Source organism: Pelodiscus sinensis, chromosome 2, assembly GCF_049634645.1.
Source record: "Pelodiscus sinensis isolate JC-2024 chromosome 2, ASM4963464v1, whole genome shotgun sequence".
NCBI lineage: Eukaryota > Metazoa > Chordata > Testudines > Trionychidae > Pelodiscus > Pelodiscus sinensis.
Window position 1 is genome coordinate 247224540 of NC_134712.1, and position 71760 is coordinate 247296299.

The following is a 71760-nucleotide window of genomic DNA, read 5'->3' on the forward strand; positions in this document are numbered from 1 at the left end:
GCACTGAGAGAGGTAAGGTGTGTGTGTGCAGTTCTGTTCTAGTGCCACTGACCTGTGGACATGGAAAACAATTGATGGCCATCCTCTTTGAATCGGGTCCCCCCCCACCACATGTTCTTTTCTCCAGATTTAAAAAAAATCTTTCCTTGTAGATCAAATTTTCTAAATCATTTTTGTTTCTCTCTACTGGATTCTCTTCAATCTGTCCATATTTTTTCTTAAAATGTGGCTACCAAAACCAAATAGAATACTCCAGCCCAGGCCTCACCGTGGGCAAGCTGAATGGGCTGATTACCGGCCACTCAGTTACAATATATGAAACTTCTAGTAGTACAGAGTGATATTAGGTTTTTTAGCAACTGCGTGACATAGGTGGATTATTTCAGTTCCCCCGAATTGTTCTCTGCGGTATTGCTGTGCCACCAGTTACTATATTTGTGCATGTAATTTCTCCTTCCTAAATGCTCTTGTCTTTACTGAATTTCATTGATCCTGATTGATGCCAGCTGATGATCTGGTCTTATAGAGAATCCTTATAGTGCCGCAATGTCTCAACAATGTTACCGTCTTTGGTGATTGTACAGTGAGTATTGCAATATTTGGGGTTTTTTCAGAAAGCACAGCTACTGGAATCTAGAGAATCAGTGAGAAGCTCAGTTTTCACTTAAAAAAATGTTTCTAGCTTTTGTGACCATTGCAAAAATGTGACTAGAGTGTAATTCTAAAGGCTCAAAAACCAGAAGGTAAATAAAACTCCAAACCTAAAGTTTTATTTGTTTCTATCCAATCTCATGCTTTTTTTGGACCTGACTCAGGACTTCTAAATGCTTGGAGCTATCAATACTGCTTACAGATTCCAACATAATCCAAAGAGAGAAAAAAATGAAGACAAAACTTAACAGGACTGATCGGAGAGAAAGGAAGCAATGTAGATGGGAACCGGTGATCTACCCCCGCTACCCCCATAACAGCAAGCAGAGAGAAGGGACCGGCTGACTTTCAGTTCCAGCTCATTACAGACTTGATGTTATCTCTCTTGTAAGTTACTAAAGTCATTGTGTTCATTTTGCAGCATGTCAGTTTTATGGCTGAGGTTGAAGCGTTTATTCGTCCTTGGGGTTCACAGTGGTTGAGATACAGGATGTAGAAGCCTGCTTGCAAAATGTGGCTGAACTCTGCTATCCATTCAGGGGAGAGTCAATAGTTCAGAAGTTAATTCATGAGAGGAAGGGAGTAAAAACACACCAAGGTCAGGATCTCATGACCTGAAGTCTGTCTAGAGCTGTATCAGAAAGACCTTGTAACAGATAGGTATGTGGTTTGGACAAACACAAGATATTGCTGTTAGGCAAGGCATTTAATAAGCTTTGTTACAGTAACATAAACTAGTGGCAAACGTTGTGTGTTTTTATATTCAGATTAGAGTATTACAAAATTACATGGTGGGATGGAAAATATTAGAATGATGAGGGTATTAAACATCTCAGAACACAAACTGATATGCCAAGAAATATTTACAAACTAGTAAATGCCTCATAAACACCAACCAAAGATTTGTTCTCTTGAAACAAAAAGGAGCTATGCTGATTTACACCAGCTGAGGATCCAGCCCCTTGCTGATTGCCTAGCAACGGCCAGGAAATTCCAAGCTCAGCTGTTTCTTACCAGTCACACTCTGTGTTCCTGCCGAGATAAGTGTAGTGCCAACCTTAACTTTGAATTTCCTGCCTTTTGTTGCATCCTCTCACCCAGAGGGGAGTCTGAAAATGGGATCCAGGTTCCCACACCCCAAAGCTCGGGGCCCTTCCCTACATAGGTGCTAAACATGCTTGTTGCATTTACAAACAGCAGCTGGAGAACTGCTGCTTCCCTTTAAAGGGGTTTGGTTTTGTTTATTTTCTTTCTTTGGAAAGAGGGTGAAGAAACCTGGATCATAAAACCTAACGTCCGTAAGGGTGTGATTAGGCCCTAACCTTGGGGGTTCAGGGAAACCTAGATCCCACTTTCTCTCTTCAAAATGCCAGGAACGCATGGTAACCCATGCGTTCAATAGGGTGCTGTGGAAGAGGATGTCTATGAGTACCCTGGGTGCCTCCTTGTTTGTAATTCCACCAGCCATTGTGAAAGGGGAAGCAGCATATAAAGAGGGGCCTGCAATGGCAGCCACAGGTGATTTGCATGGGCTGGGATCCAGGGACTGAATTCAGGTTTCCAGGCATTCATGTAATTTTCTTGTGTGACTTTAAATGGGTCACTTAATCTGTCGTTCCTCATCTGCAAAATGGGCCTCTTAATAATTCCTTCCATCTACCCTTTACCTGTCTGTTTAGATTGGAAGGAGTTTGGGGTATGAACCACACTTAGCTCAGTAGGATCCTGATCTTGGCTGGGATGTCTAGGTGTTACTGTGATCTAAGAACATAAGAACGGCCATAGTGGGTCAGACCTAAGGTCCATCTAGACCAGTATCCTGTCTTCCCATAATGGCCAATGCCAGATGCCCCAGAGGGAGAGAACAGACCAGGGAATCATCACATGATCCCTCCCCAATCATCCATTTCCAGCCTCTGATAAACAGAGGCTAGGGAGACCATTCCTACCCATCCTGGCTAATAGCCATTGATGGACCTATTCTCCATGAATTTATCTAGCTCTTTTTGAAACCTGTGTTACAGTCCTGGTCTTCACAACATCCTCTGGCAAGGAGTTCCACAGGTTGACTCTGTGTTGTATTAAGAAAAACTTCCTTTTGTTTCTTTTCAACTTGCTATCTGAAGAAGCCTCTCCACTCTCCCTCTTCATAAAGCATCTGTGCAGGGATGAGTATTGGCCCCACAGGGGGAAATAAAACCTTTCTGTTCACTTAACTTGTGTTATTTTAGTGTCTCGGAAGATATGGGGCAGGATGAGTCATGGAGGGGACAACACATGTTAATTGGACGAAAGCTATGTAACTAGTTTTCACAAACGTTTCCCCCTCCTGGCAGAAGAGCAGCAGTAGTGTGTCCAACACCGTGGTTGGGTAATGGTCACCAGCTGTGGTTTATATTTACCAGACCATCCACAACTGTTCCCCGACCCCTGGTCCCCGCCCCCGCTCCCACTCCTGCTCAATCAGCTGCTTTGCCAGTGAAGTAACTCCTGAGGCTTTGTTCCAGCCTCCCCCTCCACGCTCTTAGCCAGGATACTCTCTGTTCAGAAGGGTAGACCCTCTGCTCAGTCCTCAGAATTGACCTCCTATTACAGGCTGTGAGCTACCTCACAGCCTCCTAAAACCAAGCTAATTAACTCATGCTTAAATGGGCAACATCAGCACCGTGCACTTAGCAAAACGAACAACCTGTCACTTCCTGACATGAAAAGTGTACCTTTCTGTGAGTGTGCCATTGTAATCCGCTAGCTCTGAGCAGATCCAGAGTTTAACATCTGGGACTCATAACACCCTGCTGACAGAAATCCCAGCCAAGATGTGGTGAGTTATACAGATGTGAGAAACCTCGTTTAAAGAACTGCACAACAGAAGAAATAGCCTTCTTTTTTTAAATGACCAGCAGAAGGCTAAGTAGAGGGATGGTGGAAGTGGCTTGTTCAGTGGATCTGATTTCTGAGTGTGTGGAAGACGTTCAGTGTCACTTAAATGCACGCTCTGAAATGAACATCAATGTGACCACATTACAAATATGGGAAAGACAACCTGTGTGTTACATTTTCCCTTCCTAATATAGTGCCACCATAGCACCGATATGCCCCTGCCAGGATTGGGGCTCCGTTGCGCTAAATGCTGTACAGACCCAAAAGAGACAGTTTGCAGCTTGAGCTTACCATCCACATAGAGAAGATGAAGTATTACTGGCCTCAGTTTACAGCTGAGGAACTATGTTTAAATGACTTGCCAAGTTGCCTGGAGACTGAGCCAAAACTTGAACCCAGATCCCTTCCCACCGAGTCTGGTGTCCCAACCACAAGCTGACGTTTGGAGGGGGGGGGATACCTTTGAGGAGCTGGGTCACAGAGCTTCATTCCCAAAACAGTTTGTGTGATGCTGGCAGATTGGGTGCTGGTGTAACTCTTGAATCACTTAACGTTAACGAAGCATTTGCCACAGTCTGCAGACACTGTGGGACCCCCCAACCCAGACCTTTCAGAAATGGAAAGAAATATCTCCTGGTTGTGGTGGATTCTATCACCAGGTACCCTGAACCCATCAGGTACCCGGAAGCTACCGCTCTGTCTAAACTAGGAGCTGAAACTTTGCCTACTGCCTTAATTATTCTGCCCTTAGCACAATAGGTTTCCCCAGGGAAATCTTGTCAGACTATGATGCAAATTTCACATCTGTAGTTTTCAAAAAGTTACTGGATTTGTGTGGAATGAGGGCTACCCCAAGTCTTCAGAAACCAGTGGTCTAGTAGAGAGTCTGCAGGACATTGAAGTACACACCGAGGGTGTTTATTACCAGACAAGAGAATGACTGGGATGTCTTACTCCCTTATTTGTTATTTGCTTACAGGAGCGTACCCCAAGAGCCTGTGGGGTTCATCCCCTTTGATTTCCTTGTGGGGCAGGTGAGGGGACCACAGGAGAGGGGAGTACAGAAGAGAGGGACAGTCTCTAGGGGATTATGTCAGTCATTTTAAACAGAATGTAAGGACTGTGGTGGACTGTTTCAGAACCTTGCAGTGAGTCAGGTGTCTCAGAAAGCTCGATCTTGGCCGGCATGCAGCAGCAAGGTCTCTTCATAGAGGTGACTTGGGGTTAGTGTTGAGTCCAGCGAGGAAGAACAAGATGCAAGCTTGTTGGGAGAGACCTTTTGAAGTGATAGAGTGGATTAGGTCATTTCTGAATGAAACGCCATGGGGGGGAGGGGAGCTGGGCAAACAGGACCTAGCAATAGAGTGAAAGCTTACCACAAAAAAGAGGGGATGTTGAATTTGGTTGTGCTGATGAGGGAACAGTTACCTCCCCTTTCATTGCTTTGGTCAGGGAGAGTAAGGGATGGACTCTTCTAGAGAGCTCTTGGGTTTGGGAGAGTTTGGTCCCAATCCTCAAGCAGAAGATGTCGGCCCTTTGGAAATACCCTTGGCTGGTATTTTCTAAGCAGACAGGTTTTGCTTACAAAAGAGTGCATTGCATTGGAGACCCAGGTCACGGCCTGCTCCGCACAGAGCAGAGCCTGAGAATGGAGACATGCGGTTCACCGCCCTTCTGGGGCCCAGGCCCTGTTTCCCAACCGTCTGCCCTGAGATTTGGGATTCATGCTCTCCAGCCACCGCAGGCAGCATTATAAACTTGATCCGAGATAGCTAAGGCTGGGACCTCTGTGATTTCTGACGCAGCCAGTGAGGCTGACTCAGAGCCACCCAAGCCGTTTGTCCCAGAGCCAGCGGCTTAAGTGGCCCCGGGGACAGCCACACTGACTGCTGCGGGTGGGGTGCTGCAGCCAGCTGCTTGGCCACTGCCCGACCTCCCCATTGGCAGCAGCCTTGAAGCTGCCAGATTAGCGGCAAGGGGGCAGCCCATGGCAGCAGTCCCAGGGTGGCCGGAGCAGCGGTGAGGGGGCGGCCCCTTGGCAACAGTCAGAGGGCAGCCGGAGCAGCCTTGAGGGTCAACATTATTGGCCACCAGAGCAGCTGCTGCTTGGTGGCCCCCAGCAGTTGGCCCCTAGGGCTCCCCCTCAGCAGTAGGCCCCCTCTGGACTAGAAGCGGCTCCCCCACCCCCTCCTAAGATTTAGCCACAGGTATTTATGGTATAAGTCATGGACAGGTCATGGGCTGTGAATTTTTTGTTTATTGCCCAAGACCTGGCCGTGACTTTTACAAAAAAATGCTCTTCACTAATTGTAGCCTTATAAGTAGCACATACAGCAGTTGTGGTTAAAATCTTCACGTTAGCCAGTGGCTGGCTTCCTTTTTCTGTTCTAAGTACAGGAGAAAATTGGGGTAACTGTCAGCACCACCTTTAATACCACCAGTATATTACTTACAATGTAAGGCTACGTCTACACTGCCTTTTTTTTGTGCCAGAAGATATGCAAATCGTGCCCTCATTTGCATATCTTCTTCCGATCCTTTTTGTGGAAGAAGTTTTGCCACTAACAAGCCCTGTGTCAACAGGGCCATTTGTCGGGAAAAAAACCTTTTTGTGCAAGATCCCTCATTCCTCAAAAAATGAGGGATCTTGCGCAAAAAGGGGGGTTTCCGACAAATGACGCCCCTGGTCACACGGAGCTTTTTAGCAGCAAAACCTCTTTCGCGAAAAGGATCGGTAGGAGATATGCAAATGAGAGTGTGATTTGCATATCTTCTGCCGCCAAAAAAAGCAGTGTAGATATAGCCTAAGTGTGTAACTTGTATCTATAATAGTAGCTGCAGCCAGCTGGGCTGTATTTTCTATTGGTTAAAACCAAACACTAAACTGTTCATTACAATGACATTTCATCTGCGGCTTATGCAAAGTTGGATCTCGAAAGTCCATCTTTCATGTGTTTGTCATGGTGGGTTTTTCCCTAAATACTTCACAACGATTTTCTTCTGAACAAGTGCTCTTGTCCTGACAGTCCATCTCCCTGGCTCAGCAAACAAAGTCATAATCCTCCTACTTGTGAGATCGGAATCTGTGAGCTGCAGGAATGCTTACGGTTTCACAACAAGAGGATTATGACCTATTAATCTATAAAGATGAAGTGGGCTAGTACGGTTATAACCAAAACAAAGGCTGTTTCTTTCACGCAGCTATCAAGGAATATGCAGGGCTACGTCCAGACTACAAAGAAAAGTCGGGAAAAGATACGCAAATTGCGGTTCACAATTTGCGTATCTTTTTCCGCTTTTTTTTCTTTTCAAAAGTTGGCGTGTCTACACCATGCCAAACTGCAGAAAAACCTGCTCTTTCAAGTCATCCCTTCTTCCTTGTAAAATAAAGTTTAAAAAGGATAGCAAAAGAACATGTCTGGTTTTTCAGAAAATTTTCCAAAAAAGCGGATATGTTCCTTAGACACGGCATTGCTTTTCCAGGATACCTCTGGTATCCCAAAAAAGTGCTGCAGTCTAGATGTAGCCTGAGTGTGACAAGTTTAGAAATGTAAAATATTTAACTCTGAATGGAGGCATCCTGAGGTTTTTTTGTGATTATACAGAGAACACGATTAAATCATTTTAACTGCCACAAAGACTCACTAATGACTTTTTTCTGATGTTTGTTCTGCTATTTTTAGTGCTGGAGAGACCGGGCTTTATGTAGCTATTTTGTAGGCTGAGGTTAATCATTGGTCAGATCTAATTAAGGAGTGGTGATAGTTGCTCCTTCCTCAAAGTTGCAGCTGTTTCCATTATGACCCCAGAGTTGCCCCAGAGCTCGTGTATCTCCACAGGCAAACCCCTTACGACCAGATTATGAAATCATAACACTTACATGAAAGTGCAAAGCTTACTGGGATGACAAAGCATCATCACACCCAGGGTCTAATTACACACAAGCCACGCTATTTTGCTTTAAATCATTTGTAACATAATTTAAACACGTGCAAATGCCTAAAGCAAGTGTACAAATCATATTTGTACCATTTTAAGGGTTTCGCACACAAGATGCACACGTTTAATTAAATCAAGTTAAACCACACCTTTAGTGACACAGACATAATGTACCCGGCTTTAGTATCAGACACTTTATGTATGAAAAACTCTAAAGCCCAGAGGGGTGTAGGCCACACTTTCAGATCTTTATCTGTTTTCAAAATCTCACCCACAAAGAAAGAACAATACCAGCACCTATCTCTTCTACCTCTTTTTTACAGAGCGCTTTGTTGTTACTCTGATTTTACAGATGGCAAGACTAAGAGCAAGTCTACACTCAGGGCTTGTCTCTAGTACTGGGAGATGGATACTGCAGCGATGGATCCAACGGGGGTAAATTCAGTGGGGCTAGTGAAGACCTGCTAAATCAACCGCAGATTGCTCCACTGGAATGAGACGTGCAAGGTTAAGTTGACAGGAGAGTTTCTGCTGTCAATCCAGACACTGCAGTAAATTGACCTAAGCTACATTATTCACATAGCTGGAATTGTGTAACAGGTCAACTGAACCCTGTAGTGTAGATCTGTCCTTAAAACAGAGATGGGCAATAATTTTTGCAGGGGGGGCTACTTCCCAAATTTTAGAAGTGGTTCTGGGCTGCCCCCGAAGGGGCGGGGTCTGGGCAAAAGGGGGATGTTCCCTCTAGGAGTGGCCTGCCCCTGGAGGGGGGAGGAGACTTTGTATGATCCCCGCTCCCAGGCCCTGATTGGCCTAAGTCGAGGGGAGCACACAAAGTCTCTCACCCTCTGCCCCTGCCCTGCCAGGCGCACATGGCACCTAGAAGGAACTGCCTGTTCTGAACCGCTGGCGGTTCCTTCTAGGTGCCCCACGCCCTTGGTGACAGGAGGAGACTCCCACTGTTCCTGGTCCCCAGGTCTCAATTAGCCTTGGGCTGGGGGATTGGCAGAGTGGCTGCGAGCTGGATCAAATGGTTTAGCAGGCTGCATCTGGCCTGCGGCCCCTACCTTGCTCACCCCTGCCTTAAAACGCTGCATTGACACAAAGCTCCCGCTGTTGGAGAACTTACTCCACCTCCTCCAAAAGGCAAGTAGCTATGTCCGCAGGAAACGTTCTACAACCAATACAGCGCTGTCTACACAAGTTGTTAAGGGAGTATAACAGCATTGCTGGGCAGCAGGTGGGGGAGGGTGTTTTTTTCACACCTTTGAGTGATGTAATTATACCAAATATAAGTCGATGCTAGATCATACCTAAGGCACAAAAGAAGGGAACTGACTTGTCACACGCCAGCTACCTATTCCACAGAAAATAGAAACCTATATCCTGAGTGCCAGTCCAGTATTTTGGCTAGTAGTCAACTCTGCCTCACCTTAGACAGGAGACAGGCAGCTCTTGGGGGCAGAGAAATGGTTCTTTAAAATATCCAGACTATGAATTTCCCTGCTTTAAAATATATGTTTCTTATCAATTAAATTTTAAACTCCTGCTCTTAGATATGTATTTATTTTATTACTGTTTACAAAGTTCTTATGAGGATTTTCAACCATATGGTACTGATATATAATCCATCTACAGATCATCTGAGAATTTAATAAAATAGCCCCAAACTAATTTGAATAAGAAATAATTACTGCAGCTATTTTGAACTCTGGGTATAAACTCCGTTTCCTCCCTCCCCCTCCCCCCATCCCCTCCCACACACACACACTGCCCTTTTAAAATCAGGAATAGAACTGGGTAAAAAAAATTCAGATGAAACTTTTTTCGCCCCAAAAAATTCAGGATGGCCGAACCATTTCACACATGTGTGTTGAATTTACCAAATTATTTTGGTTGGGGTAAAAATTGAAAAAAGGCAGTATGTTGTGTACTCAACCCCTCTTCATAAATAGTGAAGCAAGAGAACTCCTGAATGCTTATTCCAACTAGTTCACTAGCTCATCAGCATGAAAGGTCCTGAATGTGCAGTGAAATCACATTTTAATGCTTAAGATATTATAGAAAAAAGCCTGAGAATTTGTTTGGTGCCTAGAATTACAGGTTCATTGGTGCTACGAAGCAAATACACACTCAGGTTTACAGTAAAAGGATGGTATAGAAAGTTAATGCAAATGACTCATCTGCTGAGCTTTTTCCCAGTATTAGACAGCAGCAAAACACAACTGTGTAAAATGAACTTTGACAGAACTTTTAGTTGTAATGATTTTAATACCTCTGTTAGTAAATTATAACACACAACTGTAAGAACTGTCTTTCCCCTGCAGCATTTTTATGTTTCGTTATTATAGCTATGATGCAACAACACTGTGTGAAAATATGACATAGGCTGCAAAAAGGAAAAATAAATTGTGCTACTATTCACAGTGCTGAACAAATAAAATTGATTGGTATAGTCCTGTCTCCCTGCTCCGTCAAGCTTCCCATTAAAGAAGGTTAACAAATGTTCTAATGAGTAAGGGTTACAGCTGGAAACTTCATAACTGCCAAGAGAGGGAATACTAGGTAGGGAAAGTGTTTATAAATACAGTCAGCTAGTGAACTAATGTGCATATTACATTGTAATTTAGCTTTAGATCTCTAGAACAAACTGGGATTCCATTTCTGTGGGTTTCTGATTTAGTCATGGGAAGATGAGCTAATCAATCATGCAGAGTTACATAAAAATATTAATAGCCTTCTTATGGAATCAAAGGATGAATGAAGGAATGAAATCTACATAAACTGTGGGTATGATAAAGCCATAGTTTGGTTCCTGTTTCCATACATTCACTGATGATGCAGGCAGACGTGACTGTGTTGCAAGTGTCACAGAAGTAGGGGGTTTTCTTTTTTCTTTAATACCCCAGCTCCTGGAGTGAAATAAAATCCATGTTTTTGTTTAAAATCCAAACGTACGTGTCCAGCTCTGAATGATGATGAGAACAGCTTGAAAAAGTGAACCCTTAAAAGACACCAAATCCTGAACACAGTTTAAAAGAAGCTAGACGGACAAATGTCTTCGTTTTTCAACCAATGGCATGATTTTGAGGGTGGGCCTGGCTCATGACTTTTGAATGTTTGGGGTTGGCGACACTGCACCTATGTGCACAGAAATGCTTAACTTAGGCCTGGTCCTGCTGCGCTCATTCATCTGGGATGTCAATGAGTGTTTTATCCTGAGTAAGGGCGGCAGGATTGTGCTGCTTGTTAAGAAACACCCATTCTCCTACTCTCCCTATCTGCCACTAGTTAAGTGGGTAGCCTTCAATGTTTATCTTGCGGCCAGTCATTTCCTTACACAGGTCTTTCACACCCACAGATGTCAGCCACCGTGCAACTGCTGTTTTGCGTCCTTAATACTGACAACTATCCCAGCCTGGCTAACAATCTGTCAGACAAAAGTCCCACTTTCTCCTTCTTCCTTCTGGGTGCCCTCCGACTTCGCTCTCTCAAAGGTTCTGAGCATCGCGGTCAGTGCTGTTTGCACCAGGAGGAAGTTTCGCAGCCTCGGCGCTACACGAGCAGCAGGAGTCTTGCTGCTTGCTGCTCTCATGGGAGCGCTGGGAGTGGATTTGGCTGTGGTTAGGGTTTCCGTCTCTGCACTTCCGATACCTTTGCCTATATATGGGCTATGCCGTTTTGTAGCTAGCATTGCCTCAGTGAGTGTGACCAATCTAGAGTTGGCTTCTTAGTCACTTCTGTCCCACAAAACATAAATCATAGTAACTGTGACTAGCAGCATGTGAGGGAACTGACGCTGCAGGATCTGGACAGTTTATGCAGCATATGCAATAACAGCATCTAGCACTTCTCGGCGGCGCTTTTCATCTTCAGCGGCTTTGCAAACAGCCTCATCCTCACAAATCCCTGGTGGCTACTATTACCACTCTGAACAAGTCACGAATTCTCTGCACCTCAATTTTCTGGCGGGATGCTCTGACGCTTGCTTAATACACTGGGGAAGTGCTGTGGTCCAGTGAACTGCAATTCAGGAGCCTGGGATCACAGCTCTGAGTGAGTGCTGCTTCCTGGCCACCCACAAGCTGAGAATCTAAACCTCTGTTACTCTGAATCCGGGGGGTGTTGCAAATTCCTGGAAGCTGGCTGGAGTCCAGCCATTGCCCCATGCTTGGGGGCTCCATCTTGGTGCACAATCAGGCCTTAGCCCTTCTAGCCAGCAACCCCCTGTGAGTGTTGGAACTTGCTGCCCAGCAGCACTGATCCCTCAGATGCCCCAGTAATTAAACTCATTCTCTGTCTGCCACCCCAGAACTCCACCCAAAGGGTATACAGCCCCTGGTTACAATTTTAGCTCTGGCACAATGCAGCAGCTGTGAAGCAGACAACAACACACACACTTTGCACAGACTCTCTACCAGCTGTATTCTTTCCTTAACAGATAAAGCACAGGAGAAAACAGATCATACAAAACAACTGAATATTTTAAATGCAATGGCCCTCACTAGCTCACCCTTCCCCTGGGGGAGTCTCTGTGCCCCATGAGGCAGGGTCCTCCCCCCCATTTCCACTGAGCCCCGGAGGGAGCCATCCTCATCTTAATCTGGTGGAAAATGGGTCTTCTCCCCATTTCTGCCCTGGGAATCCTGCTAAGGTGACTTACTTCTCTTCCTGGTAACTTTGCATTCCTGGCAGCCTCCCACCCACAGACAGGAGGAGGAAATGGCTTCTCCCAGTTAGAGTAAACCTGCTGTTTCTCAGGGGGTTGTCTCTGGTCTGGCAGAGGCATGACACAACCCCTGTTATCTTATGGAGGGGACAGTAATTTCCTATGATACAATTCCATAAATTCATCCACAAATCAGAAGTAATACAGCCAGAGCCCCACAAATCACCACATTCAGCAACCCCAAATCATCACACCTGGTTTCTGTTCCTGCCTCTGCTACTGACGTGCTACGTGACCTGCAGGCAAGTCATTTCACCTTGCTGTGTCACTGATTTCCTCTTCCAGCTTTTGGGCTGCCGGGCTGGCATAATTAGACTGAAAGGGTTAGGCTGGTGACTGGCTGGGTCGTCTAGCTGCTCTTGTAGTGCAAACAAGAGATAACATGCTTTGAGATCCCCACATGGCAGTGATTGCAGAATGGCAAGTATTCAATTTTTAAATAGCCCAGCAATCCAGTTCCCTGGCGAGATTATACTTGCACAACATTGTTTTACAGTAGGGCTGTGCTACATTTCATGGCAGGGCTCCAGCCTTGTAAAAAGGCACGTCACTGCGAGCAGTTTGGCTGTGGACTGCCGCTGGAAAGCATGTCACACGCCACCGAAGGATGCAGTGCCGGCTCACGTTCCCTTCGTGCAATTTCTATTTTGTGTTCTGACATCAGTCAAAAATGCCAATCGGATGACCCAGCACAGCCGTCACGAACACAACAGCCATGTTTACACACCCTGATATCACGCACGGCTTTCCGCATCCAAATTCCTACCAGGAAAGTCAGGGTTGCAGTTTCATTGGCCCCAGGGCAGTATCATTTTCAGTCCGACGGCAGCGACACCCGAAAACCCAGCAGAGATCCAGATCACATGCCGGACGAGCAGAAAGGAAGGCTCCATCCCTGCCCTAGGGAGATAATGACCCAAATAGACAAGACAAAAACAGGTGAAAAGAAGTAACTTCATCCCCATGTTACAGGCAGGGAGTTGAGGGTCCCAGCTTACCCCAGACCACACAAGATCGCTATGGCAGAGCTGTGAATAGAACCCCTCTGAACCCTCCTAGGCCAGCATTGTCACACCCACTGACTCCTGTAGTCCAGGCTGAGCATAGTTTGGGGAGATCTGTCACAAACTCATTGAGTGATCATGGGCCAGTCACTGATCTTCCCAGTGCCTGTTCTCTCTGTAAAGCACTTTGATCTATGGGGGGTGGGGAACCTTTTCGGGGTCGGGGGCTGCTGACCCACAGAAAAATCAGTCAGGGGCCGCACAACAGTGACAAGCCAAAACACAAAAAACGGTCACTGGCGTGGCCCCCGACTCAAAAGGGGAAAGTCATGCCCCACATTCCCTCCCACACCAGAGCCGAGGGGGCCCAGGCTAGTAGATTTTGTGTGCTCCAGCCCCCTGGTGGGGCAGCAGGGTGGCTGGAGTGCCAGTGCAGGCTCCCCAGTGCAGCAGGGGAGCCCTGAGCCTCGAGGGCTGGATCCAGGCGAGCTGGGGGCCACAACCGGCCCTAGGGTATGAGGTTCAGGTGCAAAGTAGTACAGGCTGGACCTCTCTGGTCTGGGACTCTCTGGTCCGGCAACATGCCTGGTCTGGACCGTGGATGTTGTCAGACCAGAGAGCCCAAGTAGCTGTCAGCTGGGAGTCCGGCAAGGGACCAGCAGTGGAGTCCAGCCAGCAACGGCTGCAGGCTGGAAACGGAGCCCGACGAGACATGCAGCCCTGGGGCTGGGAGCACAGCCCGACTGGCAGCTGCTGGGGGCCAGGAGTGAGCAACAGCCAGGAGGGGAGCCATCCAGGAGGCCAGCGCTCCTAGGTCCTGACCTCCCCAGTTCCGGCAAACTCCCTTGTCTGGGACTGTCAGGTGCTGAGGGTGCCAGACCAGAGAAGTCCAAGCTGCATGGGCACAAGCATCTGCAGGTGGCTCATTGAGCTCGGAGCAGGCTAAGCTCAGTCCTAGGGAATCACTGCTTAGTCTCGCAAGACTGGCTCATGCAACTGGCTCCCGGTTTCAGAGGGCAGGAAGGGAATGGGTGCCTTGTGCTCTCCTTTGGGCTCAGCCTCCCACTTTTTGCCGAGCTGCCTCCCTAGACAGGGAGGCTCTCGCACGTTGGGGCGGATTCAGGCCACGTTTTGAGATCCCCTGGAGACAGCAACGTCAGCACAGATTCCCGGAGGGCTGGTGTCTCTGAACATCCCACTTTCGACAGAGCCTCTCCAAGGCTGGTTTCATGACAGAGTTGGGCCCTTTGTTCTCCCGGGAGTCAGGGAAAAGTCTTGAGCTGGGAATGTCCTAGAGAGATGAAGAGGCAGGTCCTTCCTGTCTCTTCCCTTTGAATGGAAGTAGCTCACTGAGAGCCCTCCTCACTGAGTCCCCCTCCCTTCCCGGCCAAAGCAATCCCCTTCGGTCACAGGTCAGCACCCCTGGTGCACATGCAGGTTCTTCCTTCTTTCCAAGCTAAGCACAAGGTTAGGATGGTTAAAATTCAGACCTAGTGGAGGGAGGCACAGCTCTGTCAGAGACACCAGGGAGGCAGTATTGCCCACTGGATAGGGCACTAACCTAGCACTCCGTTCAGCTTCCTGCTCCACCTCTCTAGGCCAGACTCACACAAGGACGTAGGTGGTTAAATGCCTCTTTAGACATCGATATGCCAGAAACAGGCCACAGTGGGATTCACAAAACCCCCTGCTCAGCTGCCCCCAGTCCCTGTAGGGGCCCAAACTTCCTCAGTGCCTCAGTTTTACAGTAAAAGATCCCTAGGCAACCATGGTCCGGCCTCCGAGCATGTGCACGGCAGCCCCAGGCCCAAGCATCCAGATGCCTACGCCCCAAAGCAATTCACAAACCAGGCAAAGGGAGGCGCTCCTCTGCCTATCTCACAGGCGGGACCCCATTGGGTAAGCCTGCTCAGAGCTCACCTGCTGGATCAGGTCCCTACAGAGGAGCTTATGCAAAAGAACTGCGGGGAGGGGTGTGTGGGAAACCTTGGTTTAAGTCCCCTCCTGCCCCTCGCACTCCACCTGAGTTTGAGAAGGGAGTTGGACTGGGATCTGCCACCTCTCGGCTGTGTCTCCTCCCCACCGGGCACTCTCGCCTCTTGAAGCTCTCCCAATGTGGAGTAACTATTTTTAAAAAGCATTAGAGTAGGGGTGGCTGGTACCCCGGGCTCTCACTTTTCCCCGCTTGAATCATTCTGGGGCTCAGGCATCCAGACCCATGATGTGAGGCTACAGCAGGTGTGATGGATAGGAAGAGCACTGGCTAGCACTCGGTGACTAAAGGGTTAAACCCATGTAGCTCACAATGATAGCAGAGGGGCTATACTATGCAATAATTAGGACTATCATGTCTCCAAGGAATTTGAGGCATGGAAGGGTGTGTCTATACTACAGGGTTTTGTCGACAAAAGTGACCTTTTGTCGACAAACCTATACCTGCGTCTACACTACCGCCGTGTTCTGTCGACAGTAAGTCAACAGAACGCGGCAGTTTTGTTGACAGCGGTAAACCTCCTTTTACAAGGAAGAACACCTCTGTGTGGACCCAGGGGAAGTGAACTGGACCATGAAGGGATAGGGAGAAAATAAGAGGAAAATGTATATTTAGTTGTGATCGGGATATTTTTCTTTGTTTTGGTTGTTTGGTTAAACTTCTCTGTGTGAATTCCATGAACACCATAATTTAAGATACAGCCCAAAGAGACTGTTTTTTGTGTTTTGATCTGTTCTTTTCTCAGTTGCTCTGTAACACCTAGCAACCGAGTATGCTTTATCAAGTGTATCTTTTTGTTTCGGTAATAAAATCCCCTTTTTTAAGGCAATGATTTTACTCTTGTGTTCTAGAAGGTAACAGGAGGTCTCTATGGCTGTGTCCAGACTCCATGCCTCCGTCGACGGAGGCATGTAGATTAGCCAGATCGGAAGAGGGAAATGAAGCCGCGATTAAAATAATCGCGGCTTCATTTAAATTTAAATGGCTGCCCCGATCTGCCGATCAGCTGTTTGTCGGCAGATCGGGAGAGTCTGGACGCGATGCCCCGACAAAGAAGCCTTTCTTCATTGACACAGGTAAACCTGGTTTCACGAGGCTTACCTGTGTCGATGAAGAAAGGCTTCTTTGTCGGGGCATCGCGTCCAGACTCTCCCGATCTGCCGACAAACAGCTGATCGGCAGATCGGGGCAGCCATTTAAATTTAAATGAAGCCGCGATTATTTTAATCGCGGCTTCATTTCCCTCTTCCGATCTGGCTAATCTACATGCCTCCGTCGACGGAGGCATGGAGTCTGGACACAGCCTATGTGTCTCTCTAGCCTAGGAGGTCAGCTATCAAAGACACAGTTTGTTTTCTGTGTTTTCTTTTGTTTCTTTTTTCAAGCTCTCTTGTGGCAGAAGAGCTTGGGATGCCCCTGGGGAAGGAATTCAAGTGTTCCTTCCTGATTTTTTCAGGGTTCTTTAAAAAATCACTTGATGGTGGCAGCCTATCTTCCAGAATCAGTGCATCTGTGACTCTGGGGAGGTTTTGTTGTAAGCAGAGCCTATAGAGGCAAGGTATTTAAAGTATTTTGCGAGCCCCCATCTTCTGCACTCAGAGTGCCAGAAAGGGGAACAGCCCTGATGGCCCAGGGGCCAGATGCGGCCCACCTAACACTTTGATCCAGCTCGCAGACTGCATCTGGTCACTTTCTATTTATATTCAATTGCCCATGCCACCGAATATTCTACTTAAATAGTCCCTGGCTCCTAGTTGGGGTGCTATCCTGGCAGGGGCCAGAGCTGCGAGCCTTTTAAATAGCCACAGCAACCCTGGGCGGCTCCCAGGCAACATGGTAGCAACAGAGGTGCGAGACTGGTGCTGTGTTTTTAATTCAAAGCCTCCGGCTTCAGACAACTCTGTGGGGGAGGCTAGTCCTCAGCCCTGCCCCTTCCTCCCCAGGCCCCGCCCCCCCTGGGGGGGGCGGCTGAAGCCACCCCTGACCACGTACCATGCAAAAATTAAGTGGTCCCCTCTGCAAAAATTATTGCTCACTGCTGGGCTGTAGTGAGCCCATGTTGCGGCAGAAATATAGGTGCCTAGGGACAGTCTACTGCAAAAATGTAGGCACCAAGCAAATTTAAGTATCTACAAGGTTCAGCCAGGGCTGGCCTTACCATGAGGTGAACTGCGGCAGCCACCTCAAGTGCCAGGCTGTGGGAAAGGGGCGCCACTAGGACCCAGAGTGTAGAAAATTGTGTCTCTGCTGGTGCATATGTATTCTCTCTGCTCTAGATGCACAGAGATGGTGGAGAGCTGTGCTGGAGGAAGGAGGGCACAAGAGACCTAACAGGCAGGCAGGAGAAAAGGTGGGGTGCCCAGGTGTCCGGTTTTGAACTGGACAGTCCGGTATTTGAGGGTTCTGTCCGGGAAACAAATTGAGAAATTTTCTAATTAAGTAAGTTTTATTATTATTAGGAGTATCAGTACGTAACTGAGAACTGCCTGGCTGGGAGACACGCTCATGTTGCGTCAGTGTGTCTACCAGCCAGGCAGTACGCAACTACATGTGGGGGCGGGGGGGGGGGGGGGCGGAGGAATCTCCAGGGCTGGACTTGCTCTTGCTTCTCCAGGACTGTGCACAGGACGGGCAGCGTCCCGGGTTCTGTGCGCACCCGGGTCAGTCCCACTCTCCCGCCGCTCTTCCCCCCGGCCAGCCCTGCTCCTCCCCACCCCTTCCCGGCCAGCCCTGCTTCCCGCTGGCCAGTCTCCATCCCTCCTAATCTCCCCCGGCCAGGCCCACTCCCCCCGACCAGCCCTGCTTCCTGCCGTCTGGTTCTCCCCACCTCCTCCTCCTGATCTCCCCCCGGCTAGTTCCACTCCCCCCAACCCCCTCCCAGCGAACCCTGCTCCCCGCCAGCCGGTTCCCCCCCCCCATCTCCCCTGACCAGGCCTGCTCCCCCAACCCCTCCCCCCCACCAGCCCTGCTTCCCGCCAGCCAGTTCCCCCCGCACACACACCTCCTCCTGGCCAGCCCCGCTCCCCTCCCAGCCGGTCCTTCCCACTGCCATCTATGATCAAGTGTGTCCGGTATTTTTTTTGAAGCCACCTGGTAACCCTAAGAAAAGGGGCCATGGGGGCGTCATTTGAGCTCCCCACCTCAGGTGCCAAAATGTTGTGGGCCGGCCCTGGGTTCAGCGGTAGCTGAGCAAGGGCTGTGTGAGTCCCCAGTTTGGGGACTTAGATGCCTAAAGGGTTAGCTAGGCTCCCCATGTCCTATTGTGAATGTAGCCCATACATATAAACAATAATTAACTTCCAGTACCTCATTCCATGCTCTGGCCTTTTGCTTCTCCTTGCTAAGCGCTCAGATTGATACAAATCCTCCACATGGTCAGCATATGATGCTGAAAGTAAATGACACTGTGCAGGCACCATGTGAGCAGCAGAAGAATAGAGGGAAGATAATCGTCCTGCAGTTAAAACCAATCTACAAATGGAGATTTGCTGCAGTTTTAGTTGCTTTCCTTGGTTAAGTAGGTTTTATCAGCTGGCGCTTAGCTACACGAACATTGAGTAGCTCTGAGCTAAGCTCTGTTGTGTGTCACCGTGCAGTGATCTATGCCACAAGATGCCTGATCTGTGAGTGACACAGGACAGGGTTTTTACTGCAAATTTTGCCACAGATTAATGCAGTCGGGTTATAATAATTATAACAAAAACACTGCTGTCTTGCTACAGGCCAAGCGGCATGACAACTGTGCAGCCTTGGAGACATCCAGTCCTCAGCACGCAGCCTGAGTAAGGCCTGTTCTAAAGGAAGCTCTTGTGCTGATTTCACTAAGAGCAGTTTAGCAACAACTTTTAGTACAGTTTTTTAGGGAGCAAGTTTAAATTGAAATCACTCCTGTACTGCACTGAGGGGGGCCAGAAGTTAGCTAAAGCAGTACTAGCTAGTGCGTGGGACAAAGCTCAAAGGCCCTGCAATAGAGAGGTAGAGGACAGAAAGTATTATACCCATTTCACAGGTCCCTGCACTAATGCCCAGAAACAGGAAGTGACTTGTCTCCGATTACACAGGGAACTGTGGCAAAAATAGGAAATGGACTCCATCCTTTTGTGTTCCCAGACATTACCTTCACCATAAGACCACCTCTCTCCCTAATCATGCCCTCCCTTGGGTATCAGGTCTCTACTGCATAGGGAAAGAGGTAGCAGGGATTGATTTTTTTTCTTTTGCACTAGCTACTAGCATGCAATAGAATGGAACACCCTCCTTCCTCCCCCCTCCCTCTCCTCCCCCCCCCCCCCCCCCCCGCAGTTTATGATAAAAGGCCCTTATGTTGCATTTCAATTTGTGAAAATTCTCTTCTGCTATTCTCATGTATCACAGTTCTGGAGTCTCGCATAATTATTTTTACAAGAAATGCTTTCAGACAAATAAGTCTGGGGAGGCTTGTAATTTCTATTACCTCATGGCGACTCTATTGATAGACACCAGCACACCTTGTGAGAATTAGAGAGTATAAAGTAATGGAGGTTTTGTCCTTCCGAGACAGAGCTGCTTGCAATGCCTGGCTCGCTGCCAACAACACCAATTACAAACCTAGAGTAGGAGACAGGTTTTAATGCTGAAAAACTACCATATTTCACCTAACTTGTTAATGACGAAGCCACATTGTAGCTTCCACTTTCTTCAAGGCCTGCTAAGAATCCAGGAGCATGACATATTGTAAGTGCTCTAGGTGTCTGCTTATAGATAGTTTATTGCCGTTACCTTTGGAGAAGGCCGGATTTCAGTCTACCGTTAGTTGGCTCTGCTGGCACTAACAATGTCCTACCAGCTCTTTGGAAAACCTTTATGTAGACTGATGGAACAGGTCAGTGTAAAGAGCAAAATCCAAGCATTGCCATTGGTAGTTCTTTGAAAAGGACAGATTTGATTATTGTGAGAGCAATTGCCTTGAAAGACAAATGGTAACCGGTTTATCAATAGAAACATTTAAATATCAAAATTATCAAAACAGGAGAAATACAGTGTACAAACAGATCTTTTCCATCTCTGATTTCTGGCATCATGCTTTCTATGGACTCCGAAGTTACTCTTGATCAGACTAATTAAACACCCAGATGACTGAATTGAATTCAGTTGGTTGTGTAACATTTTGATGCACCTTACAATTTTTGTCCTGCCACTAGTCAACTACCGTTGAGTGATTTAGTTAACTACATGACACTTTCACAGTTCATCTTTCATGGCTTAATTTTAAAGCAAAACTTTATAAACTTTTCCCATGTTGACCATTTTGTGTGTTTATGAAGTGCAGAAAAATTATGCCTGCACACGCTGGCAAACAAACTACTCTCTCCTGATTTACCAGTGTAGCTCTATGCAGAACATTGCACTAACTTGCTACAGTATATACCCCTAAAGGCTAACAGAATAGCACATATGAAAGAAGGTGAGAGGTTAGTTCATGGCTTTAGTTAGTGGACAAGTAATTTTCAAAGTAATAGCGCCCCATATATGCAATATAAACTCTATGCTTCTGATTGTCTTCTCATTTTAAATCATAAGTCATGCCACTGAAATAGCTGGAGTTACACTGGTAAAAAATCAATGAGGAGGAGAATTAGGCTTTCTTCTGTGTCAGTTTCAGGATGTAACCTTAGGCCTGGGCTACAAAGTTAGGCTGAGCCAAATTGTATGTGTGTTTACCCCGTCATCACAAACAATACAGTAACACCGTCTCCCTGAACAACAAAGAGCCATAGCTGACATGCTTAGGTGACAGCAGTGCAGGTGTAGAATCTACATGACATGTGTCAACCTTAGCAGTCCTCCAGAAGCTGTCCCACAATTCCCCAGTCCTTGCAACAATGGGTGCTCGCCACTGATAGGCACACCCCTCGCTGGAGCAGGCAAGACATGTTGGGCAGTGATGAAAAGAGACTGTCTCAGCCCAGCTAAGGAGCAGTCCAAGGAGCAAAAACATTGTGCAGACTACATAGGGGATGCAGAAATGGGGGAACACCAGGGCTGAGCAGCAGTGCCACATTTCAGCAAAGAAGCTTCGGCAGCCTGCCCCCACAGCTCCAACCTTCCTCTTCTACAACGACCCACATGTCATACTCGGTGTGGATCCCACCAGCACCCCAAATTCAAATGTGGGCACTTCTTGGGAGTCTAAGATGAGGACTCCTGCAGTACACAGCAAGGGGGGGGAGAGGCACTCATCCCATCCAGACATTTACAGAGCAAAGACATTGGCTTCTCAATGCTCACTTCCCTCGCAAACCATTAGAAAATCAACATTAAAAACAGCGTGGCAGTCTGCATTACGCAGCCCACCTCCGAGCAGTGGTCTCTGCTCAGACGGATGTAGGAGACACAGGTCTTCCATCTGCTCTTCCATCCTTTGGCTTGTTGGGCAAAGCAGGGGACCATGCAAAACCCTTTAAGAGCATCTAGATTGGCAGGGACGCTTTCCCGCAAAAGCACTTTTTGCGGAAAAGCGTCCGTGCCAATTTAGACGCGCTTTTCCGCAAAAAAGCCCCGATCGCCATTTTCGTGATCGGGGCTTTTTTGCGCAAAACAAATCAGAGCTGTCTACACTGGCCCTTTTGTGCAAAAGCTTTGCGCAAAAGGGACTTTTGCCCCAACAGGAGCAGCATAGTATTTTTGCAAGAAGCACTGATTTCAGACAGTAGGAAGTCAGTGTTCTTGTGGAAATTCAAGTGGCCAGTGTAGACAGCTGGCAAGTTTTTCCGCAAAAGCAATTGATTTTGCGGAAAAACTTGCCAGACTAGACACAACCTTTGTGTATCGGAACAGGGGTGCCTTTTTGCCATATTGAGTGGTCCCAATAAAAGTTTCCTGGAGATACTCAGCCATCCTCTCCCAAACATGTCTGGGGAGGAGGGAGCAGCCTCATTTCTTCCCTTGGAACAGGAGACATTCCACGATGCCTCCCACTGGTACCATTGCAGTACACAGTCTAGCAGCATGCAGGCCCAGGTGGCTTTGGGAGGCCAGTTGCAGCTGGTTTCTCTGTGCCTCTGTCACCCTCAGGAGTGAGATTTCAGACTGAATAACCACGATCTGGGAACATAGTGGCAATAGGCACTCCACTTGGCCTGTTCTCATCCCCATTGGTACCCCGGTGTTTCTATGCAACAGGACACCCTCCCTGCCATGCTAGGCCAGACCCCCCATAGTCTGAGCGACAGAGCAGCGCTGTAACAAGGACTCCAAAATTAAAGTGGCATTCAATATTTCTTTTTTACAGGTCTTTATGGGAACAACATAAGGGTGTTTTGAGGCTTCTCCTTTCCTTTCCAATGTGACGGTAAATCTAATGGTAGATCCATTTGTTTTACCCAATAGCCTAGCATCATACCCGCTTCTGGCCTGCTGCATCTTTTCCCAGGAGAAAAAAGTAGACCAGGGAGGATACCTTCTCTGCTGTCCTCCAGTCTTTTCCCGCCACTGACAGTGAACACAAGGCTTGGAGAAGCTATATACCACGACCCGGCAGAAGAAGTGAAAATGGAGAGGGTTGCTACAAGAGAGGACTAAGGGGCACCTCTGGAAGTGCATCAGAACATCATGGGTCAGTCCAGGCAACATTCTCAATGCTAGACAACATTTATCAACCCACATAATGAGAGACCCTGGACACAGCAGCCTTTCCAAGCCATAGAAAATCTCCCAGGTCGCTGCTCCTTACACATAATTGGGCAGCGTGGTACAAACTCCCTAAACCAAGCAATCCATGCAGGGTGGGGGGAAGAGAAGCAAGGAGAACTGTAGCTATACACAGAGATGTGCAAAAACCACAGGAGCCACTGTGTGCTTTGTAGCAAGGCTGACACACTGTCATGCTTTTTCATACACAAACATAAGCATGTATTGTTTAATTGCATTTTTACAATACAGCGCCCTCTTTTACAGTGCTGCTAACATGGTTTGAACCTGTGTATTTGTTCTGTAACTTTGTTTCCTGCTTCTTTGCATACAATAAAGTTCTATTTTTGGAAACTTGGCGGGTTTTTTTATTTTTGTCATTTACACCAAGCATAATCACTGCATTACAGCACTCGTAATAACTTGTCCATATTTATGTTCCGTACACAAGAAGACTCATTCGTCTATAAAGGCATCACAGAACACTACTGTGGCTGACTGTTAACACCTCCCTGAGCAGCAGAACTCCATGGTGAGCTCTTCTCATAGCTTGTGTCTAGCTTTTCAAAATGAGCAGGTAGCCAAAGCCCCTCACTCCTCCATGTCCGTGGTAGGCTTCCCTCCTTTGCCTCACAGATATTAGGCAGTACACAATATCCAGCTACAAATGAAGAGGATGTTGACTTCACTGAGATATCACCTCTTGGTAATGCTTTCCTCTACCAAACACATGCAACTGTCTCCCTGTACCTGCCAAGCCTGTATTTGACTCTTTCTTTGATGTCATCAGCAGGGCTAGTTTATGGTTTTGTGAGCCGGAGGAGCAAGAGGTAGATTGGGCCCCACAGTATCACTATTGGTAGTTCAGCATCACCCATAGGAATGAGTTGGTCCAAGAAGATGCTCCATGCTTGCAACTTTGTGAACAATCTTGTGTTTACAAAGGCGAGCACATCACATCCCACATGGATATCAGTAGCTTGCCCATAGTGATCCATTTCCGCAGCCAGAAAAGAATAGCCCTTTCTGGGTATGTACTCATGAGGCAAGCAGGGAAGGAGTCTTGCATCATTGGCCCAGGGAAGAAGAACAAAGGCTCATAGCCTGACCAGGGACTTGAACCCTGGACCCTCAGATTAAAAGTCTGATGCTCTACCAACTGAGCTAGCCAGGCTTGCTTTGTAGCTAAAATGAGTGCCAGACTGGAATGAGTGCCATCCACTGCCTCTCTGCAGTTTGGGAACCCCACTTGTGAGGGTCTGTCCACTAATTCCTGCACACTGCTGAGACACACAGTCCTGTGTCACAAGATATGCTTAATGGCCTTTCACACTTGGAAACCAGTGGCCCCTGTTGCACATATTTCAATCCCAGACTGACTGTTCATTGATAGCAATGCAATGCTGCAGACTTCCAAAGCATGATCACGCTCACTTCTCCACTGTCCATGCAGCTCACGCTGTCCTCCCTGCACTGAGGGTGAGCTCCAGGAATGTGGCCCTTCACGCATAAAACTTCTGCAGGTGCTGGTCATCGTCCAAGACTTGCATTATGATACCACCCCACCAATCAGTGCTTGTTTTTCAGGCAATCCAGACTGCAGAGCTGTTCCGTGAATGCCAGCAGCAATCCGGCATTTTTATTTCGTGTGTCCAACAGCAGCCCACTATCGTGGTTAAACATCTCCTCATCAGCCTCTTTGCCCACCTGATTGTCCTAGTACTTGTGCAAGGTTTGCAAATATGGAAGAATCATGCTTCCTGTGTTAGCAATGGTCATTAGACTCATGCTGAGCTCTGCAGGGTCCATGCAAGTCCCAGAATAATGGAAGAGGCTAAAAAACGATCCACAAGACGGTGGGGGTTTTAAAAACACCACACAAATTATGGGGTGGAAAAAGCATTGTGTGGGATGGAGAAAATGGCATTGAGGGGAACTGAGTCCTAGTTCCCAGAAATCCAGTGGCGAATGGCTGTATTCCACAAAGCACCACAAAAGTGTCCCATAAGCTAGAACAACAGGACTATGTAGCACTTTAAAAACTAACAAGATGGTTTATTAGGTGATGAGCTTTCGTGGGCCAGACCCACTTCCTCAGATCAAATAGTGGAAGAAAATAGTCACAACCATATATACCAAAGGATACAATTTAAAAAAATGAACACATATGAAAAGGACAAATCACATTTCAGAACAGAAGGAGGATGGGGGGGGGAGGTAAATGTCTGTGAGCTAATGATATTAGAGGTGATAATTGGGGATTATATATCACCTTTGGTATATATGGTTGTGACAATTTTCTTCCACTATTTGATCTGAGGAAGTGGGTCTGGCCCATGAAAGCTCATCACCTAATAAACCATCTTGTTAGTTTTTAAAGTGCTACATAGTCCTGGTTTTTGTTTCAGCTACACCAGACTAACACGGCTACATTTCTATCCCTATTCCATAAGCTAGAGTCAGACAAAAGCAACAGGTACATTGGGCTAGCTACCTGTGGGGTACCACAGTTTCCATCAGTGCAAGTGTAACCCACACACCTAGGCTATGTCTACACTCATGGCTTCTTGCGCGAGTAATATGCAAATGAGGCTAAGCATGGAATATTGCTGAGCCTCATTTGCATACCTAATGAGCCACCATTTTTTTCAGAAGAGGCTCTTGTGCAAGAAGGAGCATCTACACTGCCCCTTCTTGCGCAAGGAAAACCCTCTTGTGCAATGCCTTTCTTCCTGAAAACTAATAGGTGTAACGGCATTGTGCAAGAGGGTTTTTCTTGCGCAAGAAGGGGCAGTGTAGAAGCTCCTTCTTGTGCAAGAGCCTCTTCTGAAAAAAAATGGTGGCTCATTAGGTATGCAAATGAGGCTCGGCGATATTCCACGCTTAGCCTCATTTGCATATTACTCGCGCAAGAAGCCACGAGTGTAGACATAGCCCTAATGTGGTTACTGAGCAATGCAAGTGGCACCTAGACCACAGCAACAGTTAAAACCAAGAGACCTCTACAGCATGGGCTGGATGCCAGCTGGCTTTTAGCTCCTATACTCTGCTTCAGAGGGCCCAGGTTCAAATCCACCCGGTGGCAGTTACATAAGCACTCATAGTGCATATGCACAGCACTGACACAAGCAGCCAGATGTGTACACATCAGGGATGTACAAAAAGCCAGCAGCTATACACATGGCCCAATAAAAGATGTTACGTTGCCTACGCTAAGGCCAACACACTACACTAATACTTAGTCTGTGGCTCTTTGTGGGTGTAGATTGCAGCTCTTCAAGGCTCCCTGGCAGAGTGATGCAAACAGCTAATTCTCAAAGGAGGAAGCCACCCCTCTTCCCCCACCTTCTGTAACTTCTTTAAAAGGTGGGGGGAAGGGGAGGCTCATTTTAGTACTTAATCTGGTGACTTCAGGAGCTGGCCCTTTAAAACCAACACCCAAACATTGTGAGTGTGGTGATTTATTACAAACACACAAAAAACACCTCAGCAATTGGCAGCACTGCATTAGCTTTGTCATGTCTCCATGGGCTACACTCTGTCCTCTGGAGGAAGCACCTGAAAGCACCAGAGCACAGGGAAGAGATTTGTTCCCAATAATGTGTGTCAGAACCCATTGTTGGGTGGGCCTGGCTGCTTGTCTTCTGGACAGACTGTGGTCTGAGCACTTAGCAGCAACAAAGCACTGCAAGCCGTGGCATCTTTACAAAGAACGCTTTTCTCCAAGCTGTTGGTTTGGCCTCTGAGTTAAGTAGACGCAGGCTTCACACTTCATCTGCAGTGTGTAATAAATTAGACAGCTACAATTAGTTTTCATTGTACTGGGATGGGGTTTTTTTTGAAAATTTTAGAGTATTTGGTTATATATATATAATTATTTAAACGTATTGAATGTGTGTATTGGTAGGGTTGTGCACAGGGTATACAGTAGTCACGTGGCTCTTTTGATTAATAGTGATTGCAAATTTGGCTTTTGAGTCACATACCTGTGGGTGCCACTGCGCTACAATAACGCTGCCAACAACTGTATCATGTGTGTCAACCAAACTCTGTAGTGTAGACATGGCTTTGTTTGCACACATTTCTCCCACCATCCTGGCAACTTCAGGACCCACTCCCCATGCAAATCTTGGTTTAATAAAAGAGTGTAATAGCCCACACTAGAGAGCAAATTACACACAGCTGATTGAGCAATCATTCAAACATGCATTTCACAAGAACAGACACAACTTGAGGTTCTTTTCTACTTTTGTTTTAGATGCAGGTGTGGAAGGGGTTCGAGCACAGAGAAACCATGGGTAGATGCAACACCATTTGTCCAGTTTACACAATGCGTTATACAGATTAAGAACTCATTTTGTCCGATTGTGAAAAGTGACTGGTCTGAGCAGGGATGCCAGCTGGCAGTTTTACCAAACGTGATTGATCAAGGGTTTCTTTTTCTCCTATAACTTCATTTGAAAATCAGTGACTACTCTGTACAGTAGCACATGGGTGATAAGATAAAAGGAGATAAAAAAGGCTGATAAGGCATTTAAGGTACGTCTACACTGCGGGCTAAAGTTGAGTTAAGACATGCAACTTTAACTACGTTAATTGCATAGCTGAAGTCAAAGTAGCTTAACTCGACTTTTGGCACTGTCTACACAGCAGGAAGTTGAAGGAAGAACACTCTCCCTTCAACTTTCCTAACACCTCCTGAAATGAGGGTTACAGAAGTCAGAGTAAGAAACCTGTTATTTCAAAATTATTTCAAAATAACAGGCTTGCTGCATAGACGCGCACTCTGTCATTTCGAAATAACCTGAGTTTTTTCAAAATGAGCATGCAGTGTAGACGTAGCCTAACATTTTAAATTTGGTTTAGTGCTATGCACATTAAAACATTACAAAGTAGAACTAAATTATTCTACCTTGTGAATTCTGTAAGTACTTGGAGAACATGTTTACAAAAGCACTGATTTCACTGCATTGATTAGAATGGGATTTGCAGGAAAATTAATAGTTGGCAACTTGGAACTGTGCTTCTGGTCCCAAATCATTCATACCCATTATCACCCCTTAGTTTTCTGAGTTCAGCTCCCTGTTCTGCTGGGCCAGATCTGTGAACATAAGAACATAAGAATGGCCATACTGGGTCAGACCAAAGGTCCATCTAGCCCAGTAGCCTGTCTGCCAACAGTGGCTGGCACCAGGTGCCCCAGAGGGGGTGGACTGAAGACAATGATCAAGTGATTTGTCTCCTGCAATCCTTCTCCAGTATCTGACAAACAGAGGCCAGGGACACCATTTCTATCCCCTGGCTAATAGCCTTTTATGGACCTACCCTCCATGAAATTATCTAGCTTCTCTTTAAACTCTGTTCTAGTTCTAGCCTTCACAGCCTCCTCTGGCAAGGAGTTCCACAGGTTGACTATGCGCTGTGTGAAGAACTTTCTTTTATTAGAAAAAAAGATTCCCACTTTGTGCCAAGTCCCTTCAATTTGCCATAACTGATCAAGAGGGCAGTATTGGAGCAATACAAACATGGCATAGAGCCAGCATAGCTCACTTTGGGGCAACTCTCCAAATAACCCTCACCACAGGGAGCATGGTAAGCGTGCTTTGGGGAGAAAGGGAACATGGCTGTGGAGAGCTACTGTGCTGTGGCGGCTGCAGGACTGCAATCTGCTGATTGACAGCTCCTGAAGCAGTCCTAATTTTACTGGAAGCCAGGATATCCCTTCCTCCCACCCCAAACCCAGTGCCAAACTTAGTCTGGCTGCACTGATAAATTAGACCCTGTAACTTCAATTTCATGAATATGTCTTCTCAATAGACCTGCTGCTTTCCTTCGTCTTGGTGTCACTGCATTAAACTCTCATAAACCCTGAGCTTTCCCTTTGAGAGGTGAGATTGAAATGCACACTGCATGGGCCCAAAAACATAGAGTCACACACACTGATGTAAATGATACCTACCTCTCTGCACATGGTATCAGCCAAAGCCTCAGAAGCTGCAGCATAGACAGGGAGGCAGCCAGAGGTCTAGGGTGGGTCTCAAAGCAGGAGGAAGTGAGGAACCAAACTGCAACCTAGCCTCAATAGCCCTTGACACAAGCCCTGCGTAGGAAAGCCTGTACTCATGACATTTTCCTGTTAGGAAATATTAATCGCAGCAGTGTCCAAACATGGTAAACAAAACCTCAAGGAAATTGTTCCTTTGGAGATCAAGTGCTGTACACTATCATAGCCAGGAAAACCCAGTACATTAGAGATAAGAATGTACTGTAATTGGCATACTATCAATTCAGTGACATATTTACATATTGCCTGAGTGACAAAGACAAGGGTTAGAAAGGTGTATTTTATTGGACCAATTCCTGTGAGTAAAAGAGACAAGCTCCTCTGCAGATCTGGGAAAAGTACCTGTCACCACTAAACATGAAGTGGAACTGACGGTTAAGCATAAGACATTAACACATATTGCAAAAAGCCATTCAAAATTACAACCTTGGTGTGCGATGAGTGGATTGTTTTTTTCTGTATTGAAGCTGGTTCTCTTGGGAATAGGGTGTCCATTCCATGTGTGATCTATTTCTCTGGTGGGGTTTCCTTATTTGATGACGGTAGTTATTTGGGGAACTCCTAGATGACGCCTACCACCTCACACTGGAACCCATATGGGGTTATAGCCAACAATTACAATCTTCATGGGAACCAAATCCTAGAAGAAATCTTTCCCAAATTTCCTTTTCTGGCTTCAAACAACCCTTCACACTCACAAAGCTCATCATCCAACCACACAAGCTCCTCACAGACTAGGACACACCTAGTCAAAGCTGCAACAGATCTTGCCAGAATGAACAGATGTAACTTTCAGCCATAACTCCACAACTACAATAATCAATACCCACCACCCTGCACATCTTTCAAAATCTAGGGGTCCTAATCATGCCTGCCATACCTGTGGTGTATCTTATCCAGCACACTAAAAGATATCAACTCACCCACTTTGTCAGGAAAGATTCAGAGCAATCCAGGCCACGTGGTAGACTGGGTGCATCCAAACAATATTCACTTTAATATGTCTGAATGTGAACATATACATCTAGGACAAACACAGTAGGCCATATTTACAGGGTGGAAAAGGGGTGTTTCTACGCTGGTTCTTTCCTGAAAATAACTGGAGGTTGTGGTGGATAATCAGCTAAACACAAGCTCTGGGGGTATGTCTACACTACCCCGCTAGTTCGAACTAGCGAGGTAATGTAGGCATACCGCACTTGCAAATGAAGCCCGGGATTTGAATTTCCCGGGCTTCATTTGCATAAGCGGGGAGCCGCCATTTTTAAAACCCCGCTGGTTTGGACCCCGTGCAGCGTGGCTACACGGGGCACGAACTAGGTAGTTCGAACTAGGCTTCCTAGTTCGAACTACCGTTACTCCTCATTTCACGAGGAGTAACGGTAGTTCGAACTAGGAAGCCGAGTTCGAACTACCTAGTTCGTGCCCCGTGTAGCCGCGCTGCACGGGGTCCGAACCAGCGGGGTTTTAAAAATGGCGGCTCCCCGCTTATGCAAATGAAGCCCGGGAAATTCAAATCCCGGGCTTCATTTGCAAGTGCGGTATGCCTACATTACCCTCCTAGTTCGAACTAGGAGGGTAGTGTAGACATACCCTGGGTGTGATGCTGTGGCCAAAAAAAATGAATGTGATCTGGGGATACATAAATAGGAGAATCTTGAATAAGGTTGCAAGTTTATTACAGTTTATATGTTCCTACAGAAAGAACAAATATTTAATAATGTGCTCTCTAGGAAAGAAAGGTATAACATGATCCAATAATCCAACGGCTGGAAGTGGAAAGTAGGCAAATAGTAGGCAAATTCAGACTGGAGTCAAGGCATAATTAACCACTGGAACAGTGTAGCAAAAGCTGTGTTGGATTCTCCACCACTGACCATTTTTAAAGCAAGATTGGGTGATCTTTCTAAATGATCTAGGAATTATTTTGGGGAAGTTCAGCATTATGCAGGAGGTCAGAGAGGATGCTCACAACAGCTCCTTCTGGCCTTAGACTTTATAAATGTTGCCTGTATGACATTTGTGTCTTCAAAATGCTATACAAGCCATTATTAACCCTAATTAGACTCCTGTGAGGTAAGCAACTGTCATCTTCACTTTACAGACAGCAGCTCAGGGCCTGGAGAGAACTGAGGAACAGAAAGCAATGTCATTTTCTCAAGCAGAGTTTGATTTTGAGTGACTTAATGTTCGGGTCTGCAACCTGATTTTTAAAAGTCAATGGAGCTGCAGGTTTTCAGACCCTCTGAAAAATCAAGAATCCTCATGGCAGGCACCCAACAACTGAAGCACTGATTTTTGAAAACGTTTACCTCAATTATTTGCCCACAGTTAGGGCACGTTTACACAACAGGGCAAAAGTCAATTGCGTAGCTGAAGTCGAAATAGCTTAATTCAGCTTTTGGCACTGTCCACGCAACAGGAAGTCGAAGGAAGAACACCTTGCCTTCAACTTCCCTTACTCTTCGTGAAATGAAAGTTACAGGAGTCGGAGTAAGAAGTCCTCCAGCTCGCCATTATTTCAAAATAACAGCTTGCTGTGTAGACACGCACTTCATTATTTCAAAATAAGGTCAGTTATTCCAAAATAATGCTGCTGTGTAGACGTACCCTTATACATTGTGAGAAGAGCAGAGATCAGGATATTGGATGTCCTGGATCCCAGCGTTGGATTCAATGGATGTTCTGGGCTATGTGGCTCAAGATAATAGAATGTAGAATTATTAATTTCTAATTCTAATCTGGGACAGGAGCAGATGAGTGTAAATCACACCTCTTGGCTCTTTAATCGACTATTTGAATTGAAATGATTGTGGTCATCAACATTCGACTAGGTCAGAGTCTCTGACCAGCAATCATATACTTTTCTCAGACGACTTGACATGTTAGCTCCAAAATTAAGCTTTCATTCCGAAAAGAATTAAGCACAAGATTTTCAAGAAGGAAGATTGAAAGAACTGGGCTTGTTTAGTTTGGAAAGGAGAAGACTGAAAGGAGACATGATAGTGGTTTTCAGGTGTCACAAGAAGGAGGGAGAAAAATTGTTCTCCTTTGCCTCTGAGAATAGGACAAGAAGCAATGGGCTTAAACTGCAGCAAGGGAGGTTTAGGTTGGACATTAGGAAAAATGTCCTAACTCTCAGGATGGTTAAACACTGGAATAAGTTGCCTACAGAGGTTGTGGAATCTCCATCTCTGGCAATTTTTAAGAGCAAGTTAGATAGACATCTATCAGGGATGGTGAAGACGGTAATGGGTCCTGCCATGAGGGCAGGGGACCAGTCTCTATGACCGGGTCCCTTCCAGTTCTGGTATTCTATGATTCTATGAAAACAATTCAGTCTAGAAGGCTATACAGCTTCAAAGCCCTCAGTGCAATTCTCTACTCCGTATGTTTCAGACGAGCAGCCATGTTAGTCTGTAATCGAAACGATTTAAAAAACAACGAATAGTACTGCAGCACCTTAGGGGCTAATAAAAAATGTAGATGGTATCATGAGCTTTCATGGGCACAACCCAAAAAGCTCAGACCATCTACACATTTTGTTAGTCTCTAAGGTGCTGCAGAACTATTCATTGTTTTTTACGGTTTTTTCCATTCTCTATGGCTGTTTAAAAAAAAAAAACCTTCAGAGTGAAAAGCCACCACCTACATAATGCCTTGGTGTGTTTACATCTGAAACAATAGCTCTGGGGAGAGGTGTGAACTTCCCTATTCACTGCAAAGGCAGATGCTCAACACTGAATATTTCACAGATGATTCTTGAATGCAAGAAAGATGGATAATCAAATTAAGATGTGCTCCAGTGCAACTCTTATCCATCTCCTTTAAAGGTGATAGGGGGACATACAGGCAGAAACAACAATTTTAGAGATCCAGTCCCTAGGATGGGAAGGGGCGTACATAGAACCACAAAATTAGGATCCCAAAATATGTCAGCAAAACCTCTGGCAGATAATACTAGGGTCCACCATGGGACTGAAAAGCCAGGACCATTGTGAGTATTTTGTCTTGTTGGGACCCTATGAGTTGGATTGGATACAGGCCAAGACTACCACCATGTATCCAAGTAAATGGACATCAGATCTGGTGCTAATTAACTATTTGCCCTCATGACCCTGTCCACCGGGAGAAGAGAACTATTCTTACCTCTAGGAGTTGTCAGACTGGGTTAAGTATTGGGCATAATGGTGAAGCGAAGCAATGCTGGAGCTAAGTTTGCCCAACCAGTACTCACATCTGGTCTGTACATAAACAGATGTTAGTTGTGGGCCTCTATCCCATCCAAACCAACTGAAAGGCACCAACAAGATCAGGTACTCACAGCACCAATGTCAATGTGGCAATACACATCAACTCAAAATTGACTATTACAAATCTCAGGCCTCCCCCCACTCTCAATTCTCAAGGTATCTGTGGTCATTGCATTCACACCCCCATCTAGCTCTTGACATTTAAATGGTATCCCACAAAGTAGTCTGGCATGTCCACTCCAGCCCATGATTTTTTATCAAGGTCATTTCCTCTTTGAAGCAGCACAAACCCCTTTGTTCATTTGTCTTTTCGAACCCTCTAAATCATGGGTTCTCAAACTGGGGGGGGGGCGTGCCTCTCTGGGGGGGAGAGAAGGAATTCCAGCGGGGTGCGAGGAGACCCAGACCCCCCCATAAACTCCCTCCCCAAGTTTTGCTGCTATTTTTGTTTTTCGGCCCCGGTCAGTTCCTTTTTCTCTCTCTCTCTCTCTTTTTTTCTGCTATGGGGGTGGGGGGCGTGAGGGTTTCTCAAAAATCAAAAAGGGAGCATGAAGCTGAAAAGTTTGGGAACCACTGCTCTAAATATAATACATCTCAAGCAAAAAGAAGCTTCACTGGAAAAGGTGACATCCTCCTCCCTCCCCCTTCTTTAATATACAGTGTAACCCCGATGTGTCATCCTTTAACAAGCTCAGCGCTATTTCAAAGCAATGAACATACCTGATCTCACTGGCACCAAAGGTTCAACTCTGGGCTGCTTTAACTCACCCATTCATGATGGGAGCGAAATACAGTGTGAGAGGCCTTCAGAACCAAGGTCCTGCATGTGGCCAAAGGTTAATAAAGATTCCAGTGCATTCTCTGTAAGTAGTGCTGCTTCTCCCACTGCCCTGGGCTAAAGATGCCCTTTCTTTCATGTGCCAGTCCTCTGCTGCTTTCCACCCCCCAAGTGGCTGCCTTTCATAGATATTGCAGTCTATTGTTTGTAAAATACTATATATCAATGTTTGCTTGTGGCACCCAGAGGACTCAGTGGGGTAGATACACAGGTCTCCCTTAACCCATTTCAGCCACATTGGTCTTTGGACCCTTTATTCCAAAGGCAGGCAGGTGCCATTGTCCCCTATGACAGACTGGGAAACTGAGGCACGGAGCCGCCATGAGCTGCCCCGGGTCAAAGGACCGACAGAGAAGGGAACCCAGCATCTGGACATATTCTCCACAGATGGGTAAACCAAGGCTCTGTTCAGTGCCATGACCTCAAAGGTCACACAATGAATCAGGAAGGGCACCTTAGCTAGAACCCAGGAGTCCTGCGTCTGGCGCCCTGCCCCCCTTCCCCTGATTGGTGTGAGGTGTGCGCCGTGCCCCTCTGAGCACAGGAGCCCTTGCTGTCAGTCGGGGCCTCTCCCAGCCAGACACTGACTCATTCTCTCCCCTTCCCTTGCTCCTTGTAATTTCTCTCCTAGAGGGGAGGCAGGACTCGTTCTGCTCCCGGGCTGCGCCGAGGGAGGGGGGCAGGAAGCGGAGTGTGGGCTGGAGGCAGGCAGGGCTCTCGCCGTCTCTGGCTCCGGCTCCCTTGTCACCGCCTGCGTCAGCGCCCAGGAGTTTTCCACTGACGAAAAAGGGCAGCGCTGCTGAGCCCGGAGGAGGAGGGACGCGCAGAGCCGAGCCAGGCACAGCCAGTCCTTCCGCAGCTCCAGACACAGCAGCAGCCGCTCGTCTAGACGATGCGAGGCTGAGCGGAGGGCTCCCGTCAGTCCTGCGAGCTCCGGAGCCGATCCGCCGGGACTGCTGGCGCCTGCTCGGCTCCGCTGGGTGCCCCTCGGTCTCCATCGCTCGCCGCCCCCGGAGGAACCCAGGCGCAGGTAGGTGCCTTCGGCTGCTGCGCTCTCGGTGCGGCCGGTGCCTGCGCCCGGAGGGGGCTGCTAGGTGGCCAGGCTGGGGGGTCGGGGTGACTTTCGGGAAGGGGAAGGTCTCCGGGGCTCGGGCTGGCTCCCGCGCAGCTGCAGTTCTTGGGGAGAGGAAAGGGGGGGGAGCAGAGGCGCCGGAGCGGGCGGGGTGCACAGCGCGCTAGAGGGGGCGGCGCGGGGAGGGGGCGTAGGAGAGACCCCCGCTCTGTAGGGGACCGGCATCCGGCGGGGGAGGGGGTCAGCATAGGCGCCCGGACTGGAGGGGGCGGCAGCCGGCGAGGGGGCACAGCAGTAGAGACCCCGGGAGCGGGGGGGGAGCAGCAGAGACCCCCGTAAGGAAGGGGACCCAGTAGCAGAAGCCCGCGGACGAGAGGGGGCGCCGCAGAAGCGCCCGGAGGGGGCGGGAGTTAGGGGGCGCAGTAGCAGAAACCCCCGGAGGGAAGGGGGCGCAGTAGCAGAGGCGCCCGGGCAGGAGGGGGCAGGGAGCCGGGAATGGGCTCAGCGCAGAGATCCCGGGACGGGAGGAGGCGGCCGGCTGGAGACGGGGGGCAGTAGCAGAGACACCCCTTCCCACGGACTGAAGGGGGCAGGGAACCGGGGGGCGCAGCAGCGGAGGCGCCTGGACGGGAGGGGGTGGGGAGATGCGGAGGGGGCGCAGTAACAGAGACCCGACGGGAGAGGGCGCAGCTGAGGCGCCCGGACGCGTGGGGGCGGAAGGGGCAGGAGACAGCCTGGAGACTGAGGGGGCGGGCAGGCAGGCACCCGGCTTGAGAGCGGATGGGGGCGCCCCAGGGCGCACAGGGAGCTAAGCTGAGTCGCGGGGCTGGACCTGGCCGCCGGGAGGAGGGGGCGTGAAGCAGGCTCCGGCTCAGTGGGGTGCCTGGTGGCGGCTCGGGGGCAGGTTTGCAACCCCCACAGCCGGCAGCGCCTGGGGGCCCGTGGGAGCGCCCCCTGCCCAGCCGGGGCGGGGGGCGCGCTTGGAGAGGGCGCACTTGGCCGGCGTTACCTGCTGCCGGGGGCAGGTGACTTGCTGGGGTAGATTCACAGCCCGGCCCCACACGTGAGTGCCCGAGCGTAATAGGCGCAGGTGTGAGCCCCGGGCAACGCCAGGGCCAGTCACACTCCGCTGGCAAATGTTCCTCCTGCTGCTGAGACCCGTTCACAGTGGGTACATTGAGTCCCCTCCGCGTGTCCCGGAGTGAGACGCGCCAAAACGGTTCAAAAGAAGTTAATTAAGGAGCTCGGGTCCCGCAGGCCGAAGAGATAATGATCTCTGGCTCCATGCTGGGCTATCTGCTGGGAGGGGAATGCACATTCCCTCTGGGCAAATTGACCAGGCAGGAGATTTCTTTTGCTTTTAAGGAATTTGATGCCTGCTTTTCTTCCTGCTTCTGTGGTCCCAGGCGTGCCGGGAAGACACTTTAACATTGTTTTATCCACCGAGGAAACGAAACTTACTCTGCATCAGAGCCCTCCCCAGTGGACATGCAGAGAAGATGATTTTGGATGTAGTGTCCTTTTCTAGTTGTCCAGGAAGTGTCTGAAATAGCTTTAGTAATTTCACTTGGCAGCAGGAGAAAAAATGTATTTTATGACATTCCTTAAGGATTTGTTAATGCTGCTCATGCATCAAAACTGGTTTCATGCCACAAACGTAAATGCAGAAAATAACTTTTTATTTTTGTGTTGATGCTCAGTTTTGTCTTGAGAAAAAGAGCAGAGTACTCTTCCTTTTTAAAGGCTGCAGTTTGCATTTTCTTTCGGTACTGGAAGAAATGTGGGAACTATCGTTGTATCTTCCAAATTTACAAAACTGACAGCATTTTTCCATTGCCACAGCAACACCTACTGGTTTAGAGACAAATTGATCAGCTGCATTGTCTTGCTGGCCAAACATCAGGCAGAGAGGTGCTTTCCCTACTGCGTGTGACTTTTTCTGTGAAAAGTATGCAAATCAACTTCATCTTCCCAAAGCAATTGCTCTAGTCTTAATTTATGAAGTAAGCAATCTGGCATTTCTTTCAGAAAATTATTTTCTTTCAGAAAGTTATTTTCACTGAAATTATTTCTTTCAGAAAGTTATTTTCACTGGGGAAAATAACTGGTAAAGTTTCATAAATGTACATTTTTTCCCCAAATCAGATGGGTTCTTTAGATTGTGTGTCACACACACATTATACAATCTAGTCTTGAAAATAGCTGATATGCATGATAACTTTTCACTATAGTAACGATGTCCTACTAAAACATTAAATTAAAAACATTGGAATCACAAGAAAAAAATTATAGCCATCTACAAATGTAAATGTGTAGTCATTTGTTGCATTGAGCTATCAAGTCATCTAACATTTTACAACTGGAGCTTTTGCTAAGCAAATTTAAGTGAAGCCATCAAGGTCTACTCTATAGGATTGTTTTAGGGTCTAGTGAATGTGTGTTTCATTAGACCATACAGCAGTGCCTGCTGGTAAGTCTTTTAATAATTTATTGCATGAAAAGTGTGCACACTCATAGGAGAAAAGGTAATGTACAGTGTGTACCTACTGGAGGACAAATATGGAAACCTGTTGTGAATTATTCATAAGGGGTAATCAAATAGAGGATTTTCCTAGACAAAGTGCACAGTCTATTTTCATATTTATTATAATAAGATCCCTGTCAAGTAGACCTGGAAGCTTAATTTCTAGCAGCCAAATCAGATAATCTATTGTGTATTTTGCTGGTTTTTATGTCCCTGGTCAGCTGTCAGCAAGAAATAATGGGCCACCTAATTCTTGGTTTTTTTTTAAAAGGGTTAAAGAAAGCACTTCTTTAATTCTTCCTATGAAAAATATTTTGGCATAGGAATAAACTCAATCTATAAACCGATTCATGCTTTTATTCTGCCACACTGACTAGTTCAGTTTTTGCTGTTACATGGTAGGCAGAGTCTATTTTTACCCAGAGTAAGGTTATGAAACCTTAGACCCAGCTGGGTTAAAATGATCTAGTTTGAACTGGAAAGCAAGGCCTGTGTTTCTTGGAATACAGTCAGTGAGGCTGGTTTGGTTACTCCTTGCTTTGCACTCCATACTTGAGCAAGAAACTGGGAGGAGAACTACATTTTTTTCTTGCACTTTTCTTTCTATATGAGGATGGTTCTTTTTGTGGTCGTTTCTGCAAAATGCCTACATCAAACCTGGTGAATATTGTAAGGCTAGTGCATGTAACAGAAGTGCTGTGGAAACCTCTTAATATCCAGAAAATTAAAAGTTTTAAATGACTGGATGCTTAGTGAATCAATATCAATAGAGTACTGGTTATTAAATAATCTGGAAGCTTCAGTGAAAGCACCTCTTTTTAAAATATCTAATATTCAGATGGTTAAATTAAAAAGATCTGCTCTACATCAGGTTTTGTTAATGCTAAAATACCAAGATCAGTCTCACCTGCAGTCAACAGAGGCATGTAAATGAGTGCTATCAAGTCTTACTCCAGACTTGTTCTGTGAGTGTATTCACTGCCCTTCCTGATTAAAATACATGGTGGTTTCTTAAAGCTAATATTTGTTCTTGTCAGACATGCAGATCCACCATATAGCTCTAGGGGTCTGAGCTGGATCTGCAGCTGACTCATCATGGATCAACAGAATTGCTAACTCATTTCCAGTTGCAGGATCTTTATTCTTGTTGAGCTATGAGCCAGAAGGAACCCACTTTGACTCTTAGATGCCAGGTGGTTTGCAGAGCTGTTGTTTTTTTTACTTGTAAAGAGAACAGATTTGATCTTAACGTTATCAGAAAAATAAATATTTCAATCCTTGACATTTTTACAAAGTTGCTTTTCAGAATAGAGCTGCACTTTAATTCACTTTTGCACAAATCTTGAATTCCTTCATGCATTGGCTCTGCAGCCATAAAACCAAACTTTAAAATGTCACTGCAGACTGATGTGGATTCTGATGCTCTTTATAAGCATGGATGTCCAGCCTGGTACTTTTGAATGCTGAACCTGCAGCAAGTGTAAGGCATGTCAGCAGTTAGACTTAGATGATTACCCTACAAACCATTCAGTTGTACAAAGTGAAAATGTAAATAGTTTATATTCTGTAACAAGAGAGCAGCAACTTGCATACCCAAACATAATGTCTTGTGGAGTTAGTTATAAATAGACTACAGGAACACTATTGTTTTTGGTTGCTTTTTCTCTGTTTGACTAAATAAATGCCAAATCTTCTTAAATCTAAATTACTTGAAATATTTACTGTTGACATGTAGTCCAAGAGTAGGATAGTTAAAACATGAATTCCTTGCATTCCAATGTATTAGGGCTTGGCCCTGTGTCTTGCTGAGAGCCAGAAATAGGACTTAGCCATTTCAATTCCTCTTCTCCCACTAGACATTCAACCCCCATCCTCTGCCCCAAGTTTGATGTTCCAAAAGAGAGAGAGGGAGGAATGCACATCTGGGCTAAATATTTTTTAGAAAGTATTCCCAGGATAGTGGGAGCTGCGGTGCTAGTGGAATTCCTGCGGGTTTGATCCATCGCATTATGTACTTGTTCAAAAAGCTGTTTTCAGTAAAATAGATGAGTCAGGAGTCTTAGCCAAGAACAGAATGTCTTTTTTGGCAACCAAAGGGAGATGGGATTATTTTATTTCAGGTTATATAAAAAAGCAGCGGAGGGGGGAACTCCTTGTATATGGTACTTGCAGACTTTGTGAGTGCAAGAAGAGCACTCTTTTAGAAGTTGCTGTGTACAGATTGGTGGCTTAGTCTTAAGTCTGTATTTATGTCCTATATAGGCATTTGAATTGTGGAATACTGCAATTAAAATAGCCTCGTGAGGGATAAATTGGCAGTCAGGTTTTATTGGCTGAGCATTCAATAGCATACCAGACATCAGAGTTTCAACAGTGTCCAGATCACAGGGACAAATTCAACTGTCACAGAAAAGTGGGAAAGTGATTGGCTTTACCTCCAATGTTTATTCTTTAGGATTTTTCTTTTTTGTTGGGTGCAGCTAGACATTGAACCATACATGTATGGTTTGTGAAAAGTTTTTGAAAACTCTACCTAGGAAATGTTCCATCTTAAAATCAAAAACAGAAAAGAGAAAAATGTTCTTGGGTAAGGGGCGGAGCAGTTTCAGTAAAAGCTCTTTTCCCCGTTAATCAAGAATTGTGTTTGCATGATGTCTACTTACGCACTGACTGCAATAAAATATTTGAAATAACTTGGCTGTTGTGGGTTAGCTCAATTCCTTCTTATGAAGAAAAGGGGAAACATTTTTCCTTCTTTCCACTCTTGGGGAAAGTATCTAATGCATTGTGAGCATGTCTATGGTAATCCCAAATTATAACCTATCTTGATCATGTTTTTTTGCACCAGTCCAGCTATCATTAAGATAGTCCTGTTTATTTGTGACATGATTTGCTGGGTCTTTATAAACAGACCAGTGTGTCGCCTTATTCATGAGTTTCTATGTTCACTATTAATTTTCACATTGGTAACAGATGTGTTGTTGTGGTAGCATTGTTGTAGCCTTCATTTTCAGTATTTCTAATGTGCCAGCTTTTTGCCTGCAAGTGAAACCTTTATGGTCTCGGTTCTCTTTAATGCGCAGTAGTAGCTTATCCATACCCCAAAGTGCTAGATATCTCTCTTGAGGCACAAATTAGTGACTAAGCAATCAGAAAGATGGAAGAGAATCCAGAATTTGGAGTCAGAATTTGGCTGTTAGGCCAGGTTGGAAGATGGTGGTTGCTGATTTCAGTACAAGTGGCCTGTGTTCACAAATTTCAAACGTAATACACTTCCAAAGTGGTAGTTTACATGGTTTTGAGGGTAAAGGGTTTTGCTGTAAGCCAGCCTGACATAGTCTGTGTTTATTTCTCTGTTATTTATCTTTAGATTTGTAGTGTGACCTTGGTGGTTCTGCAAGTTTCCCTGTTTGCTGCTTGGCATCTGTCAGAGTAGCCATTAGACTGGCTCCGATGGTACAAGCAAAAAGAGGGTTACTCTCATCCCTGTTTGTTAAAATGTGTGATCTCTTGCAAATGATGTAGCTGAAAGTCAGCATATTGGGGTGGAAGGTGACAGTGACGTAAGAGTGGGGTGCTGATACCTCCCCTTTACATCTGTCCTCCTCCCTCAGCTAAGACTGTTAACAAAGGCGGGGCACGGGGCAGTCAGCAGTCCCCAGTGCGCAGGCTCGAAGCAGATCAACCTGGTGTGCAGGGCCAGCAGGCTCAGAGGCAGCAGCAGAGCCCACTGAAATGCAGGGCGGCAGCTGGGTTCCTTGGCATGAGGCCAGCAGCAGAGTCCATGGCACACAGCGGGGCAGCCAGGACCCTGGGTACTAGGCCGGAAGCCTGAGGATGCAGCAGTTCCACACCGCTAATTCCCACACATACGCTACTTTCCTCCCTGTGCTCTGAAATAGATGGGGGGTGGGGATTAACAAACACTAAAGCAGGAATCATTGGGCATTATCTCAGTCACTCCTAATTTTCAACTATCTAACTGAAACAGACTAGTAAAAACTGAGCTAAATAAAACCTCAGACTTCTGCACAGAACTTGTTTCAAACCCCATACTGAGAAGATGGGCAGCCGGGGTGGGATGGGTGTGTGTGTAAGCAACCCAGTTCACATTCATTTTGAGAAATCGGGGAGAAAGCACACAGCACAGCATGAACTTATACTAACAACTAAGCTTTCTTTTTGGTGACTTGGTCGGTTGGGAGCGCTTGCTGAACAATATAGTATTGGTGAGATAAATGGAAAGCAGCAAAAGGGTTAAGCCAGGTGTCAGGTAGTACATGTGGAGTTACTGATGGAAGATATCCAAGTCCACCACCTCCCCATCTGTTTTGGATTAAGGCCAAAAAACCAACTGTGGCAAAACCACCTGCAATGTTAGTTCTGTCTCCTTGTCATGTTAGAGCTGTCAACAAGGGGTATAAAAAGAGCCTGGGGAAACAGTTACTTTTTTAATAAAAAATACTGTTTAAAAATGATCTTTATTAAACCCAACTTCAGATTAGAAAGTTCTAGGGCCTTGAAGCCCCAACACTGCCATGCTGCAGTAAATGATTAACTTTCTTATAACCAAAGGGCTATTACAGCCAGCAGTTTTTAACCTTTTAGAGACTATTGTTTAATGGAAAGCTGTTTGTCAACATAATTAATTAGCACTTGTACAGAACTTTGAAGATATAAGGAGCTGTATAAACAGGCTAAGTAGTATTATGCAGTGCTATTGAAATGTTAAAATCCCATCCTTAGAAGGTTTTGAAATATGCATTTTTGAATGGCACTTGGCGGAGCTTTTAAAGAAGAATTAACATATGTAGACATGCAAAGGAGAGAGGTGGTAATACAATTATGGTCACAAAGAACACATTTGTGCTAAAAGCAAAGTCTAACCTTGATGTACTGGGGGAGGGAGAAAGAGTCATTCTGGCTGTCAAGCATAACACTGGACTTTGTAGGATTTCAAGCCTGTTTCTAATAAGTATCTGAGACATCCTTGCTTTCTGATTTAGTGTCGCATTGAAGGATACCTTTGTATTTTTTTTAGAATTAAATGGACCAATCCTGTGAGATCCGTGAATTCTGTACAGTTCAAGAAATTCCATATAACTTGGTAATAAGCAGCATGATAACTGTTAGTGGCCAGAGCCATGCTTCATTTACTGAATGTTTTCTAATGGTTCTTAATATGTGACTTTTTATATTGTAATTGTAGACTTTTTTTGTAAGGCATATGGCTAAGAGAAGGGAGCAGCACTCTTCTGCTTGTTTTATTTCCCATGTCAGTTGTGTTTGACTGTGTGGACTTTGGATCAAGTTCTATTCATAGCATTTAGCGACACTTTCTGATAATAGCCTCTTAGTTTCTTAGATGGCTAAAATTGCTTACTAAGAAGCAGCACTACTTGTATCATGCTAGTGACTGAAGCCACTGCATCATCCCTCCCTCCCTAAGAGGGTGGGTGATTCTCATAAATTGCATCTACTCCCCTGCCAAAGGATGTTTCTGAACTCTAGTTGTAGGGTCAGTCATCATTTCTAGTCTCACATGTTTGTTGCTGATAAATATACAAGTGCACTGGTTTGAATCCTAGTGAGTCATTCTTCCAGTAATAATCTTGTCGTGGTGTCTGGTTATGTGCTCACCCACTTCAAACCTAAATAGACCAGTGATGTTTTCTATAAAAATAGAGGGATATCTAGGGTTTTGTAGGTCATTGGTCCAAACAGAATTCTCCCCATGAGTGCTCTGACCCTATGGACTCTAAGCTGTAGAGTAAATGCTGTGATTCAGTTGGCATATTATATGCAAAGTATAGTGTCTTTTTGCTGCAGGAAATTCTTATTCCAAAGATGCTAAAGGATTAAACGTGAAGTTATTTGGTGGCTTGAATGTTGGAAAAAGAAATGAACAGCATTTAGAAATCCAGACAAGTGCAGAACTACTTTGTTTTTAATTAGCTCTATTGCTTTTAATTGGTATTGTGTCTGATATATAACACAAAATAAAACCCTGGTTTAGTGAACAGTGGGGCTGAATCGAAAGAAACGGAGAGGAAGGGTTGTTTCTTGCATTTGATATATTTGTATTTCAGTGCTTCATTTAATAAGTCCCCAGGGGACTGAAGCAAGTAAATCATGCCGGCTGATTGTTCTCAACAAACTGGCTTCTTTTTGTAATTAGCAAGAAACAAGCTGTAACTGCATAGTAAGTGATTTAGGCAATGAGTTAACATAAAAGATTAGTATGCAGAATGTAATACTTATTGTTTATTAACATTTCGGTTGATGGAATGACTGTGTGGAAGATCTGTTGTCCTTTCGTGTGTGTGCAGTAAGTAACCTGCTACTTTGTACAGTCTTAATATGGGTGGAAAGAAATTCAGTTGAGTTACCAGGAATAAGGTTTGAAGTTACAGTGAATTAGGTAAAAAATGTGAACCACAGAAAGTAGGAGAGATTTGGGGATGTTTGAAAACAATAGCAGTTTAAGCAGTAACCAGTTATATTATGGTAGAAATTAGGGAGCAGCTTTCATGGATGGGAATGAGTTGATGTAGGAACTGAAACCGTGAGGTGAACAGGCACAGAAGCTGCTGAAATTCCAATGAAGCCCTCAAAATAAAGCTTAAGTGGTTCTCGGCAGGATCAAATTTCACCCCAGTGAAGAACATCTATTGTCACCCATGTTTTATTTTTCCTCTCTCTTATTTTTCAGTTATATGAAAAATACCGAATAAACATGAGCGGGGTATTGAAAAGAAAGTATGATGAACTGGAGGATGATGCCACCTACTGTTCCTCTTCCTCCTGCTCCCCTTTCTCCTCTTCTTCGGCCTCATCAGGCTGGGAATCGGAGGAGGAAAACTCCCGAGGAGACAGCAAGCCCAGTACTGCCTTAACCTCCAGTTTCACTCGTAAGTATCCCATGACAATCTACATTGTTATGTCTAGATGGTGGGCCTGTTATCTTATGGAGCCTACATACATCCAAAGACTCTGCAAACAGACTTTTAAATCATGGTAATGACACTGTGGATGGTTATTACAGTCGCTCCCAGGATCTTAGCAGACGCTAAGACTCATTCATTGGAAACTATGGAATGAGTCTATGAAGTCTAGTGCATATAATTTTATAAATATAAATATTTACTTAGCCTATATTTTAAGGATAGTTTTCTTCAGCTGTTTTCTCCGCTAATTTGTAACAAATTTATAACTTTACATAGATGCCATAATATGTGGAGAAAGTAGCCTGATAAGTACCTAAATCTAACTTCAGGTATCTAAATGGTCAACTAGGGGGCATAAATGTTAGTTATAGGTGCCCATTTAAAAAAAGAGTAGATAGAAATGATTAACCAGTAACTTAATTAGTTAATATAAACCATTTCAGAACTGTTTCATAAGCAAACCAGATAACTTGCCAAATAAGGTGATACATTTGACATTGACACCATTGCTGGAACAGATAAATGCTAATTTGTTTTCCAAGTAGCTACTACCAATTTGGGTTCATCTGGGAAACACATAGGAACTTCCCTCACTTGTCATCCAAAAATTTCAGTGCATACATTGTTCAGCTAAGGGAAATAGCTTTACCAAATAAATTATACTCGAGCACCGAAAGTATCTTGCAGTTAAGGTCCACTTAGCAGACATATACAAACATGCACTGGTCTGAAAAGGCATTAGAAGTCTTTTAATAATAAAGAACTTCATTCTTTTTTGTCTTCTGGGTTTTGTGAAATAACAATGAACTTTCTGTACACTCTCGCTCAATTGAAAAGTGTCAGGAAAGAGAGAAGCATTTTTGCGGGGAGCAAGATAAAATATACTCGTTTTTTTGCAGGCAGGGTGTTCTGGTAAAGCAGTGTTAAATGCTGAAGCCAAGACTACAGAAAAATGCTGTGCCCAGTGGAAAGATGTCATTAAAATGATGACAGTGACTCCTGTGAGATCTCGAAAGCTTTGCTGATTGATTAAATCAAAGCTGCTAACATAGCTGCACCAATACTCTTTAGACTCAACTAAGTAATGGTTGATGGTAAATGAAGCTTACTTTTAAAAGTGGACATGACTAAATCCAGTACAGCATTTCTCTTAAGTTTCAGGGGCAGCTGATGCTACCCCAGCTTTGGAAACATCCTTTTGTGTTTGCAGCTGGTGACTGCAATTCACTGTCCACAGTAGTTCTGGTAAGGAGAGGAAGGACATGGTTCAGGCTCAGCTTTGGAATCCAGAGATGTGAGCTCATGTCTCTGGATTTTTCGGAGCCTCAGTTTCTCATCTGTAAAATGTGGATGATCATTCTTCTCTTTCATGTAGTTAGATTCTAAGCTCGTGCAGGATATTTATTACCTTACTCAGTGTGCATACATAGTAAGATTCAATAAACAACTGATTTAAGCTAGACCAGTGTGAACAAAGCTACACCAGTCTGTGTGCACTAGGGAATTGCACGATATAGCTAGACTGATGTAGAATAAATTCAGTTAAACAGGCGCAACTTTTCATGGACAGGCAAGGCAAGTTTTTAAACTGCTGTTTTAGCTAAGAGGGTAAGATGGGACTGGAGGCCATTGTCATTGGGAAGATATGTCCTCCCAATAACTGGAGTCTTCCCATTTGCCATGTGAGGTCTGTTTAAATAGTTGTCCATGGTTTGAGCTCTCAGATTTGATTACCTTTATGCTGACTCAGATTTCATCCATTTTCTGTGAGAATTAGCAGAGATTGTGGGCAAACAAGCTAAGCTTGTCTTTTGCTGCCTCTTCTCCCTAATATGTTCATGTTGCAGGAAAAATAGTTCCTTAAACCAATATTGCCACAATTTTGCATTCCATAACAGAGTGATTCTGGAATTACTACTGTAGGCTAGAAAATCCAATCTGTTACATTTATAGTCACATGAGACAATGTAGAGTTAAGTATCTTTGGAGAGATTACATTTTAAACTTTCTAAATACATAAAGCATGGCATAGCTGTTTAAGATAAACTACCGTGTTGTATTAACAATGTTTATACTGGGATCACCTGTATAAAGATTAACATCTTTGCAGCTGTTCTCAAATTAGTCTCCTGAGAATAAACTGCAGATTCATAGTTCCTCCCAGTGGATGTTAAAGGAAGTGCCATAAAAGCAGCTGTTGATAATCTTGTGCTCTCCCATATTAGCTGAAGCAACCAACCCATTTGGGGGTCAGCAAAATAGAAACTGAAGAGCAAACACAAGGTTCCGTAAAAGCCATGATGCTAACAACATACAGAGAAGACACTGAGGTGTTTAAAATCTCTCTCACACACACTCATGCACACTCTCACACACTGTTTTGTGAATAATAAGTAACTGTTAAATGTCCGTGAGGAAATCGGTGTGAAGAAGAGAAAAACAATTGTTTCTTAGAAAGCATATTCAGTCGTCCTTGCTTGCAGAAATATTATTGGCTGCAGTTTCTTGCACCAGCGTCACATGCCTTGAAATGAGTTTTACTGCACTTCAGAGCCTGTCTACTGATACGCTGACCTAATGCTAACTTGTTGATTTATGTAGACTCCCTGGAAGTCTTGTACTCTTTTTGCAGCTATTCACATTAATGTGCATCTGTTAGCTGGAGAGCCATGTTGACCTCGTGTCTTTTTTTCATTTCTGCCTTTTCTAGCCACATCCATCCTGAAGAAAACCAAGCGGCTAAAGAAGAACAATGTGGAGTTCGATCAGGTCACTGTGTTTTACTTTCCACGCTGCCAAGGGTTCACCAGCGTGCCCAGCCGTGGCGGTTGCACCCTGGGAATGATGAGCAAGCACAGTGTGTGCAGGCAGTTCACACTGGCAGAATTTTCAAAGGAACAGGAGACTGTCCGGCGGGAGAAACTCAAAGAGCGGTTAAAAGAGGAGAAATTGGAGGCATTGAAATGGAAAGTGAGTGATAACACGGGATTGTTTATCATTCACTGATACAAGTCTTTATGAGTAGCTTTTGGCCAATTTACCATTAGGGGCCCCTCAGAGGTCTAAGTATCCGTTTGGACATACCCAGATCCCTAGAAGCCGGTGTTCAGGTGGAGCACTCCTTCCTCCAGAGGCAAAGAAACTGAATTCCATGAATTTAATAACTTACCAAGTCTTTAGAGGAGACTTTATCCTTGTGTGCTCAGTGGCCGCCTCACATCTTTCTTGAGAAGAATAAATGTTTGCCCTGATGTCCTTGCTCAAAATGTTCCTCTTCCCGCTTGAGCAGTTTACTAGTGTCTTACCTCACCACCTAAAAGTCTGCTGCATTTGCAGCTACGTCTACACTGCACCTTTCTTGCACAAAAGCCTATGCAAATGAAGTGCGGATTAGCATATTGCTGCACTTCATTTGCATAATAAATTGGCTGTTTTAGCCTCACTTTCAGGAAGAATGGCTCTTGTGCAAGAGGGGGGGGGGGTTGCACAAAAAGGGAGCCATCTACACAGCTCCTTTTTGTGCAAAAGCTTCTTACGAAAAAACTGCCCCTCATTAATTATGCAAATGAAGAGCGGCAATATGCTAATCCACACTTCATTTGCATAGGCTTTTGCGCAAGAGAGGTGCAGTGTAGACTTAGAAGCAGAACTAGACCTGTCCCTTCCCTTTAATTTCTGCCCTTCTGCGTCTTAATGGCCACAAGTTTTAGGCCCCTTTACTCTGGTTCTTCCTCACAGCCATCTCTTCACCCCTTCCCCAGGCACTTGGCAGATACCCATTTGGGAAAGGCCAAGGTGCAGTAATAGTGGGTGGGGGGGTATTTGTTATCATGGCTCAGTTCTAAGTGTATGTTTTCCGGTATAGCTGCCTGTTGGTTTCTGTAGCGTATGCGGCACACTGACTTTGTCTTCGTCTATTCTTTGGGTGCAGCTGACTGTGAACAGCACAGCAGAGTCTGAGGAGGCCAACCAGCTCACTACTGAGGACATATCCGACGATGATGTGGATGTGAGCAATGTGGAATTGGAGGACGGCTTCTTCCTCCAGCCTTACCCTGCCAAAAAGAGACGCGCTCTCCTCAAAGCCTTGGGAGTGAAGAAGATCGACAGAGAGGAGAAACGGGAGCTGCACAACATCCGCCTGTCCCGCGAAGACTGCGGCTGTGACTGCCAGGAGTTCTGCGATCCAGAGACCTGCAGCTGTAGCTTAGCAGGCATTAAATGTCAGGTACGTGCCGCTCGCTCTGCTGTCCGAGCTGCATGTTGTGCATTGCATCCATTAGGGATGTATGAGTGAGGCTAGAGCTCAGACCAGGATGAAACTTAATATCAGAAAGATCCTTGCACAGATTGGAACTATGTTCACAGCCACGTCTGCAGGCTTGACACAAGCCGAAAGAAAAGGCAGATGGGGAAAGTTAGCTAGTTCTAAGCAAGCCCCAGTATATAAATGAGGTTCCCTTGCTAGCAAGCCAGATTGTAAAATGCTCGAATTCTAACTTGCATTTAAAAAATGTGTCCTGTCAAAGAGACGCTGCTGAGCTCTGGCCACCTGCCTTTAAAATGGCATATGTGTACATATTTTTGTTGCCTGTATGTCAGAACAGTGAAAATTAGCCCCTTCTTACTCCTCTCAAGATCCTACAGTAAATGAGAGTTGCAGTAGAGATAAAGTTCGACGATTTCTGCTGGACAGGTCCACACCATGGAATGCCTAATGGGTGCTGCATTTTTTATTTTTTGCAGTCATGTGCACACCCCAATGCCCTTATGCATGTTTTCACAAATCCACCCTGTGTGAGAAGCTGGTCTCCCACACTTAAAGCAGGACTGATGCATATTTAACGATCTATTGGGTTGCCAGAACTGAACTACCAGGTGGAGCACAGGGCTGCATCGGAGGCACATACCAACAATGCTTTTAGGTCACACGTTAGGGCTTGATTGTGTCCCTTTGGATTTCCTGGCTTTTCTTAGTTTATAGCCCAGTTCTGAAGAGGGATCAAAGGGGGCTGATAGTCTGCAGCATATGATGTAGTAGGAAGCTTCTCACAATCTTCAGAATCTTCCTCTATTTTAAAGCACCCCCCCCAAGAGAGGAGGTAAAATCAGATTTGAGTTGGCCTGTATCACCATTTTGACGTCATTCCATTTAGGAATTTGTGTTCAGTTTTTCCTTGTTGGTGCTTGCCCATTAACATATATTTTGCAAGATGTATTCCATGGCTGTGGGGATGGATGTACGTGGAGTGTGTGCAGCCTAATTTACAGCACATTTTACACATTCCTTTTAGGGATGTTAAATTTCGATTAATCAGATTAGTCCATGGGGATGGGGGGAGGTTCTCGCTATCCCCGCTGCTGTGCCCACAGATCTTACTACATTTAAAAGGCAGAGGCGTAGCAGTCAGGATCCGGTGTGAGTGGGAACTGTTTCAGTCTCCACTCAAACAGTTTCCTCCATTGCACCTCTGCCTCTCCCCTCTCCCTCCCCCCCCTTCTCCCGCCACCGCATACATGGTGCTAGGGAGAACCAGCTTTTAAACCAGCTCTCCCCAGCACTGGCTCCTGCTCCCCCGCTTGCTGCCTCTGGTACAGAGGCAGCAAGGTGGGGTGGAAGCAGCTAGTTGAGTAATGACTCGACTACCCAATAAGCCTAGACTTATTGGGTAGTCGACAAGTTGCTCACATCCCTAATCCCTCTCTAGTGGTTGGTCCTCTGAGGATGAATTTACCAAGGTGACAGTTATGGCAGTTAATGCTTTAGTGCAAATGGTAGAAGCTCTGCTTAATACCAGTGGGGTCTTTAGATCAGTCCCAAGTGACTACCGTGATAGCGCATGTTATGTGTGCATATGATAGTCAGTACATAGCTCTTTATATTATTTGTTCAACATCTTCCACTCTCACTTCCTTTGAAAAGGAATATGCTTTACCCATTAGACCTTTTCATCTCCACCATTCTTCTTCTAAAGAGTATTTGGTTTTTTTTTACCTGCTAGCTGGTGTGCTGTGGTGTGAAGATGCGTTCTCAGCATCATTGAATAGAGGCAGTTTCTACTATATAGATCTTACCATACTGTAGTTTTGCATTTTCCTCACAACTTGGAGTCACTTTTCTTTCACCTTATCCTGGGGTTTATGGGCTCTGTGCCTAAAAGCAGCTAGGCATCAGTAGAGTCTCAGACATCTAACATTGTGTCTTCTTTGCTCCATGGCAGATGGATCACACTTCGTTCCCTTGTGGCTGCACTAAAGATGGCTGTGGAAACACGGAAGGGAGAATAGAATTCAACCAGGCTAGAGTGCAAACTCACTTCATCCACACCATCATGAAATTGGAACTGGAAAAGAACCAGCAGAGCAGTGATAGGAATGTAGAACCCGAATCATCGTTCCGGGACAGACTCCATCAATTTGGGTGTTCATCCGGGAAAAATGTGTTTGAGGAAAGAGCCGTCCCACTGACTCCAGCATTTCAGTTCAACATGGATCTGGAGACTGTGGGGGAGAACAGCTGTAGCAGTGATATGACAGACTCTTCAATTTCATCCATTCAGAGCGAGGATTCGGAAGAACAGTACGAGAATGTCCCGTCAGACAAGTCTCAGTCTGACATTGATGATGATGGCCTGGCAAGAATACTCCATTTTAACGACTCTGACATCGAAGACAACAGTAATAATTGCCAAGATAACTTGAGCTGTTTCCATCCTGCTGACTTCTTCAGTGCAAACATTGAAGACCAGTGTGGTACAGTGGCTGAAAAATTCAGCACTGTAAACTACTCCGGCCATTTGTCCAACATCTCTGAATGCCTAGATGAAAATGCCAATCAGGACGCTGGTTGTTTTCTAGATGAAACTGCTGATTCGCACTGTGAGGGGCTTTCTTGCTGCATGTCATCTTCAACAGAGCAGTGCTCAAAGAGCTACACAGATCTCAGCCTTTCCTCTGACTCTTTGGATCTTTTTCAGTCATTTTCTGATTATAATTTGGGACCTCTTTATAACTCCCTAAAGGAATATGAGAACCTGGATAATTTTTCAGCATTACAGTTTCAGTTGCCTAATTTTCCTGGCTTTCCCCAGGCAGGAGACCAGAGCACCTGTTTCCTGGAGTCTCTAATCGGCTTGTCTGAATCTGTCCCAGAAACCCCCGTCCCTTTCACAGACAATCAGCTTTTAGAAGATGCTATTAAGTCATCACTAATGGAAACAGTGAAAGTTTAAAAAAGAAAAGAAAAGGAAAACTGAAAACTGAAGTACTGAGCAAGCTTTCACTGAAGGAGAAAATACTACAAAAAGCTTTCTAAGCAGACAAATTATTTTTGGTCTTTATAGGACATGGACACTTTGAAATACTGCAGCTACAATCAGTTCCCTTGCTGTTTGTGGAAAATTTATAAGCTTTCATAATTTGGAAAAAATAGAAGACTTTCAAGTACGAATTTACCTGTGTTTTGTACAAAAAGACCTATTAAGAAATACTCCTTGTTAACATTGCCAGTCATACGCAACAGCCCCTTCTAGAAACTATTCCATGTTGCAGACACTTTTTAAAACATCTTTTGAATCCATATTTATTGTGAAAAATGATTTGCATAAGAGTGAGCCTGACATGCTCTTATGTTTAAATCTGAAGAGGTTTACAGAAAAAATCCATACACTATATCTATAATCATTTTTCATCTATTTATTGCAAATTCCAGAATTTAAATAGCCACCGAAGCTTGAACTATCACGAAATCTTATTTAAATTGGTAATACCTCAGATGTATTATGTGTACAATCATATTTTTTACATAATATATCTGTATTTATTTATTTTTTACCTTTTAGTACATTAATAGCACTGTGGTTTATTAATGACCTGGAAGTGCAATAAAGTCTTTAGAAGCACAGACCCTAAAGACGACAACACTGTTTTTTTTAAAAGAGACGGAAAGGTGTTAACTTTACAGATTGTCAGACCTTTTCTGTCTTTGTATAACATTTGTAAAAGAACCTAAGCCAGGTGAAGTTTGTGAGAGGGGGTTGGGTTTTTTTCATAATTAAAAACATCCTTATGGTAGCTAAAAATCCTTTCATGGACGGGATTATACAATGGTATGCGTTATCCATAATTCTGCTATGGAAAACAACCTCCCTAAACTATTCAAGAAATAATACGAACTAACTATATTTAAAAGAAAACTTTTTTTCATAAATTATTTTATAATTTTATTGAATTTCCTAAGGATTTGGCCATAAGATCTTTGGTGATCTATTATGGTGCCTGAATATGCAGAGGAACCATTAGCCGCCACAGATGTAGTGAGGGAGACCTTTCCAGCCTGTAGAACTTGATGAGAGCAAAGCAAATTAGAGCAACATTGCTCATGCTGTTGATTTAAGTGCTCCTTAGTACACTGAAGTGTCAAGAGTCTAACCAATTGTGAAACATACTGGGCCAGACTATTTATATGTGTTTTATAGATACATTGATACAAGTAAAATTAGATGAAAATGAAGGTGTTGGATTATTTATTGCTTTTATATATTTTAAAAAAACGTAAAATAAAAAAGTAAAGCTGAATAATTTGGAGCATCTTTTTAAAAAAAAAAATAAATCTAACGATCATTTTAAAGGGTATTAAAGTCCTTCTTAGGTATATGTGTTTAAATCAGTCTGAAAATAGGTCATTGGCCATTAAATATAATTGGACATAATCTGTATTTTAGTAGTACACTAAGTGCCTATGCCAGCAGTACTAATGTATGTTGGTCTAATTTGTATATCCCAATATCATGGTATAAATCTACCAGCTTTAGAAGTAAGTTTAAAAGATTAAATTCTTGTATGTGATGCAGTCATACCTGTACTTGAGCAATAGCCAAATGAGGCTAGGGAATACATTTTTCTTTTTAAAGCCTGGTGTACATAAAATGAGATGTCCAGCTCAAGCTATTTTAAACAAAAGTTGTGTACGTAGCAACACCATATTCTGAATGTAACCCCACAGCATCTGCCTTGCCAAACAGGCTAGCATATGCAGACTCCCATGCAAGAAGAGATGGCATCCGTTTGACTGATTTTAGGCTACACTAAAAACCCATATGAATAGTTAGGCAAAACGCTTCCATTGGCTGAACCGTAAATAGAGCAGACTATGGAAATCACCATGGTTTTTACCTTCTAGTTCATAAATGATTATTTGACATTCTAATATGCATGACAAAGTTGTTCACAACTACCAGCCATTAGGAAATTCTCAATCCGGAAGAACTATTTTGCTGATTGTAGATTTTTCTCTTGTACTGAGCTGGCCATGATTATAACAAATTGTACTGTGACCCTTTGCAGCTGTGACTAAACAGCTGGATTTCAGTAAAGTTGCAGGTTGCGTTGCTCGGGAGTCCATTGGTGCTGTCTGATTTAACTTCCTCAGACTCCACTTGCCTCTCTAGGACACCCTGCATCTCACCCCTGGAGTCCCAGCTATCCTGACTGAGCCCCGGAATTCCTTCCACACTGGAACCCTTACTAAGGACCCTGCACTGTGCTGTGCAGAGCAATGGTACACTTGCATACAAGTCTTACCTAGCAAGTATTGCTGGATAGGACTTGGCTGCCATGCAGTAGAGCCATTGTTGGTGAACTATTGGCAGATAGAGATTTCAATCATTTTTCTTTGTTCTGAAAAAACCACATAGCTATCTAATTGGTGGTAGTTTCTATTCAGATGGCATCAAAAATACTGACAAAAAGTGTCTGATACCATTCTGTATTTATTGGCACTAATGCAAGATTATGTTTCAGAACATTCCTAGGTTTCTCTGCATATATATCATTTTAAAAGTGAATGATGGGGATAAAGATTCCTGCCTTCATGGGTTTTTTTTTCTATAATTTATTCATTTTATTTGTGTTGGTGCCAAAAAAATCATTTTTTTCTTTTTTCAGGGCACTGAACTGTAAATATATATATTTTTCCCTCTCCGTATCTGTGTAAAAAGTTGCCTGTTAAACAGTTTAAAAACTGGGTATTTATTGACACAATCTGTAATTAGATAATGTATTGATTGAAACGCTTTGGTTTCAGCATAGCTTTATTTTAGCTTTCTTTGTGTATATATTGTGATTATGTTGCTTAAAGGTACAAGTAAAAAAAAAAAGCTTTATTTTTACCTTATCCATTTTCATTTGTTAAAAAAGCGCATTTGTCTACAGCTGCTGTCTGTCATTTCATCAAAGCAATATGAAGAAATTTCCATTTACACTCTCAATAAAACAATTTTGTTTGAATATGGTAGTGCCTTTGTTTTGTTTTCTTTCTTGGCTCTTTCAATACAAGTGTGTGCTGAAGTGAGTTAGCTCACAAACGTTTTAATGAGAATGAGTTAAAACTACCAAGCTGCAATACCTGGACTTTCAGTATCTCTGACCTTTCATAAAACATAAAAAACAACAAATGGTCTGGTAACACTTTATAGACTAACAAAACATGTAGCACTTCGTTAGTCTATAAAGTGCTACCAGACCATTTGTTGTTTTTTAAGTTTATCCTGTGCAGACTAACTTGGCTACCCCCTGAACTTTCTGAAAACAGTCCAAAATTAGATAAACCTTTGCCAATAATGGCAGGTCCTTTTGATGAGTGTATAAATACTAACTAGCCTTCTTCACACTCTTGTGTTAATAAGGGTACACTGTCACAGGGGCTGTGTCCAGACTCAGGGTTTTTTTCGGGAAAAGTAGCCTTTTTCCGAAAAAATTTCCCCTGCGTCCAGACTCAAGCCGCGTTCTTTCGAAATTAAATCGAAAGAACGCGGCTTTTCTTTCGATGGCGGTAAACCTCATTTCACGAGGAAGAACGCCTTCTTTCGAAAGTTCCTCTTTCGAAAGAAGGCGTTCTTCAATGTAAATAGGGCTTCTTCGAAAGAGAGCATCCAGACTCAAGCCGCTTTTTCGAAAGTTCAACGTGCAGTCTAAACGCTCTCTTTCGAAAGAGGCTCTTTCGAAAGTATCTTTCGAAAGAGCCTCTTTCGAAAGAGGCTTGCAGTCTAGACATAGCCTAGGGGAAAACATTCTTAACTGACGTTCACAAATATGGTAACAAAGTAAAATCCTAGTGGAGACCAGGCAGTTTGTAGTTTTAACAGGAAATATGTCGATGTTAAAGACTGTGGGAGAGCCTGGACTTGCTAGCACATGTTAAAATTAAACTATCTTGCCTTAAGCTGGTGTTCGTTACTACCATGTTAAATGGTGTTAGTTACCACTACTACCATAAGAACTCACCTTGTTTTTCCTAGTGAAAACAAAGCCTATGGGTAGAGTTTTTACCTCACACTAATTGATTGTATTAATTGAGCTAATTGCATTTATGAAGGCAACTCTAGAAACTCTCCAAATGTTTGGTCCAGCATAAACCACAATGTTCTATACTCTAAGAAGGGACTGGAACGGGAGGGTTCGCTGCTGGTCTCAAGAGAGTGACTCCCACCCTTTTCCATCAGGCCATCCTTGGTCCTTCCTGCCAAATTTGGCACCATCTAGGAGCTCCCCACTGCAGCTACATGGAGGTGGGGCAGAGCTGAGCACTTTTCTGTCCTTAACGCTGCTTATCTATTAGAGCACATGCTCATTTAAAGTTTCACAATACTCCTTTATAACCTCCTTCGGCTGCCTGCTTTGTCCATTATTTTCAGGGTTTTCTGGAAAAGCAGCTTGACCTTGTAGGGGTTGGGAACCAGGGGATGGGGTTGCCAGCCACCCTTCAGCTCCCCTAAGTTACCCATAAGCTCTGCAATGGGGTAGCTGATTGCTGTGCTGGGGGAGAGGAGGGGAGAGGGATGCTCATGTCAACATGGTTCCCCCCCACCCCCATTCCATACCCTATGTCCACAAAACAGGTCACAAACAGCTACAGATTGTTTGAACTTCCTGATCTACAAACTGTACTTCAAAGGGCAGTGTACTTGAAATGGGGTCTGCGTACTTAAAAGGGCAATGTGCAAATCTTTCTGACACACACACCACCCGTGGCATTGTGCAGCTGTGTATGTGCCAGCCCAAGGCAAGAGTGGTGCGCACCGGTGGGCTAGAGTGGGTTTATCATCAGGTTCAGTTTCTGCAGGGAAGTGTTTGCAGCCACTGGCCCTGCATCTATGAAAGCCCTTCCTGCCGCAGTCCATGCTGCCTTGGAAAGAGCGAGGATTCTGCCAAGTGCTAGTTTTTCATTTAGTAGCTCGACATTCTCTGGGAAACATTCCACCCTCTGACTCCACCACCTCAAGCAAGCTTCCCAATCATCACTGCTGTGTGCAGCATTGTTTAAAATGATTTAAAACTTAAACTATGTGGCTACGTCTACATAGCTAAGATTTGGCGCAAATACTTTTAATGCAAGAGTTTTTGCGTTAAAGTATTTGCACAAGAGAGCGTCTACACTGGCATGTGCTTTTGTGCAAGAGATGTGTAGACGCGTTCTTGCGCAAGAAAGCTCTGATGGCCATTTTAGCCATCGGGCTTTCTTGCACAAGTAATTAACGTTGCCTGTCTACAGTGGCCTCTTGCGCAAGAACAGTTGCACAAGAGGGCTTATCCCCGAGCGGGAGCGTCAGAATATTTGTGCAAGAGGCCCTGATTTTATACATTAGAACGGCAATGTTCTTGCGCAAGTACTCGCGGCCAGTGTAGACAGGTGGCAAGATTTTGGGCAAAAGCGGCCGCTTTGGAGCAAAATCTTGCCAATGTAGACACAGCCTATATGTATGTACTGTCTTTGGTCTGCTGAAAAACCTTTCCCTGGAATCTAACACCCTCGTCCCTTGACCTTAACATAATTTCTCTTAAAGTAGCATTTTTCAGGAACATGATGACGATAAGCGAGGAGTTGCTGTACTCTAATGGAAACTCATGGTGCACATCCTTTTCCGTTAAATGGTAGAAACCAAAGAAATTAAGAGTCGTGGACCTTCTGACTTTTCTAAACCAGAAGAGCACCTTTCCCCTCAGGCCTGACCGCCTTGGACAAGCTAGCAGGGCCAAGTATTCATGTCACCCTGCCCCAATCAGAGCTAAATCTACTCTAGCACTGAAGCCCAGTATTCACGAAAATTCCTCACCGGCACCCACATGCTCTGTAGGGGTACCAGGGTCCTCAGCTGTACTCGGACACCAGCCTTGATTCAAATGCCACCTGCACAATGTCTCAGGCACCAGAAAAAATTAAAACTTTCAGTAGTAGGAGACTCCTCCCGGCCTCATCTCGACTTTCTCCTCCCCTTTGCCCACAACACTTTCTCTGCGGAATCTAGCAGGGACCTTCCTCCTGACATCCATCCCCATCCTCTTGGGGATCTCCCAGATAGATCAACTCCGATCATGTCCCTGGTCACCAGCAGCAGACTTTAGGGGATCCAAAAGGCCTGAGTACCCCCGATATCCCTGTCAGACATTCCCTTGGACCTTTTAGCTCTAGTCCTGCTACTGTGGACCTCCAAGTCCAGGACTTGCTCTGCCTAGATCCTCTCCACAAGTTGTGGCTCTTTCTTAGGCCTCCCAAGGCAATGAGCGGGCAAGGAAACAGCATTAGGAGGCAGAGGATCGGGAGGAAGGTTCAGAAGATTCATCTATCCTGTGAATGCGCATGCAGGGACATTCTCAAGCCTGTCTCCCATTGAGAGGGCTCCCCTCCATAGATCCGTTTTCCAACAGCAAATGCCCTTGCGTCTGTGCCAGAGCAAGTACCAGCCCAGGGTCCTGTTCTCAAGGCCCCCAGGTGCCTAACCCCCAGGTGCCCTGCTGCCCAATGAAATGCACTCCCCTGTGTTAGGCACCCAGGCTGCCCATACAGTGCATGGGGAGGTGGGTGCCTAATGAAGGGAGTTGTCAGAAGCCTGCAAGATGAGCTAGGAGGGCAGTGCTGTAGGCATGGGCTTGGGAGTGGGGAGGGAGGAGGGGTCGGAAGCGGTCGTCACGAGGCAGCCCACGGCCTGGTGTCCAAACAACACGCTTCACTGTCTCGTGCTCACCGGTGGCCTGCGTTTCTTCGCGCCCCCTGCTGTCTTTTGGTGAGGTGCAATGCTCCCCCGCAGTCTGTCGGTGGTGGGAGTCCCAGAGCACAGGGTCTGGCTCAAGCACAAACATCGACACCACAACCACATAACCCCCCCCAATCTCCAGGCCTTGAGGCAGCCCCGATGGTGTCTGTCCCTCGTGACCCAAACCAACACCTTCCCTGATTTCTTCACCAAACCACATGCACACCCGGGAGATCCCGAGCAGCACTCTTCAGGTACGTTCAGAGCCCTCCTGAGCCAGGCCAGAGCCTGCCAGGCAAGCCCGCCCTTTATTTGTGACAGGCCGCCTCTTCCCAGAGCTCAGGCAAGCGGCTCATTCTGTGCATCACAAGCTACAACCAACAAGGAGCCTCAGGACCACCCCCGCCCCCATGAGATCCCAATCCCAGAGTAAGAAATAGTCCTACCTCAACACGCTGGCAGCCCCTTGGCCCACAGCCTAAACCTGAACGTGCCTCAGGTGACACAGTGCCAATTGGGGTGCACTGGTTGGATTTTTAGCTTCCCTGGCCGGATACTGACAGACGGCACAGCACGACTGCTGAGCCCTGTCCCCCATTTAACACCAACTGTGGCTCTTTGAGATGTTTTAACCATGTGGATCTCAAAAGCTGTCCTTGACCCCTGCTCCATTGGCGTCCGTCTACGACTCACCTGAGGCTTGGGGCTTCCCCCTCCACCACGAGGGAGCTGGTGCTCCAGCCCTGTGGCCCTCCCCAGCCCTCTCAGCCCCCCCCCCGCAGCACCTGCACCCTACCTCTCATCCAGCCCTCCCACCTCCATCCTGCTCCTGCACCCTACCACCCTTCCAGATCTACCAACCCCTAACCCACTCCTGTCCCCACCTTCCCATCCAGACTCCACACCTCAAGCCCGCTTCCTGGCAGCCCTCTTCCACATACAGAATGCCTCATCTTTTGGCCCCACTTTATAGTGTGGAGGGGTCCCACAAAATAAACTAGCCTGGGCCCCCTAGGCTCCGGTATGTGAGGGGAATGAAGGTCAGTAACCCCCCAACCCGAAAAAGCTTCCCCACCCCTGCCCTACTGCAGTCTCAATTAGTGAGGGTACAGAGAGGCAGCCAAGGCTGGTTTGCCCTGTATGACATGAAGGGTGGGGATCTGGCGGCCACAGACACGACGAGTCCTGCACATGTGTGTGCCGGTGTGTGTGGCTGTGTCCTGCATGCACGCGACCCAGAGAAAACCATTTGACATCCTATTTACTGTCAGGTAAGTCACTGGGCTTACTGGCTAATGCTGCCTTCGCTTCAGTGGCTAATAAGCATTTGAGGCTAAAGGGCCCCTATGGTTCAAGAAAGACATAGGGGGTAAGCCTCACCTTGTCTCTGGCCCCCACAAACCAGAGCAGGCTGGAGCTGTGTACAGGGTCTCTAAAAGCCCTGGCTTGCACTGGCTCAGCACAGACACTGTGTTAGTGAGCACTAAGGCTTCCGTCAGAGGCTGTTCCAGAAGCACCAGGGGTAAGAGAGGCATGAGGAAGTGATGTGCCGTGGCCAGTCTGGGAACTGCTGCCGTGGCCAAAAGAACAGCCCAGGATAGCTGTTGTTACTTACCTGGGCCCCAGGGCACTCTAAGACATATGGGGATCATAGACCATCTCAGAATCAGGCGAGCACAAAAGAGACGTAAAGCCACCTTCCCTCCTTTCACCTGGGCAGTGAGCGCCTCCTTTCTCACTGGGTGAGAAAATCAATGTGAGATATGTAACTCCAGCTATGGAAATAGTGTCACTGGAATTGATGTACCTTGCATCGATTTTGGGGGGGGAGCCCTAAAGCAGGAAGTCAATGGGAGAAACTATCCCAGTGACTTTCCTTACTCCTCACAACTCTGAGGAGTACTGGGATCAATGGGAGTGCCCTCAGCATTTAATTTAGCGCATCCTTACTAGACCCACTAAATCAAACCCCAGAAGACTGAGCTGTGGATTATCGATCGTCCAGTAAGTATAGACAAGGCCTTAGTGTGGATGTTACTCACATTCAGGAGCAGGACCAGATTAAAAAGGGGGTTTAGGGGCTTCATCCCAGGGCCCTACCCCACCCTAGAGCCTGCATCAGTAGTTGGAGCCCCCAACCCTCCTGCACCACACCCATCCTTCTGCTTCAACCTGCATCCCCCTCCTGCACACCGATCCCCTAATTTTTGGCTCTACTCCAGCGCCTAAGAGAGCCCACAAAATCCAGTAGCTCTGGGCCTCCATAAAAGTTAATTGGGCCTGCCCAGATGCTTGACTTCTATGGGCCCCCTTGTGCAAAGGAAAGTCTTTGAAGGACATGCAGAATTCTACCCTATTGGGGAACAGATTCAAGGTGAGCAGGTCAAACCCCTGCTGTGTTGAAAGGGCACAGAGTCACCCATCCCATCCGAAAGATCAGCACATTCTACCCTGCAGAAAGCTCAGCGTGGCCACCTTGGATAAGTGAAGGTAGGACCAAGCAGAAGACCACAGCCAGAAGTCCAAGTCCAACAGAGCGCTGGTGAGATTGTGTTAGACTTCTTCTGGCAGCATTGTCCTAGAGTGCAGTGCAATGGAATGAGCCATGCTTTGCAAAACCTACAGAGTCAGGGTATGGCATCCTGGACAGGGAAAGCCAGGCAGGGGGGCACCCAGGCTGCTAGCTGAAGTCCCAAGAAAAATATTTCATGGTGTGGGACTCCACAGCAATAGAACTGTTTGTTTTTCAGCATAGTCTTCAGTGGGATTTATGCCAAGAAAAATCAAAACTGAATCTTCAGACTACCCTCCCTGAGGTTTTGGTTTTGCCTAACGAGGAAGAATTTGGGACCTGTATAAGCTCCTCCTGTTTCCTCCATATTTCATTTAGACAAGAAGGCAGCTTCTTGAAAGCAAGCCAGTTGCTGTAATTATTTCTGGGTGGCCAGTCCCAGAGAACAAGCATTACTGTTAACAAAGCTTTTTATGTATGAACTTCCTGGCGCCTTCTGACAATTCACAGAATGTGGCATTCAGGTCGCTACAGATTAATGACCTACAGCAACACTAGGGCGGTCAGCTGAAAATAGTGCTAAGGAAAGTTCACTGTTCCCCTAAGATGCATCACAGAAACGATGCTTGTGCATTTCAAAGGCTAACGTTTCGCAGCCTCCCAATTCAAAATAGCTGCCTAGAAGGAGGGCATGTGAAATCAGACTAACTAAATTGTTGCAGTGTTTGCACGTGTGTGTGTGTGTAGCACACAGGATTGCTGATATAATGACATGCCATTTATAAGAGAGAGCAAAAAGGGACACTCGGGTGTGATTTTTAAACCTAGTTACATTGGCACAAATCTCAGGGTGGCCACTTACCTTGGTTGGAGTCTGATTTATATTGGGTTAGCTTAAATTGATTCCTAATTGACTTCAGCTATATGGAAAGAAGCCGGTCCACACAGCCTTTTCTACTGGCTGAAGAAAATGAATATTTGAAGATTGCCTCTCAAGGTAAATCAGTGCAACTTTCTCATACAGCCGAGTGCAAGGTCCAAAATCCTGTTTGACATTGTACTGATGTGAACAGAAGCCAATGGGCCTGAATCGCGTTTTCATAGCTATACCTACCCTGGTATGCAGAGCCAGCCCATCCATAGGATGGTTCAGGGCAGCTGCCCTTGGCCCTGAGATTTGGGGAGCACTGCAGCATCTGCCTCAACCATCCTAAGGATGGGGACCAGGGTGGCCGGGGGATTACCTGGGTGGCCTGGCATAGGACAGCAACTGAAGTGCCCCTCCCCTACACTCACTGCAGCGACGGGAGCCAATCCAGCAGCCTGCTCTGCTCCACCGCATTCTCCCAAGCCAAGTCACTTCCTATGGTGGCAGGAAGCGGCAGCCTGCTCCCAAAACCTGCTGCCATCCCACAACAGGCCCCTGTCAATCCCCTGGCTCACATTGCCCGGGGGAAGGGACTTCAGACAAAGGGTGCAATGGGGACAGGAGGGGTTGGAGTTGGTGTGGGGGTGGGGTAGAGGCAGGGTCTGTGGCAGGGAGATTGTCCCGCACCTCCCTAGGGATGGCCCTGCTGGTATGACTTCAAGAGAGCTGCTTTACAATGGTGTAAACAAAAGGACAAACATGCCCAATGTGGGTCCCTCCCCCCCAGAAAGGATGTGGATGCATTGGAGAGGGTCCAGCGGAGGGCAACCAAAATGATTAGGGGGCTGGAGCACATGACCTATAGGAGAGACTGAGGGAGTTGGGTCTGTTTAGTCTGGGGAAAAGAAGAGTGAGGGGGGATTTGATAGCAGCCTTCAACTTCCTGAAGGGAGGTTCCAAAGAGGATAGAGAGAGGCTGTTCACAGTAGTGATAGATGGTAGAACAAGGAGCAATGGGCTCAAGTTGCAGTGGGGGAGGTCTAGGTTGGCTATTTGGAAAAACTATTTCACTAGGAGGGTGGGGAAGCACTGGGATGGGGTCCCTAGGGAGGGGGTGGAATCTCCATCCCTAGAGGTTTTTAAGACTCGACTTGACAAAGCCCTGGTTGGGTTGATTTAGTTGGGATTGGTCCTGCCTAGAGCAGGGGGCTGGACTTGAGACCTCCTGAGATCTCTTCCAGCTCTATGATTCTATGATTATTCAGGCACCAGCATGAGAGACAGCAAAATGAGGCCTACAGGTTCCCAAATTGCCTGAGTTTGGCGTGATCCAATACACAGTACCAGATCAGGAGGCAGCAGGCGAATGGAACCTTTGTGTGGGCGAGTTCAGCTCTGTACTGTGACTGTCCAAAAGAAAACAGCATCATAGAGAAATCTATGTACATATTTTAGAAATGTGCATCTGTCTGTTCATGCGTCTGTGACTCCATCTGCTTGTGCTAGGAAAACGGGATCTGCCTGGAATGGGATTGTTTTCCACACCATGGAAAGGGAGTGTCTGGGGTTGATTAGAGAGACTTCAATACTGCAGAGTGACCACTGAATGTAGCTGCACCACCAAGATGGGGCCATGACTCACCATCTTGCCATCCACAGAGCCAGGTTAGTGGCCCTCCTGACCCAAATCCCTCCCCCCTGAACTTGGCTGCGGCTCTGGAGCAGGATGGGGGGTAGTCCCACTGGACGGGGGTTGGGGAGGAGAAAGCCCTGTCCCACCAGGAGGGAGAAAGCCACATCAGACTGGAGAGAGGGATGGAGAAAGCTCCGTCACACTGTAAGGAGAAAGGCCCCCAGTCCAGTCTACTCTTCAGCCCCCTGACCTGGGCCTGCTGGGGATGACCTGTGCAGCTCCCTCCCCCAACCCTTGTATCTCCTGGCCTTGGCCTGGGGAGTGTTCTTTGCTCTTCCCCCCTCCCCCCCCCCCCCCCCGCCAGACTAGCCCCAGGAGAAGCTGAAGGGTGAGGTGCATTGTCCCTGCCACTCCTGGCTACCCTAGGGAGAATTCAGTGGCCACTCCCATCCTCCATCCTGATCCCCCCTGCCACTTCTCTGAGCTCCCCTTCCTCACACTCCGTGCCCTGATTCCTGCACCCCACCCTAAGCCACTCCTCACCTCTCCCTGACTCCTGCACTGCCCACCCCCTGCCTTGAGGCCCTCTGCACTCCCAAACCCTCACTATCACACCCCTCCACACATCCCCAGTCCCCTGCCCTGATCCCTTCCTCCTCCCTCCTCATCCCCCCCAACTCCTGCATGTTCCCCACCCCCAGTTTCCTGCCTTGAGCCCCTCACATCTCCAAGACCTTGCCCTGACTCCTGCACCCCCCACACTGCCAACCCCCTGCCCTCAAAGACCCAGGCAATGTCAGCTAAGTCTTCGAGTAAGTACATACTAATGGGAAAAATTTGCATGGCTCAAAAGGTCTTTTCAGAAATTCCAGCGTTTTATGGAAATATCTTTGGATTGATATTGAGAAATCCCTCTGAACCAAATGCTGATGGGGGAAAGTCAGAAAACACTTTGGTGAAATGTTACATCTTTCTGCAGACCACAGTACTTTTAAAGCGAGGCCTGGTCAGAAAAGTAACTATGGAAACGGCATCTTCTCCTGCCACTGATCGCTTCTGTGTCAGTGTTCAGCATCCTTCTATTGAATTACTGAGAAAAAAAATGTTTGTAATGCTTTTTACTTCTGCAAAGCCCCATTTTAGGGTGCATCTACACTGCACCCTTAGCTCGAATTGCATAGCTTAGTTCGAGTTAATTTCTAAATAACTTACAGTGGGGGAGGTCTAGGTTGGAAATTAGGAAAAAACTATTTCACTAGGAGGGTGGTGAAGCACTGGAATGGGTTACCTAGGGAGGGGGTGGAATCTCTATCCCTAGAGGTTTTTAAGTCTTGGCTTGACAAAGCCCTGGCTGAGTTGATTTAGTTGGGATTGGTCCGGTATTGGGCAGGGGGCTGGACTTGATGATCTCCTGAGGTCTCTTCCAGCTCTATGAGTCTATTTCAAAATAATTTCGAAATAGAGAGCTATTCTGAAACATCCCTTAATCCTCATGGAACGAGGTTTACAGGGACATCAGAATAGCTCGCTCATTATTTCGAAAGCTATGTTGAAATAACGGGCGTGCTGTCAAGAGGCGAAAAATGCTATTTTGGGATACCAGCAGTATCCTGAAATAGCACGGCTGTCCAGACACACCCTTGAGAAGTGCGGTTCCACAATAGCTATTCAATTGATTTCCCCCATGTAGACAAGGTATTTCAGGATGCTAGTATCTGAGCTCCAACATTTGCTTACTTCTCAGGCACAAAGAGGTGGGGCATGGCTTTATGGGCCAATGAAAATGCTACCACTAAAAATGCGAGGCTCTTTCTCAGTGGTGTTTGCAATCTAAATTAGATGTGATAGCATAAGGGATGGAAAAGGATGAAAGAAGAGAACTGTGTGAGCTCACATTCTTAGCCATGGGCTGGGTAGCGAAGGAGGGAGCTCCAGAACTGAAAGCTCACATGTCTGTAGCCAAGGCTGCTGAAGGTGGGGGCAAAGGGAGCAGTTGCCTCAAGCTCTTGCAATTTAAAAAGAGCTCTGGGCCCTTTAAATCACCGCCGGAGCTCTGTATGGCATGGCCTGGGAAGAGGAGAGGGCTGGCTGCCCCTAGCCCCACCCCTTCCAGGGAGACCAGAGCAGAGTCTCTTCCACATTGCCCAGAACTTGGGAAGATTGTTGCCAGTCCTGTTTGCAGCCGGAGCTAAAGAACAACCTCTGTAGCTAGGAGCCTCGCTGTCATCTGCTGTGGATAGGGAGCAGAATAGGACTCAATACAGTCTGAGCAGTGACTTATGTGTCTGGGGTGAGAGAACAACTGGGGGCTATGTGCACATCATGATCATTCAGATTAAAAAATTAAACTGACAGAGTAAAACTATCGCAGGAGTTGGGGTAGAGATACAGTAAATGCATTTTCTTGGCAAAGAATGAAAAGCATATATCTCGCTGAGGTGTGATAACAAACAATACACACAGCCCAGGTAGTTGTACATGTTGGCAAACACAAGGCTTAACCCTTTCCTGTAACTTTTATGTAAATATTTCTTCGATTTAGTAACCATAGAAACAAAGCTATATTTGCTGATATCGTTACCCGGGTGAAGTGCTGGATGAATCCCAGCTGAGCTTTAAGATACGCTCAACCTTCTGTTGTAAGGATCGTTAAAGGTTTGGCGTTTTTTTTTTTAAACTATGTCCTGTGAAGAAATCCACTAACCACTAACAGATGTGCTGCTTACTGTGCTGCTTTCTCTCCAAAAGCATTGTTAGGAACAGAGCAGCATGTTGGAACTTGTATTCCCCAGAAGTGGGTTAGAGGAACAGGCTGCAAACACACTAGCTCTGAAACATACGGCGGAGGGAGGGGAATTCAATGACAGGTGCATGAATTCAGTAGCCTCTGCTGGTGAAAAGCAGAAATGCACAGAGCTCCACGCTATATTGAATATTTCCCTTTGGGGCTATTCATCTGGGTTAGAGTCACCATCTACTGAAGAGAAATTAAAGGCTGTTTCTCCAAATATGGACCCTACTGTATGGCCTAAGAGAGCCAGACTTTGGTGGAGGCATTTATTATTTGTCTAGGAGGAGACAACATGTATGTGAGAGATAAAGGATGTGTGACATGAGTCACAACTGGGATACATGTGCACAGGTTTGGGGAAACTTGTTCAGAGAGGCATTGTGACCCAGTATAATTGGGACTTGGGATACATAAAATACAATTTTGACCTCATGAGAGTTTTGCCATTGACTTCAGTAGGGCTATGATTTCCCTCCTAGTTTGTGTTATCCTGCTACTGATCTACTGTGTGGCCTCAGTCAAGTCACTTCACCTCAGTTTCTCCTTTCCTCCTTTGTCTTTTCTTTTCTTTTCTTTTCTTTCTAGAGTGTGACTTCTTTGAAGGGGGGGATTGTATCTTACTACTGACATGTGCAGAACCTCCTCAAGGTTTGTTTGGGCCTCCACATGCTATTATAATACAAATAAAAACAACAACAACATGCCAGAAGGTGCTCACCAAAGCATGGCCTCCAGCAACCAAACCTGGATCTCTCTTGAGGAAAAAGACTGACAGCTGTGCTGAAGTTTTAGGTGGCTTAGTGAAGAGCAATTGTTACACAAACTTCTGCTATGGAGGGTCAATCATAGGCTGATTTACCCCCACAAAGTAAAAAGTATCATTCTTGGACAATCAGGGGCCAGTAACAAGTCTACCAAAAGGATTAGCTTAGATAACACTGGGTCTATCTTTTTCACCCTCTGCGGGCCCAAGTGAGACATTAGTGGCACATAGGCCTCGTGCCAGCGTTCTGCACTGTGGTAAATTTCCCAGAATAAAAGTGTCCTTGTTTTGCATGTGTGGGCTGGATACAGAAATGTCCAAGTCTGATTACACCAACATTAGGCTCTAACCTGACAAAGGCAAGAAAATCCAGAGTTTACGGTCACCAAGCCAATAGCCAGCATACAGCCTCACCCCAATCTGCAAAGCACAGATTTAAACTCTGGAGCAGTAAATCATTTTCTTAATATTTTTTTTTATTATTTTTCCCTCGAGCAGAAACCTAAATTCAGTAACCTATTCCTATAGTAAAGGGTGTGCAATTTCCAGTACAAGGAGGCAGGCCAGTGTAAATCAGGATTGATTCCACTGAAATCAGTGGCCCGAATTTTGCCTCCTGCCCCCTACATCACACACAGTGAATCTCCTTCACACATAGTGCTCCTTTATCTCTTTAGCTTCCAGTCATTCCAGTAGGGAGTACAATGTAGAATGCCCTAGCTTTTATTTTGTCCAAATCCCTGAACGAAACAGGAGGGTGGAAAGCACAGGGAAGATGTAACTGACAACGTACATTAGCACATTCCAGCAAGAGTCAAATCAGAGTCAAAGCAACATTTATTCCATTCCCCACCCTCACCTTGCCACTTAGTCTGTTAGATTAAATAAAGGCTGATTTGACTTTAAATATGAAGAAAAATCTGCATTTTAGAGCCCATTTCTATTGGTTTGGTCCTTTTATCTAGCATAAAATGTCTGGAGCCGGAGTAAAGATCTCAGCCTATCTGTACTATGTGTCTGTACAGTACCTCGCACAATGAACCTCGATCTTCATGTGGTGCCTCTAAGAACTTTAGCAATCCAAATTAACAATAATAAAAATTGACCATCCAATAGTAAGCCAGACAGCAAATTACATTCATGAAAAAAAATTCATGAAAACATGATCAGTTTCCAGAGCAGGAAGAGGCTAAATTCACTGAATTAAACTATTTGTTATGAATTATTTGCTCAGCTGTATAAGTAATAATAATTAAAACTCCCATAGTTATTATGTAAGACACTGTTAGCTGTATGGCTGGCATGTGTTTCCTCTACACATAAGGAACTGTTTAGTCAGAATGTTAATCAATGGAGTCTATGCTTATAATTTCCCATTAGGTTAATTGTGCTCCCGTTGCATGAAGAATAGACTCCCGTTGCATGAAGAATTTTATTGATCCATCAGTCATATGAACTGTGAGTAATGGGTTTAAATCCCAAAGGGACTGGAGAACAGTATGGATGGGTTTGCACAGTGCAGTGTATGCGTGAAAGCAGAGAGAATTCCGTTCTTACGCCACGCCCATCACCGGGATGTCTGAGACCCCAGGGCTGGCTCCGAAGCCCATTGAAATCTGCTCTGGTTGACTTCAGTGGACTTTGCAGCTGGCTCCTAGTGAAAAGACACCACACAGAAGTAGAGCACACAGACAGTCTCCTCATTCCAGATCCTCTGGCTTCTGGCAGTGCTGCCTGCGTTTTCAAGTGAGCAAAGCGACACTCATTTTTGTAGTTGGAAGAGTTTGCTAGGCCTCATCTTGCTCCCTTTGCCTTTCCTGGGAGTCTTGCCATTTTCTTCAGTGGCTGTAAGCCTTTAGGCTCCACCTAAGGTCAGCCACCCGGCGGCTTGGCCATGCAGCATGATGAATATGCTCTCAGGACATCCACCCGCCCCTGCTCTCTCCGACTCATCCAAGGCTGTGGCAGCAGAAGTTGGCAGTCTATAGAATAACTGCAGACTTCATAATAGCCTCTTTGTGCCAAGAGAAATTTAGGTTTGATTTGAATAGCATGCAAGAGAAGCCCCTGGAGGAATTTCCTTCAGTGATTCAGTATCATGTCTCTGCAAGGCTGTAACTTTAAAGTGACAGACCCTTAATTTTTAAAAGACTGGATTTTAAAAGGCCACAAATCTGCCTGGTTTATTTTATTTTATATTTTTTTTAAATTTCTCCTGCTTTGAAATACAAGAAACAGCTTTCTGCCTTTTATCCTGGTGGAACTATCCTGTGGTGCTTGTCTCTCATTGTTAATTAGAGCCACTGCAAACTCTGCCATGCCATCAGTGCTGGATTATTGGTTACATGCTCTTTATTTGCATTGGGCCAGACTCTGAGGTCAGGTACTGTGGTGTAAAAGGAAGAGACATGCCAGGGGAATCACTGGTGTTCTTTCTGATTTAATCTGGTGGCAGGGAGAGCAGAATCCGAGCCCCTTACAGCTTACACACCCCAATTCACATATGTTGCCTAAGCCCACTCTGCCCACAATTTATGCATCATTTGACAACAGGAGGTTCATCTTCATGTTGGTTGGAATTGGACACTGGGTGTTAAACGAATGCACTTCTACCTGTGCTGTCATGTGGGGACAAAAAGCGCTGTGCTTTGATCACTGGCATTTGCTCCTTTCTTGTTCTGCTCCATTTCTTTTTTGCAAGCTCCCTGTGTAGCCACTTCTTACTCAGGGCTCTTGGCACTTTCCTTTCCCTATGCATGGCCAGCAGGTGAGTTCTTTGAATACTTAGAGGTATGGAATTGCTTCCCTCCTTTCTTCATCTTCCGTTTGGGCCTGGCTGGAAAACAAGAGTTAAACACGGCAATTAGTGACCAGGCAATAGAGCTTTTCTCCTCTAGGACACAGAGCAGGACTTCCAAAGGGGCCATGTATCAGAGGGGTAGCCATGTTAGTCTGAATCTGCAAAAGTGACAAGGAGTCCTGTGGCACCTTATAGACCAGGGGTCTCCAAACTTTTCAGCCCGAGGGCCGCATTAACTATCAAACAGCAGTTCGGGGGCCGACTACACACTTGAGGTCCAAATAAAAAACAATCAAAACATGGATGTTGTTTTTAATTATTTATTTAATATTATTTTATTCAGTTATTATTTAATAACACATTCATACACTACACATGAACACCTGTATTAGTGTGAATGGTGAAATTGTTTCCTGGATGCCAAAATAGCAGACATTTCAGGCTTTAGATTTGTTGTCCCTAACATCAACAGTGACCTGAGATTATCATCGGACAAGTTTGTTCTCAAATTGTTCTTCACGTATTTCATTCTTGAAAATGTTTGTTCACACAGGTATGTTGTTCCAAAGATTGAAAGGTACCTTGATGCAAAAGTTTTGACATTAGGAAAGTCTTCCTTGGGCAAAAACTGGTAAAAACCCACCAGTCCTATTTTGAACTTGTCCCTAAGGAGGTCATTTGCTTGCAACTCAATGACTTCCAGCTGCAGTTCATCTGGGCAACTGGCCACATCTGCTTCAAATGGGTTTTGAAACAATCTCACTTCTTCTGCCTTTGAATCCAAAAAGGTCTCCACGGGCCGGATGAGAGGGCCTCGCGGGCCGCATCCGGCCCCCGGGCCGTAGTTTGGAGACCCCTGTTATAGACTAACAGATGTATTGGAGCATAAGCTTTCGTGGGCAAAGACCCACTTCATCAGATGTGTGTCACTGTAGGGCCATTAATAACGATAGATGGGCCAGAGATGCCAAGTTCAGATCCAAAGCTGTATGGACACATCTCTGCTAATAAACGGGCTAGATCCTGATGTGTCATAAATCATAGAAGTGCCACTGCCCGCAAAGGAGCAATGCCAGTTCGCACACAGCAAAGAAAACCCTGCAGCTGACCTGGGCTGACCAACTTGGGCTTGGGCTTCATTGCTGTGTGGACGGATATTTCTTTGCTTTGTAGACATACCCGCTGTGGCCCCATAGTAGTACATAAACCAGCATATCGAGTGCTGAACAGTTGTCTTGATTTAGTTGAGTGCCAGCGGATCAGCTCTGGAGGAAATTTCACGACCACCACCACCATGGGCAGTATTGCATAGCTGGGCAAGTGGCTTATGACACGAAACATGAGACATTAGCCCCGGCAGATATTTATTACACAACTGACACAATCCCTGGTTTTCCTTCTCCTTTGTGGCCCCTCACCTCCGCAGAGGAGTCGACCAAATTCAAGGCCACGAAAATCCCATCATGGACTGTGCAATCTGACTACCCCACAACACAGGATCTCCACTGTGAAATATGGTCTCTAGGCACCCAGCTCTGAAGGCATTACCGCTGCCAGCAGCAGTACTGAAGTCAGGGTAGCCGGGTATAGCCAGCCTTGTATACTGCAGCGGTGCTGCCTTCAGAGTTGAGCTTCCTGGTAGTAGCCACTGTTCTCCAGGTGCCCAGCTCTGAAATCAATGTCACCAATTGCAGCTGCAGAGAAGGAAGAGAGACCGGAGACGGTATTGCCATCCTTGCTTCTGTACTGCTGCTGGCAGCGGCACTGCCTTCAGAGCCGGGCACCCAGGTAGCCGCTGCTG

General features: G+C 45.8%; 1 protein-coding gene and 1 non-coding gene across 3 annotated transcripts; one reads left to right on the forward strand and one right to left on the reverse strand.

Annotated features, from left to right (window-relative positions):
* Nucleotides 1-23965: 23965 nt before the first annotated feature.
* TRNAK-UUU (transfer RNA lysine (anticodon UUU)) lies at nt 23966-24038 on the reverse strand. The gene has a single exon. It is a non-coding gene; the product is annotated as a tRNA-Lys (tRNA).
* A 10588-nt stretch (nt 24039-34626) lies between these two features.
* Nucleotides 34627-54849, forward strand: CSRNP1 (cysteine and serine rich nuclear protein 1). Of its 2 annotated transcripts, none has more exons than XM_075922854.1 (5): nt 34627-35049; nt 44328-44526; nt 47273-47532; nt 48494-48790; nt 50784-54849. In XM_075922854.1, exons 2-5 carry the CDS (start codon nt 44352-44354, stop codon nt 51792-51794), a joined length of 1743 nt encoding a protein of 580 aa, XP_075778969.1. In that variant the 5' UTR covers nt 34627-35049; nt 44328-44351; the 3' UTR covers nt 51795-54849. The 2 variants fall into 2 exon arrangements, with proteins under 2 accessions (XP_075778969.1, XP_075778968.1); XM_075922853.1 differs by lacking the exon at nt 34627-35049 and adding an exon at nt 36187-42722.
* The last annotated feature ends 16911 nt before the right edge of the window (nt 54850-71760 follow it).

What these genes read in the sequence shown, in the direction of transcription:
- CSRNP1 (XM_075922853.1), top strand. Translation starts at nt 42,663, where the DNA reads ATGGACCAATCCTGTGAGATCCGTGAATTCTGTACAGTTCAAGAAATT. An exon ending in AAGAAATTCCATATAACTTG is followed by an intron (nt 42,723 to 44,327) that starts GTAATAAGCAGC and finishes CTTATTTTTCAG; the next exon opens with TTATATGAAAAATACCGAAT. An exon ending in TAGCAGGCATTAAATGTCAG is followed by an intron (nt 48,791 to 50,783) that starts GTACGTGCCGCT and finishes GCTCCATGGCAG; the next exon opens with ATGGATCACACTTCGTTCCC.